At 37.9% G+C, this 72089-nt stretch overlaps 1 non-coding gene across 1 annotated transcript; it reads left to right on the forward strand.

The window, feature by feature from the left end:
* The first annotated feature begins 30325 nt into the window (after positions 1 to 30325).
* Positions 30326 to 30429, forward strand: LOC129468680 (U6 spliceosomal RNA). Its single transcript, XR_008652761.1, has one exon. It is a non-coding gene; the product is annotated as a U6 spliceosomal RNA (small nuclear RNA).
* Positions 30430 to 72089: the final 41660 nt, after the last annotated feature.

The following is a 72089-nucleotide window of genomic DNA, read 5'->3' on the forward strand; positions in this document are numbered from 1 at the left end:
GTGATAGTTGTTGGCAATCTTTGCCATACATTGACCTGTAGAAGCACCACACTGACCTTTGCCTTCATCTTCATATGGTGTTCTCTCTGTATCTGTGCCTCTGTCCCCAAATTTTTCCCTTTTATGAGGATGCCAGTCATATTGGATTAAGGTCTACCCTGATGACCTAATTTTAAAGTGATTGCCTGTATAAAGATTCTCTTTCCAAATAATATCACATTCTAAGGTACTGGGAGTTAGGGCTTCAACGTATCTTTTGGGGTGACACAAGACATAGCAGGCACCTTATCAATATTAAGGCATTAGTAGAATTAAATCAGATTTTATCAAAGATGTAGGCAGCTCCCCATAAACAATGATGGCGAAATGGCAAATGTGAGTTTGAAAATGGTGCATTTACTATTTAAAGAGAAAAATGTAAAAATAGCTTCCTGAGATCAATAATACATTATTTTTTTCACCATTTTCTCATAAATCCACCTTACTGCAGACTATGCTTTTGAAAATTTGTTGATTTCCATTTAGCTACTGTTGCAAACAGACTTTAAAGAAGAAATAGTAATTGAAGCATCTATATCAATAGTAATCCCATCCTATGAAAATGGCCTTCATCTCCTAATTGTCTATCCTATCAGGAACTAATTCATCAAAGCTTGGTATAGTAGACTGTGTCTTAGACTAGGAGTGAGAAGTCCTTGATTTTAGTCCAATGCTGTCATTAATTGTGTCTTCTTTATGCAAATCACTTGATAATTCTGGGCCACGGTGTTTTACTGAAGCCACGGAGGGTTGGTTTACTGGATTATGTATATAAGTATTCTTGGAGTCTCTGTGCTACTTCTGATGCTACACCATTCGTGAAATAAATTAAATCAAAGATTGAATAGAATCCTAAATACCAAGAGATGAATGTAGACATCAGTGTTAGTGAAGGAAGAAATGTGAGTGAAATAAAGTACAAAATAACTCGATTTATGAAAAGTTATTTGATCAGCATGTTAATTAACCCCAGTTATTTTGGGAAATTTCAAGAAACTTCTAGATTTTTCAAGAAGTGAATAGATTGTTACTCCATTTAAGACAATGTTTTTTAAGCCACTGTTTTTGGAACTGTGAGTCACTCTGTTTATTAAGTCAACTTAGTGTATCATAACCAGAGCTAAGAAAAAAACAGTGTATTAGAATGGAACATAATAGAACATAAAATAATAGAAAAGCAATGTGAAAATTTTTTTATGTTAATATATGCATCTTTGAGTACTGGGTTGTGAGGTACAGTGCATTTCCAACAGTCATCTCAGTTAGAAGCTTAAAAGCTTCTACCTATCTTAAATACCATCCATGCAACACTGTCTTTTCAAAGGTTTGAAACCACAGATTGACCATGGGATCTAAAAAAGACAATAATGAAATAAGGAAAACATATTCAATTCTCATTTTGTTTCCACTCACTTCTTTAAATAACTTGATAAGCCTGCTGGAAATAGAAAACAAATGCTTTAGGGGAGAAAAATTTAACATGAGTTGGATAAGAAATATGTTAGAGAATATAGTCATTTTAAGTAAGCCCAGTTCTCCAAATCTGGATGAATTTTACACTAGGTTACTGAATGTGTTTACTATGAGATCCCAATCAACTTAAAAAAATACTTTTGTGAGCAGAAAACTTTAAACCTTGAATAAAGCAGAGACAATAGTATAATGCGTGCTTAAATGACTGTTACCTGGCTTCAGTGATTCATAACTCGTGATCCATCTTGCTTCATTTCAACTCCTCTTCCCAACCTCTTCTCTTTCTCCCAATTATTAAAAGAAAACTTCCGAGATCATCACTAAGCCTATAAACATTAGCGATAATTAATATTGTTAGTAAGTATCCTGTAGTGTTCAGATTTTTGGCAAACTTTTAAAAACTGATGGACCACAATGAGATACTGCTTTGTACATAATAGAATGTCTAAAATAAAAAAAAGATATAATGATATATGCTGACAGAGATGTAGCAAACTTGAAACCCTGATCCACTGTTAAGGACAACGTAAAATTGTGCAGTCATTTTCAAAACCAGTTTTCCGTTCCTCAAAGTGCTAAATACAGAGTTGTCATATGATTTCATAATCCTACTTCTGGTTATCTACTGAAGAGGAATGGATACATACATCTACATGAAAACTTGTACTTGAAGGTTCACAGCAGCGCTATTCATAATAGTCAAAATGTAGAAACAACCACAATGTCTACAAACTGATAAATGGCTATAAATAAAATGGGTCAATCCACACAATGAATTGTTACTCATCAAAGAAAAGGAACGAAGTGCTGATGCGCACTACGAAATAGACAAACATTGAGACCATTATCCTGGGTGCAAGAAGCAAGTCTCAAAAGCCTACATATTGTAGGATCCTATTTACATAATGTCCAGAATACGCAAATTTATTGGGACAGAAAGTAGATTACTGATTGCCAAAGGATGAGGTGAAAAAGTGGGGAAAATTAGGGAGTGACTTTTAATGAGTATAGGGTTTCTTTCTGGGATAATGAAAATGTACTAAAACTGATTATAGTGATGGTTGCATAACTCTGTAGATATGATAGAAACCATTGAATTACACACTTTAAGGAGTGAATTTTATGGAATGTAAAACTATTGAATTGTTCACTTTAAATAGGTAAATGTTACGGTGTGTGAATTTTATCACCAAAAACTGTTATTTAAAAAATGAAGGGAAATGAAAACATATTAATAGGATAACAGTATAAAATGCTCTAATTTCCAAAAGGTGAAGGAGGTGGCAAAGATACCAAAGTTAATCATTGTATGTTTAGTCTGATTTTAGTGAGTAGACGTTTTTGAAAGGGGAAAGAAATGAGGTAAGGAAACTATTTATTTATTTATTTTTTATTTATTTTTTTGAGACGGAGTCTCGCTCTGTCGCCCAGGCTGGAGTGCAGTGGCACAATCTCGGCTCACTGCAAGCTCCGCCTCCCGGGTTCACGCCATTCTCCTGCCTCAGCCTCTCCGAGTAGCGGGACTACAGGCACCCGCCACCACACCCGGCTAATTTTTTTTTTTTTTTGTATTTTTTAGTAGAGACGGGGTTTCACCGTGGTCTCGATCTCCTGACCTTGTGATCCGCCCGCCTCGGCCTCCCAAAGTGCTGGGATTACAAGCGTGAGCCACTGTGCCCGGCCAGAAACTATTTATTAAAGCCACTTTCTTTGTCTCTGGCAAAGGCTGCACATTTGGGTAAACCAAATTTCAATTTGTTGTGTTCAGTAGGTACACATCTGCTGAATTTCTCACCTATTACCATCCTCTGGGAAAAATCTAGAGAGAGTTCTGGTCAAATGATCTCTAGGCTTCATATCAAGAGACTATGTACTCCCAATATGGACCTCTGAACTCAATCAAATCACCCTAACTGTAGGGGACTCAGAGTTACTCTACTTGTGTTACTTACTTAGGAGAATTGTCCTGAGTAAATAACACAGAGTAACTGAGTCCTGTTGAGATTTATGCTACTCTGAGGTAGAGTAACTGTGAAGTACAACTCAGATAATTGATATAACAATGTCTTGAAAATTGGGATGTTGCATTATTGCCATATTTGTCTATATTGTTGTATAGCAACAGGACCTATTCACAGACAAGCAAATTTGAGTTTTGACCTGTAGATAATAGCTACTGTGGCTATTGGTGGTCCATCGTAAACTATGGCAGTCTCCATCTCTCACTCTGCAATCCTTGTACCACTTCTGGCAACTATGCTGTGGTGTCCTCTTAGGAAACACAATAAATCCTATTACTGTGGCTTATTTATATTCACACGTGTATTAAGAGATAGACTTTTTAAAGGGGGGCATATTTGTATTTTTAAATGGTAGGCAATCCTTCTTATGGTATAAAACTTCTATTTTCCTCCTAGACCCCCTCTCATATACTTAACTCTACATCATGTACTTAACTTCAGAGCTTAACGGGGATTTTTTTAAGGAGTTAGGGAGATGGCCAACCATAGCTTCTCCCATAAGAAGGATTACAGAAAAATCTACATACATTTCAATCTTATCACCTCTAATTTGTTTTAGGCTTCATTTTTTCCCTGTTCCCTCTACACCCCTCTTTCTGTCGAGTCAGTAACCGAATCAAGTGTCGAGAAGTAAAATCTAAAAATGGTGCAATTCTTCTTTTACTAGGACAGGTCTTTTCAGATTGAGCTGTTGGGACATCAAGGTATAATCTTGATGTCATATCACCCTGGAGCTGGAAGTGAATTTTGATAGTATCTATTGCCACTTGCTTTTACAGATGGAGATTTTAAGGCAAAGTGGAAAAGCTGCACAAGGATGACCTCCTCCAGTGCCTTTCCTGGCCCCAGTGGTTGAGCATTCACTTTCCATTGAAACTCTCTGTGTTCTCACCTCACACCCCAGGAATGCGCTCACACCATAGCTTAGCATTCCACCAGGCTGCTTATTTTCTCTCCTCCTAAGCTCTAAATTTTTTGAAGGCACAGACCCTTTATTAACTTTGTTAACAAAGGCTAGAGAATCGCACCTACCACAGGCAAGAGTTCTTTTTAGATCAATCCTCATTTAACAACAATCACTAATAGGCAAATGGTGTCCTATACCTTGGCTAGGAGATTTAAATCTGAGCATAAGCAGTAAAAGTAGGTATAAAACAACACAAGGCCTCGCTATTCTGCTTCTGTATTTCAAGACCATTATCACTCTGTATAACATTAGGTCATTAGGCTGCAAAATCTTTGATCAGGAAGAAACTGATGTTTGTGTCATGCAAAAATACAAGTAAATCAAAACAACACATATGCAAACAAATAAACTTTTCTGCACAACTTGCTGCACAACCCTTTACCTTTAATGACTTTGTGTGTTTCAGAGTAAGCTCTTTGTTCCCAAAAGTAATTTTAAAGACCAAATCTCGATCATTTTTTTTTTTTTTTACATCTTGGGTTGACAACATTCCAGATGAACTGTCACTTTTGCTTCACAATTAAAAAATGAAATAGAGCTCTTTTTAGCTATTCTTCTCCAGCCTGTCATTAGGTATGAACACAAGTCAGTGCCGATATATGGATTTATATTTCCTAGAAAGAGTGGGTGTTGATGGGCAAGAAGATATAAACCAACTTAAACTGCTTCTGCATGTGAAATGGCTGGCTGCTTCTGGGCAGACTTTATTTCACCTGTAAATATTTAATAGAAATTGGTGTCTGTGGGTTTTGCTAGAGTGAGTGGTTCTTACTCCTACTGACTCTGAGGGCCCAGGTGGCTCTGGGGAAAAAAAAAAAGAAATTGTTTTGTTTAATTTTTCCAAATCCAGTTTGTGGTCACATACTGTCAATGAATGGTGTTGGGCAGGTTGGTGTACTCTTCTGTGCCTCAGTTGCATTACTTGTAAAGCTGATAAGACTCTTTTTCTTATGTCCTGTCAGGCTCTTGCAGAGGATGCAATGAGAGAAAGGATGCAGCTGAATTGCATGTGGGTTTATCCACAAGGAATTCTGGTGTTGCATTAGCAGTTGATGGGGAAGAGGCAGAATCAGACCTGAGCCGGAGGAACTGTCCTGGTTCTATTACTGGCTGTTGAGTGGGGACCAACAGTTACTATTATTGTTTCCAAGGAGGCACAGAAGTTGAGTGTCTTTTGAGCTTGGGTCACTTTCCAGGGAGTCCAGTCAAGATCACGGTGTACAGTATCAATGCCCTTCGGGATGTAATCATGCTCTCATGCTCATGGCTTGCACATGTCTGGACTTCTGTGGAGTGTTTTCAGTTAGTCTGTCTCTTTCGATCAACATCCTAGCCAGCACCTGAGAGTTGTGTATGTGTGTGTGGGTGTATAAGTGTGAGTCTGTATGTGCTTATGTGTGAGTGAAAGACAGGGAGAAGAAGGGGTCAGAGAGGAGTGGGGAGAGAGGCAGAGACAAGGAAAAACTGGGAGCTAGTGAGAGACAAGCATGCAGAACATCCTAGCTCTCAGAAGGAGAACCTATTACAGCAAAGGCCTGGCAATATATCCCAGGCCATAGAGAAAAGGAAATGAAATTTAAAACAGGAACCCAACACCAAGAGAGACCTGGATGTGGTCAGGAGCCAAGGAAGAACCATGAAGGATTAGAGTAAAAGGGAACATGAAGCTCATTGGGCACAGATGTATCCAAGGGCTCATCCAGACACACCTTTTACCAGCTGGGAACAAGAAGGCTAATTCCAGACAAGGTCTTCTGGTGGGTTTGAGCTGCCTAAAGAAATAATCCAGCTAAGTCTGATTTTGCTAAGACACTTACCAGGATGAAGCCTTCAGGCTAAAAGCCTACTGCTTTCTGGGACTAGGGGACACAATCAGGGACTCCAGAGGTCTGACCTGAACTGGCTGCCTTAGCAGAGGTATGAGGGAGCACTCCCAGGAGGGTAATTTCAAGGCTTACACACTGTTGAGTCTCTTTTTTAAACGCATTAGGCCTAACTGGTGTCTTGAAATTGTGCTCTTCTTGTCTCACAGAGTTTTGTCAATTAGACTGAGAAGCAGGTAATTTTTAAAACTTTTTAGATGAATGTAAAATATAACATTTATTCCATTGAGTTTGATCTTTGAGCTGCTTGCGACTATTAGATGGGAGACATAAAATCTCATGTTTTTAAGAGTTCTAATGATGAGCATATGCTGTCAAGGTAAAGCTTTCAAAAGAAAATCTATTTATACCTGATATGTTAATCCTGGGAATAAAAGTCAAATGCAAAGTATGTGCCTACATCAATCATATCAGAACTTCTCACCCCAAACATATGTTAGCATATACCTTTCCCTTAAGTTGTCTCTAATACAAGAATGGGGGAAGGTGGAATCTAATCACATCCATGCAAGAGCAAAAATCTGCCAACCCCATTCCACTAAGCTTGGTCCCCAAATGGTCTGGTTTCTGTTTACTCTTTTTTCTGAGCCTTCCTTGTACTTGCTGGTGCCTGATCACCAGATGCCCTGAACCTTTGATATTGGCAGTGGTCTGATATAGCAGGACCTGCAGTGGAATCTGCCTTGAGTTTCTTGTTGAGAGGAAATGCAAGATTTAGGAAAACCAGGTAACAGAGGTGATAGGTGGAGTCCTATAAGAGAGCTGTATCCCAGGTCTAGAAATACAAGGAAGTCTAGGCCCAGTCATGCACAGAGGACAGTGTCTGACCATAATTAGCCAAGCTAGGAGAGGGAGGCAGGGGACAGATAAAAGTTCCTGCCAAGGGAAAGAATGGAACTTAGGGCACAAGGAAGAGGCAGAGGCTGGTTATTAAACTGGCAGAGAAGATAGCAAGGCCCTTTGGTTGTACGGTTACCAAGTCTTTAAATTGACCCTCATGAAGAATAGAACTTTTTCCTGGCCCCAGAGTTTCAGACAGTGAGATTTCACAGAGGAACAGGCAGCCTAAGGGAGGATAGTTGAGACTTTGCAGGGGCTGGGCACCAAGTAGGCATCATGTCTCCTCCTCTTCCTCTTAAGTCCAGTACAATGGCCAGTCCAGCCGTTCGGTCCCTCAGTTCTGATTTCTGTATGTCATTTCCCTTGTTTTGTCTATAAATCTACCACATGGCTCTGCTGGAGTCTCTGTGAATGTGCTGTGATTCTGGGGGCTGCCTGGATTTGCGAATCATTCACTGATCAATTAAACTCCTTTAAATTTAATTTGAATGAAGTTTTTCTTTTATTGCCTCCATCTGAGTCTCTGACTGATAGCTGTCCTCAGAATGCATGAAATGGTTGAAAATAGTCTCTTTCAAAGAAATGCTCTTAGTGACTGGGAATGTAAAACCCCAGCTCTCTTACTCTTGATGGGGATCATTCTAAATCATGTGTTTTCCAGCAACGCAGAACTTCCATGTTGAATTAAGCTGGTGGTAGTCAACTTAATAATACTCCTCTTATTAGCTGTGTTTGTGAATCTCAATCCCAAAACTAGACACACTGAACCCTAGACTCTGTCCTGGGAGAAACCCAACCAAGAGTGGGAAATTAATTATTTTTGTGCTATTTTGCTAAAATGTTTCACACACTGGGACTGATTTCCTAAAATGTTTTTAATTCTTTATTTTTTTAAAGCATGTTTCAGAAAATTATGCTATCATGACTGAAAATTTTAAAATATTTTTAAAGGTGAATTACAAAGCCATTATTTGCCTTATAAAACTTAATAAATCACGTCATGCACGATGAGGAGTTTTCAAATAAATGAATAAAAGGAATTTCAGTCTCAATGATTATAAACTCTGACTTGACTACATCATCTAACCTATCGTGCAACATACACCTAAATCCAGTTTTACCAGCTTGTGGTAGATGATGTAACAAAGGATTTGAGAAACATTCAGGTTGAGAAACCCAGGGTGTGTGAAGAGTTCGTGATGAAAAACTCTTTCTATAAACAAGCTCAGCCTTGTTTTACACATCAGCCTCAAACAAAAATGCAAACAATACACACCTACAATTTAATCATCTCAGAAGTCAGTAGGTAATAGAGCAGACAGTACTTGAAGTGTCATATTGCTGACTTATAAAAAAGTCTGAACCAAACAAGTTTGTACTAAAAGAACTACTGGATCCGTTAGGAGGGTATCCACTTTGCAAACTGCTGAATGACACAATTCTTTAAGCCTGATCAACATCAGAGGCTTCCTGGATGAATTAGATGAACTTGAAAAGAAAAGAACTGTAAGAGTCAAAACAGAAGACTTAAAAGGGTTTTAGTTTCTTCAAAGAAATTACTGGCTACTGCAGCTCAACATATTTCAAACTTTTTAAACAATTCATTTGTTTTGAATCGAACAATTTGAAATATTTTAAAACAATTTCAAACTTTCTTTCCAACTCTTAAATGCAATATTTACCTCAAACTGAAAATATTACTGACCTAACTTTGTTCCAGTTTAATAATTTTAGAAAATATTTTTGTTTAATCTGAAATCACATTTGAAATCTGTTTTTACATTCCTCAAAGGAAAAAAAAGGGTTTATGAATAAATAATTGCTTCCTATATGTATTTTAAATCATGTGTTCATTGGGGGCAAAATATTTTGGATCTCTGAGACCTCAAAAAGAGAGCTTATTGTCTCCTGGACTTCCGTGGGAGCTGCAGAAACCAGTGATTTCTTTGAATGAACTAAAACCTTTTTAAGTCTTCCATTTTGACTCTTAATTCTTTCTTTTCAAGTTCATCTAATTCATCCAGAAAGCCTCTGATGTTGATCAGGCTCAAAATATGTGCCAGTGTCAAACACAGGGTCAGATCTGAAACAGCAACGTGATGTCTTCAGTGATTCAACAATATTGATTGAGTGTCCACCTTCTGCCGGGCACTGCTTCAAATGCCAAGAGCACAGTGAGGAAGAAAACTACGATACTGCGCTCCTCACGTTTGCCTTCTAGTGGGCTCAGTGTGATGCATCCCACCATGAATAACTATGATGAATAATGAATAATAAGTAGCTGAAAAGCCTGACTTCATCTAGAGAAAGGCTTCCCTGCAGAAACATTCAGACATCAGGCTGTGCTCCTCTCACCCCATCCCTGGCCCCCACTCCCAACCCCCACTAAATACTTGAGCATGTATCTCCTAAGAATAAGGCCATCTCACACTTGACCACTAAGCCATTATGAGATCCCTCCCCAAATTAGCAATAACTCTACAATATCAGTTGATACAGAGTTCACATACAAATTTCCCAAATTATCTCAAAATATTCTTCAAGCCGTGTTTTGTTTTGTTTTGTTTTTTTCCAATCCAGTCTCCAGTCTCTTTATCCTTTTCATTCTAGAACAGTTCTACTTTTCATGTCTGTTTTTCTGACATTGGTTTCTTGAGTCCAGGCAGTTTTTCTTCTGGATTTGTCCCACAATCTGAATGCATCTGTTTGCTTCCCATTGATTCCACTAAGCTTAAACATTTTTGGCAACAATATTTTATAAATTAAGTCATACACTTGTTCATCACCAGGAGGCTCCTAAGTCAGAGAGTCTCACTGTTATTGCTATTTAATTACTTGGTCAAGATGGGCTTTATCAAATCTCTCCATTGCAAAAGCACGTCTTTCCTTTTTGAATACGAAGTAATCTGCTGGAGAGACTTTGAAACTATATAACCTTCCTGTTCCCTGCAATAGCCTCTACTCCAATGCTCTGACTCGTACGCAGTATCGCCTCTTTGTGAGATGCCTACATTCTTATCATAGATTCAATCTGATAACACCTGAATATGAGCTGGCCATTTATAGCATCAGGGACAAACAGGGCCCGATGAGGAGATTATCCTCAATAGCTCCTGCTACGACTTTTGGAGAGGGGTACCCAATGCATGCTGCACATTTACTTCCTGGCTCCCATCAGAACTGCTTCTTCTTTCCTCACATCCCCCACATAGTTTTGAGTAAAAGAAAACCAAAAGTTTCAGGTCTTTTTCAGGGCTCACAAACCTATTTCAGTGATAATGTGAGCACCAGCCCTTCAAAACTGCCAGCTAAACAAAGAAAAAGGAAGACTTAAACATTTGCTGTACGCAGTGCCTAGGCTACAAAAACTCTTGCTCTGGTACAACTGAATTCCATTGTCTTCTCTTTGGGCAAAAATAAGCTATGCATTTGCTAATCTCAGAAAAGAAAACCCAATTGGGGTATTTTTTTTAGGGACCAGCTTTGTGTGTCCTATGTCTTGATACATAAAGGCAAACAAAGGTTAATTGTGGTGTGACAGGGCAGATTTCTGGAATGGGTATGTGGGTGTGTGGATGGGTATGTGCTGTTCTCTTCCCAGCTCTGTTGCTGTGATGTCCCATTGGTTACTTAAAATCAGCAATAATAGAAGTTTGTACAACATGAAACTAGTGCTACTACTAGCAAATGCTACAAACTGGGACTTTTTCTTTTTCTGGAAAGCTATTGTTAAATATTTCCTAGCACATGGATGGATTCAGACTAATTCCTGCCTTGAGTACTAACTCCTGCCTTGAATACAGACCTGAGAGCAGAGAGGTCACACCAGAGCATGTGCTCTCAAAGGCAGAACACATTATCCACAGATAACAGAAATGATATCTGTGAATGACAGAAAACAAGTGGTCGTTCAAGTGAGCTGTATCATCTGGGAGGGTCCTCAGGGGGTGACAATGGCACCCCAGTGTCTGGGTGTGGGACACTCATGGGCAGCCCTGAGCAACACTCACAGGTGCATCAGACAGCCTCAGAGGGCCAGGTGCAAGGGGCGGCTTCAGCTCTGTATCTTAGGGCCGAGACCCATCTAATTTCCTGTGGTTCTGTTTTGGATTTGGAAGGTAAATTGCAAAGAGAAAGAAGTTCCCAACTTTACAGCAACAGAAACTCTAGTCTGGATATCAGAAGGGAATCTCAGACAGGGCATAAGTTAGAGATTCTGTTACCAGAACAACACTGCAATTCCTGGAGAATATTCTCTTTAAACAGTTCAGGTTATGTTTTATTATGGACTTTTATGTTATCTATTCCAGCAACATTTTCTAAATGGCCCTGGGTGACTGAGGAGGCTTCTTTCTTCTGCAAAAACACAGTCTTGGTTTTGATATCATGCACCAGAAATCCCTAAATCCCATTTGAAGTCAGGGGTAAATTCAGACCCCAGGGAGACGCTGGACATCTGTGGAGGAACCAAGAGCTTGTTCCTCATTTAAACAAAGCAGGCTTAGGGGTCTGGTAATAAGGCTGGTCTTACTGTAGCGCATTAATACAGTAGTTCCCAAACTTGAGTAGGCATCAGAATCCCCTGGGGGCGGGGAAGGGGTTTTTTTTTTGTTTGTTTTTTTTTTGTTTGTTTTTTTTTTAAACACATTGCTTGGTGCCACCCTCAGAGTTTCTAATTCAGTACATCTGGGGTGTGGCTGATTGTCTTTTTTTAAAAATAAGTTCCCATATGATGCTGATCCTGCTAAGGACCACACTTTGCGAACCACCTTATTAGTGCAACCACATGAAGGGTGGGGCAGCTGCTAGGTGTTTTCATAAGCCAATTTAGCCCAATGTATCAACAGAAAATACAATTCTGTATTGTCATTGTTTTTCCCTCCATTGAACTATGCACCATGCAGAAATAAACTTTTCAGAATGCATAGAAACAGGTGCCCACTCTCCTTGGTAATAATAATAAAAACAGTCCCAAAAGAAATCCTGCATTTGGTGCAATAAACAAGCCTCCAAGAATAATCAGGTGCTGACAATTCCACAAACTTCCCATAAATTCTGACATGCCAGCAAAGAACAGTTCTGCTTTCCTGAAATTCTGAAGTTAGCATTTTATGGCCTCCCCATAAAAAGATCATCCTGCTTTGGAGTCATTTGTGTTGTAATTGCTTTAAAATTTCAAAGAGCTCTGGATTTCTACACCTCGTTAAATTGGATCACAGGAGAGCTGGAGATTTTTTAAGCCAGGAAAGTGACCTTTATTTGTTCCTTACCCTTCTGTGTAACTTCCTCTGGTCCTGTTTTTGCCACTGGACACTGCTGGACTCTTGTCCACAGACCTTGGAAGCTTTAACGGATAGTTTATGTTTACAACGTATTCTGTTCTTCCTTTCCATGAGATCAAAAGAGCCACAAGGCACCTGTGGCCTTGGGTTTAAAGTTTATCTAGGGATTGCTCGGGCCTGACTAATTTACCCCATTATCCTTCTACATGCCCTTGGGAACAAGCTCTTCAGCCGCTCAGCCTCAGAAATATCAAGACATGGTGACAGGAGAAGGGTGAAAAGAAAGATGATTTCCCCCCTCCCAACTGAGTTCTATTATCAATTCAGTTTTTTCAACAAGCTAATAATTTTTGAATGACTACCATGTGACAGGCGTTGAATTAAATGGTGTAGGTACATTGTTTCAGCTAACTACACATTAGCACTATTAAGTAGACCTTGCTTAAAAACTCAGAGATCGTGAGTGTCTCCAAAGCCTAGATTTCTGTTACATCATGATGCCTTGTAAGTAGCATTTTTAAGGAACTGTAGGGATAAATTTGTAATATGTATGACAAACACGCCAACCATGCTCTTAGGAAGCTCAGAATCTATTTTATTACAGCAGAAAAATACCATGTTTTGTCAATTTTGAGACAATATTGATCTACATTTTAATATATCTAAAATTAAAATCTTACAATTAATGCTGTTTTTAAAAATGCAAGCAGTCAGGTGGCTATGGTGACCTGTACCATCACGGACATGGTCACCCACAGCCATTCCTTTTGTCATTTCTTCTAGCTCTAAATAAGTCTAAAGCCTCTTTCAGTAAGTTTAAAATACTACTTTTAAATGATAAGAAAGCATTATTTCATAGTTTAATTGGCAGGGATTTTCTTTCTCAGGGTTACAAAAAATAATAGTGCAATTTGCTATGAAGAGTGTCTGTTTCCATGAAATGTGGTAACTGTGTTTTTTTTTTTTTTTTGTCTAGGTAATGGTTTATTAGATTTTTTTTAATATATATATATTTTTATTATACTTTAAGTTCTAGGGTACATGTGCACAATGTGCAGGTTTGTTACATATGTATACACGTGCCATGTTGGTGTGCTGCACCCATTAACTCATCATTTAGCATTAGGTGTATCTCCTAATGCTATCCTTACCCCCTCCCCCTACCCCACAACAGGCCCTGGCGTGTGTTGTTCCCCTTCCTGTGTCCATGTGTTCTCATTGTTCAATTCCCACCTATGAGTGAGAACATGCGGTGTTTGGTTTTTTTGTCCTTGCGATAGTTTGCTGAGAATGATGGTAACTGTTAAGAAACCACTTTTGTGTATGAGATAATAAGGGTAATAGACAAGGGAGCCATTTTGGAGTGGGGGCGAATCAGGCAAATTTTATGCAGAAAGAAACTTTTGCTGAGACCTGAAGGGAGTGGAAGTTTGCAAGGAGAGACATTAACATGGGCCTTCTTGGCAGAGAGAAGGTGAGAACAGCATTCTCTGTTTTTGAAGCTGAATCTCTCCTATTACTTTATAGACCCATCCCTCTATCCCTCTAGAAGGCTAAAAAAAGATGGTATATGTGTATTTTACATTTAATCATGCTTATTATTTGCATGTGTATTTATATTTATATTTATGCATGTATGTATGCATGTATATACATGCACACCCATGTATGTATGCATATATAAACACATGCACGTATGTATATACATGTAATATATACATACATGTGTAAATATAAATGTAAACATACATACAAATAATATAAACATATGTATGAAACACATAATGCAAATACTACATTCAAATAATAATCATAATTAAATATAAACCTATGTGTGTGGAAACACCTTCTGCTATCTCTTTCTTACTCTCTATCCGTCCCTGGGTCCTTCCTTTTCTCTACTCTCTGCCCCCATGCGCCATATGAACATTTCATATGACCCTTACAGAGACAGCAAATGCAATTTGGATTCGCTAAATCAAGCAGCTCAATTTTTTAAAATCTGAGAACTAATCTGAGATTTTTCAGTGTGTCTGACCTCCATGTGGGGGCTGTGGTAGTGTTTTCTGCCTGCCGTGGAACTCTTTTGTCTTCCTGACTGAAACGGTGATTTGCTAGCTTGGTGGGAAGTGCTTTATGCACCATCACTATGTCACCCTCCCCCAAAGCCACCAGGTTCTCTTTGTGTATTTTGGAAGAAAATATTGAAAAGGTTAATACATTTTTTCAACAGCGACGCATTAATTAGAAAATCGTTGCTAACTTTATCCAGATATTGTTGTGCATCTAGACCACAGAGAAGGCTGATCTGATTCACTGTTTCAACAAATACTGAGATTTTCCTTGCTGCGATTATTTAGCATCTCTTATATACCTGATTCTGTAAAAATAAGCCGGCTTTCATGAATAGAGTAGTTGAAACATTGATAGGTTTCACGGAATGGGTAAGTCGATTTCTGCTTATTTGTTTAATATTTCTAAACTTCAGATTATTCACCTATAAAACAGAAATAATCCTTCTAATTGCTGAATTGTCAGGAAAAGGGAATGGGATAATAAAACAAAGTCAACAGATACTGTGACTAGCACAACTAGGTGCTCAATTGATGATTTAATGATATTTAAAATTCAAAAATATTACCCTAGATAGTGCAATGAAATTGGCCTTGTTTGTGTTTGTGCCGTATGTGTTGATGGGGAAAGGGGTGATATGTACAGAACAGAGGACATTTATTCTAAACCCCTTATAGAAATTTGTTAATCACTCGGGGTTCTCGTACAAGTTCAAAAATGATGTATTCAATACTTTTTCTTCTATGCAGAGATCTGGAGACGAAGACTGATGAGTAATGGGAAGGGAACACTTGTGCTTTTGTTCTCTCTATATACTCTCTTTAGAGCTCAGTCTTCTCATCTATTAGTGGACAGGACATAAGAAGATGATTTCTAAGCTGTTCAATGTAACATTTCACAAAGTTCAGATTTGCTCCCTATCCAACAGAAATGCATGTTATAATATAGAAGATAAAAATAATTAAACTACTAACTATAACACATTCTTCTAGAAGGAAGTGGCATGAGGGAGACAGACACTATAGTCTTGGAGGACAGAAGGAGGAAAGACCACTTTTATCTGGGGGATCTGAGAGGTCATCTTAGAGAAGCTGGCATTTGACATGTGTGTGAAGGATGGTCCAGATTTGTAACCTGGAGATGAGAGTGAAAAGAACTCCAAGCTGAGAGCTGTGCCTGGGTGGGCAATGACATGGAAGTATGGGAAGGAGATGGCAAGATTTCTGCAGGGATGAACGCATTGCTGTATTTCGTATGTGGTGAGACTAGAAGCAAAGATTGTGTCCAGATTATGTATAGATAATAGTGGTGAAATTTGAGCTGAGGATGAATGAAAAAAGAAGATACAAGTAGAATTTGATGTGCTGAGTTTCCTGTGATTCTGGGGACAGTGGGGCAGGGAAAGGAGGGCAGAGGACAAGAATCACTAAAAACTGACTGGCACTTTGAAGACCAGGAAGGATATGGGGCCTGAAAGAAGACATTTCATCGGGATTACCCCACCAACCCTTGATATTTTGAGTGAAAAAGTAACTTCAGTTATGTCGTATATTCCCATTTCCTGTGTTGTCAAAACCTGTGGGAGAAGCTGTGAAAGTGAGACTGAGTTTCCTTTTCCCCACATTCTGTGTATAAACATGGTTCTGATGAGCTTCACAGAGTCTGGCCCAGCATGCAGCACTCAAGGCTGACATCATCTGGGCTCCCAGCCACCCATCGCTGGAAGACAGCACCTGACCTGTATGCACATGCTTGGGGCACTGGCTAATCTCCAGATGAACGTCTTTCTCAAAACCCCACCTGCCACAGCAGGACCTGAAAGATTCCCATGGGAGAGTGATAACTGGGAGGTGCAAAAGACCAATGAAGCCTTCAGCCCCCAGCGGCAAGTCCTCTAGACGCCGCTACAGGAAGATCCCAGGGTTTTGCAAGTCTCCTGGAGTGGCTAGACAGGTTTGCCTTCATTCGCTCCCTGGAGACAGGGCTGTCTGAGGCATGACTGAGCTGTTCTTTGTCAGTTGTGCATGTGTAGGCAGAGGCGCTGGATTTCACTGTGCACACACAGAGGGCACCTGTTTGGTGATCTGTGCTGAGACCTTAGAAGAAGGTGCAGAGCTCTCCCTAGTGCCTGGGGGTAGTGAAAGCAGAGAAGCAGCAGTGAATATTGGATAAATATCTTTAGATTTCTTCAGGGAAAAGTAAGTTGAGCCCTTATGGCCTAATCACCTCTTAAAGGTTCCACCTTTTAATATTATAACAATGGCAATACAAGTTTGTTTGTTTTTTTTCTTTGAGATGGAGTTTTGCTCTTGTTGCCCAGGCTGGAGTGCAGTGGTGTGATGTTGGCTCACCGCAACCTCTGCCTCCCAGGCTCAAGTGATTCTCCTGCCTCAGCCTCCCGAGTAGCTGGGACTACAGGTGCCCGCCACCATGCCTTGCAATTTTTGTATTTTTAGTAGAGATGGGGTTTCACCCTGTTGACCAGGCTGGTCTGGAACTTCTGACCTCAGGTGATCCACCTGCTTTGGCCTCCCATAGTGCTGAGATTGCAGGTGTGAGCCACTGCACCCAGCTGGCAATACAATTTTAACATGAGTTTTGGGGGATTTTTGAACCATGACAATTACCAACTCCAGGAAGCCCCACAACACCCCTTCCTGTCTGCTAGACATACTTCTATGATATTCCCTGCCTTTCTTTTATTAAAAAAAGTTACAATAACCACTTAATCGTGCTGATACAATATAGCTCAATTTCTGGTTTTGAGCTATATATAAATGCTATAGGTAGACTTTTTGGCATTGTGTCCCATTGTGCCACCATGAGATAACTTTCTTTTCAAGTTAACCACAGATTTTAGGAATTTGGGAAATAGTGATCTAGTGGGTCAGGTTACATCTCTTAGAGGAGATGGGTCCAGGAGATGCTTTATGTGTCGTGGAAGATAAAAGGAGACTTAAAATCCACATGGAAATCCCATACAATTGTGCTGGGCCCAGGGGAGAATTTCCATGCCTCTCTGTCTTAGCACTTCTTGCTCCTTTTTCACAGGCCTGAGTCACATCGTTAATGCCTAGATCAGCAGCAGATTCATGGAAGGTGGAGTTCTTCCATCCTCAGCACTTTTCTCATAGGAGAATCTGAAAGATACTCTCAAGTTTTCAGAGGCACATGTTGTTGCCTTCTCTCTCTCATACAAGATGAGATCACAAGATTTGTTGTTAACAACTTCTGTATCTGATAATAACATTAACTGTTTCTTTCATGCTTTCATTCTTTCTTGATGACCTCATTTCATTCTAGCTTCAGATCAGATATTATTATTACCAATTTATAAGCTGAGAAACAAAAGTTTGGAGTAGTTAAGTGGCTTGCTCAAGGTAACCGTGATTATTTTGAGATGCAGGAATGGGGTCTCCAAGGACGGGCTTGAAATAAATTTTTTGGCCTGTCAATGGGTAACTTACCTAAGACGAGCTACTAACACGTCTCATCTTCAGTTCTTTATTTGGAAAATGGGGATGGAAAGACACAATACAAAGGAACCTGAATTTGAAGATTAAATGACAAAAAGTATAAAAGCATGTAACGTTGTGAATAGTACCCTGAAGAGGTTAATTAATGCTAGTAATAATTAACAGTAAGCTAAATAAAAGCTCAGTCCTGTTTTTTGTTGTTGTTGTTGTTGTTGTTTTGTTTTTGAAATGGAGTATCGCTCTGTCGCCCAGGCTGGAGTGCAGTGGCATGATCTCAGCTCACTGCAAACTCCACCTCCCTGGTTCAAGCGATTCTCCTGCCTCAGCCTCGTGAGTAGTTGCGACTACAGGTGTGCACCACCACGCCCAGCAAATTTTTGTACTATTTTAGTAGATACGGAGTTTCCTTATATGTTGGCCAGGCTGGTCTCTAACTCCTGACCTCAGGTGATCCGCCTACCTCAGCCTCACAAAGTACTGGGATTACAGGCATGAGCCACTGCTTTCAGCCAGTCCTGGGTTTTTGACTATAAGTCCTATGCCACTTTCAGTACAGAAAGTAGAGCAGTCAGGCACATTTCCTTCAGAAAATATTACCACTCTGTTGTAAGGCAGACTGTTGACTAAAGTTCCTTAATAGAATATAACAGTTGCAGTCTTCCATTATTAAAGGTCAATACTTTCTCAAATAGACAATGTAAGTACAATCCTTGAAAAACAAGTACTTTCTTTATATAAGAGTTTCAATGGCAAAAAATGCAAGTGATTCCCCACTCATTAGCCATGAGTCATCTAGCTTCAGAAGCTAGATCCACACAATTACATATTTTCAAATTTCAGCTTCAGGTGTATGCAGTCATATTTAAATTCACTGAGCTTGATTTATTTCCTAAGAATGAAATAAGACAGTATTATTTAAACAGGGCTGGCATAAAGATAAAATGGTATCCAAGAGGTAACATTATCTGTCATAGAACCAGACACACATCAAATTTGGAATGAATGTTAGTATCCTCCAAAAATGTTGGCCAACTGACTGAGAATAATATATTAAAGTAAATGTATATTGACAAGCCTTTAACTCAGCTTGTAATTCTTACAAACACATAAAAACGTATCTAGTAAAGTCAGTGAGCTCTTGGTGCATAGTGGAAGGAATCAGAACATCCTCCAAATCTTGCCTTAGTCTCTTGTGAGCTGTGTCATGTGGGTCAATTCCCAACCTTTAAAACCTCAGTTATTTTTAATTAAAAAATATGGAATTAATGGTATCTATCTCAGAAAGGATTTGAGGATTTGAGGTTTTACAGTTAAGTCATATGATGCCTAATGTGGACCTCAACAAATGGTAGCTGCAGTTGTTATTTTGGCTATCCATGTGTTTTTTTCCCTGAACAAACTTTTAAGAAACACAGTTAAAAAGTTTACCACATCACATTTCCACATATGGAACTTCCTATGTGTAACTTTGCTATGGTACTTAAAATATTGACTCTTAGACTGTACAACCAAATGTGAAATTTGACAGGGATTCCTGTGTCACATAAGCATATTAGTCTGGGGTAAAATTTTGGACATTGATTTCAAAAAGATAACTCTTTCTCCTAATTAATATAATTTTTATGCAATGTGCGTAGGAAGACAATGGAAATTGCAAGTATACGTGTAGTTTGGGGTGAGGTGGCTTTAGAAGGCTAGGGTATATGTTTTATATCACACATTCATTGGAATTATTTTTTGCAAAAACCTTTGCAACTTCATCAGAGTTAGTATTCATTACCCCACTTTTTGTCCGTTCAACCAGAGAAGAAAATTCAGATATCACCAAACAAGGTGAAATTTGAGCTTTGATGCCTTGGTTCATGCTTTTGTCTAAGCAGAATATTCTAGGTAAATTCTTTCCCCCCTTGAAAATTCATACTAGTTCTTCAAGTTCAGCTCAAATGCCACTTCTCAGATGAAGACATTCTACTGTCCTTCCCTTGAGGGAAGAATACTTTCTAGTATTCTTCAATTCAGTATATTGAAATTAACTTCATTCTGTTGGCAATGTTTATATGCAGGTCTTCACTCCATGGTAAGAAATTTTTGAGGAGAGGGACAATATCCCATTTATCTTCTTCCCTTCTTATTGATGAACATAAAGGCATTTACTGACTTTTATTGAATCAATCAGTCAATCAATCAATGAAGAGATAAATAAAATCTTTTGGAGGGAAATTAATGTCAGTGACTCATCACATCTTAAATTAGAAAGGCAAGGCAAGGTTATAAATTATCAGTTACAATAGTCAAGCAGAGATAGTGAAAGGGTCAAGAAGTGATATATGGGGGAGATTTAACGGGATGGATGGCATAGGTGCTTAATCCAAGGAAACGGGAAGTCATAGATGCAGTAATGGAAAGATTATTATTTTAGTAGAACCTAAAAGGAACCTACCAGATTCTGCTCATCTCTTTCTTATATCCTGAATGCATTAATAAATTATTAATCTTAATTTATTATTTCCATAAAAACATGAATGGGCTATATAAATAACTAATGAGAACAGTTTATAGATGAAGAGAACACATATGACTAGCTGTTTTGGGAATCCTGAAAATCTCCACATGTTACTCATATTTAAATAATTTGAGAAAAATTTCCATCAAAAGATGTATGATTCTATAACAGGAGGTATTTTAAGTTCAAAATTTTAGTTAATCTTCCTAAAGACTTTAGGATCTTACATATTTAATCTATGCAACATATCCTGGTCAAATAATAATTTAACATTACAGTGAATTTGGTGGTGCCCTAAAAATTAAAATGCAGAGCTTCTGATTAATCACATTATTGCTTATTGAGTGTTCTTGGGATCAAATGCCCTTGCTATCAAAAATCACTGGTGAGCTTCCTTTTCAAGTGTCTTTTTTTTCTCTTTCTTTCCATTTTTGGTAACTCTTTTTCTCCTTTACTTCTAAGTGATGTAGTATGATTAATAATAAAATGTTGCCTTACCACAGGGGGAAGTAATAATAAATGTAAAATTCATATATTTGTTTCCATCCAAACAAAGGTATTATACAAATATAGAGAATGATTATGATCACTGGATTATGGAACTTGGCACACTAACCTGCCGAATTTGCAGTCAGGAAGCTATAAAGTGAACAAGAAGAACATTTCATTTTTTCGAGCGAAGATAGAAATGGTACCTATTGAATAAGCTAATTTTCTGACTGTCTAGTGATTGCAGTTAAATCTACTGTTTAGTAGATTTAACAAATCTTACAAATCTTCAGAAGTTCTCTAGAGGTAGGTATAAAATGAATTTGGGTCTTAAGTTTTGCATTGCTCTTTCTGGGGGCTTTGTTTTCCTCACCCCAAATTCTCTCAATATATATTTCATTCTTTTACATTCAGTACTTTTTTGTGTGTGTGTGTCTTTTTGAGATGGAGTCTCACTCTGTCAACCAGGCTAGAGTGCAGTGGTACAATCATGGCTCACTGCCACCTCCACCTCGCAGGTTCAAGAAATTCTTGTGTCTCAGTCTCCTGAGTGGCTGGGACTATATGTGCTTGCCATCACACCTGGCTAATTTTTGTATTTTTAGTAGAGATGGGCTTTCACCATGTTTGCCAGGATGGTCTCAAACTCCTGACCTCAGGTGATCTGCCCACCTCAGCCTCCCAAAGTGCTGGGATTACAGGCATGAGCCACCACGCCCAGCCTCGTTCAGTACATTTTTGAGTGTTCTTTCTGGGTTGCAGCCAATTCACTCAGGCAAACAGAACCAAGAAGATCCCTGTCCATCCAGTGACTTGCGAATGATAAACTCTGCCTCAATTTCTCTTTCTCTGAGTTCTTTTCTGGTGTATTTACCATCATCATCTAGCCTTAAACTGGTAGGGACTTTTGCTTTGGGGTTTTTATCCCATTTTGACACTCATTTCTTTGGGATAATGCTCTACTTAACATATTATGCATCAACAATAAATTCAAATGAGATATTTCTGCAGTTTTCTGTACAAAATATGGATTTAGGACCAGTTTCATCAACTGCTCACATCTTTTCATTCATTAATAAACTAAATGTTTATTGATCAGCTACCACATGAAAGATACTTCCTTGAGATACTGAGAATACACTAGTGGATAAGAAAGTCACTGTCTTAGTCACAGACGCCAGATGTAGAGATAACTATTACTATAGAAATGCAAAGAGAAAAATAAATTGAAGGAACAAAAGAAACAGTATTTATTGAAAATAGTATTTTTTCAGTACACGTGAGAATAAGACACTAGGTTCAAAAATAGTAAACAACAGGCTGGGCGCGGTGGCTCATGCCTATAATCTCAGCATTTTGGGAGGCCAAGGCAGGTAGATCACCTGAGGTCAGGAGTTTGAGACCAACCTGGTCAACATGGTGAAACCCCGTCTCTACTAAAAATACAAAAATTAGCTGGGCATGGTGGTGGGTACCTGTAGCCCACCTACTCGGAGGCCGAGGCATGAGAATTGCTTGAACCTGGGAGGCAGAGGTTGCAGTGAGCCGAGATTGCACCACTGCACTCCAGCCTGGGTGACAGAGTGAGACTCCATCTCAAGAAAACAACAACAACAACAACAACAAAAATAGTAAACAACAAAAAAATGGTATTGGATAAATTATATTTCCAAAAACAAATATGGCCTTGTTTCTGTGTAAAACTCAAACCTATCCACATCCAAAATTCAGCCTTCTCTCTTCTTCTCCATGTTGCTCTGTACTTCTCCTTGTTCCTTTACATACTTTTCCTATTGACTTCTCCATATTCCCTTATGTGCTTTTTAGTGTACTTCTCCATATTCCCTTATCTCCCCTTCTACAGTTTTCTTTCTGCTTCAACTTACCCCCCGGGTTATCTTCTTGGATAGGGCACACTTCTCCTTCAACTTTACTCTCCTCTTAATTGTCTTTTCTCTTTCTCTCTTCTCCAGATTTATATAGTTCTCACCTCAAACATAGTTCATAAGAGGATCTAAATATAGTATATACCGTTAGGCTCATAATTATCTGATCATTTTTAGTACCTGTAGGGTAGAATGCAGACAATTTAACGTTATATTAGGTCTTGACAATTTGTGTACTTCTGCAAATTTAGGCTCAATATTCATTCATACCTCCTGCCCCAAACAGAATCTCCCCTAAATTACCCATCAATCTCTTTACCATTTCCTGATTGGATCATACCTATTGCATAATTTTCATAGCCCTCCTTTCTTTATACATGATATCTTGTTCTCTAGAATGCCTTTACCCATTTTCTCCAGAGATTTCTCCTTTAGGACTCATCTCAAAGATTATCTGCAGGCCGGGCGCAGTGGCTCACGCTTGTAATCCCAGCACTTTGGGAGGCCGAGGCGGGCGGATCACGAGGTCAGGAGATCGAGACCACTGTGAAACCCCGTCTCTACTAAAAATACAAAAAAAAAATTAGCCGGGCGTGGTGGCGGGCGCCTGTAGTCCCAGCTACTCGGAGAGGCTGAGGCAGGAGAATGGCGTGAACCCAGGAGGCGCAGCTTGCAGTGAGCCGAGATCGCGCCACTGCACTCCAGCCTGGGCGACAGAGCGAGACTCTGTCTCAAAAAAAAAAAAAAAAAAAAAAGATTATCTGCATATAAAACTTTCTCTAATAATTCTTGTTATAATTACTAGCTCTTTTCTATTATCCACACCGTTTGTGCTTCTCTGCTGCCTAATGAATTTTAATGGCTTCTGCTAACTTGCTTGCATTTCCCTTGATATAACAGTGCTCTCATATTTTGATATCTAAGTTCATGATTCTGCTTCTGTCTGGAAGAATCTATCTCCACTCTTTATTCCTCTAAAGGACATCAAATACTCCTAGATTCCAGCATCAGTTTCTTTTTAACACTTTTGCTGCTCCTTTCACTAACTGAGGTCAAATTAGTTCTCTCTGCATTCTTTGTGAATTATGTGCTCATGTTATAGATTTATGAATTTCTACTTTGTATCTCTTACATATTGGAGAACCTACATTTATCTATCTGTATCCTACTATAAGGCCATAAGGATCTTGAGGGAAGGACTATGTAATATGCATGGATACATTTACTTATCATACATATACATATTATACATATACATACTTATACATATACATTACTTATTTACTTATTATACATATGTGTATATTTGAACACTTAGTGTGTGCCAGGCACTGTGCTAAGTGCTAAATTACAATGAGGGCAAAACAAACACATTCCTCCATTTCATCATGCTTTATAGGCTACTAGAAAATGAAGTGGGAACATAATTCTGGTGAGTGGTACAAATAGATTAAGGGTATGCAAAGAGATATATCAGGGTGGCTTAGCCTAGTTGGGGTGCAGTGGACCTGACTGAGAAAATAAGTCTGCAGTATAGCAATTGTTTTCTGAGCATGAAAGTCTGAATTTGTGATTTCTTAGGTGGATAAGTTTCAAAGGATGGCAATGTATAGGGTATAACTGTAGTCAAGTAAAGAAAGTTTCCCTAATCTAGCACACTTCCTGAAACATGGAATATGAGCAGTAAATAGGAATGGACACTATTTATATTATGAAATTTTTTCACACTTGTTATCCCCTCATCAATAGATTTTACCTAATTCTAAGGTTAACATTTATTTGGCATGAAGTAGTCTGCTTCAACATATATAGAACTTCATTCATTGCTTTCTATGGATGCTTTTTTATTAAAGAAACATATTTGTTATATCTTGTGCTATAGCTTGAATAAATTATTTTTCTCCTTGAGTATCTCAGGCTGACAAAAATCTTGGAGCAAGAGGCAGAAAGGGTGTGGATAGTGGGGTGAAACGTGTTCATTCCCTGATTTAATATAGTCTCGTATTTTTTTCTCCCTGTGTCTAGAATACATTTTTTATAAACATGGGAGATTAAACAACCTTACCTTATGCTAGGTTTCCAGGAGACTCCTGTAGGGGAGACAAAGCCTAGAGGCTAAGAAATGCCTATGTACTTGCATGGTGAGGCTAGAGCCTTAGCTATGAGAAGAATATTACAATGTTTCTTTCCTTTTCAGTCTCAAGACCTGTTGACAAGCTTTAGTTACAATGACTATACAATGAAATTTAGATCCTGGTTGGGAGGAGAGATACTACCAGTGAGTGTTTCAAGGACCAGGTTTGTTTGTTTCCAGATTGGGGGTCTCAAAGAGGAGGATGGATGGGAGTCTTGCCAGCCCTTACTGACCGTGTACATTTAAACCCCATTACAGGCTTACATGGCACATGAAGGACAGGGGCAGGTTCTGCTCCTGTCCAACTTCTATTCCCTGGTTCTTGATAGGTGGACAATGATGTGTACTCAATGGATAAATAAATGCATATGCAACATAGCAACACTAGCTCTCATTGAGGGGAAATATGACATATATAATGACTTTGTGATAACAAGAAATCCGAAAAGTATAATATAGATTTTTGGCCCTTAACATTGACTCAAGCTATAATCTACTATGTCATCTTAAATAAGCTACCTGGGGCTGGGTGCAGTGGATTACACCGGTAATCTCAGCATTTTGGAAGGTTGAGGCGGGCAGATCACGAGGTCAAGAGATAGAGACCATCCTGGCTAACACAGTGAAACCCTGTCTCTACTAAAAAATACAAAACATTAGCTGGGCGTGGTGGCAAGCACCCATAGTCCCAGCTACTCTGGAGGCTGAGGCAGGAGAATCGCTTGAACCTGGGAGGCAGAGGTTGCAGTGAGCAGAGATTGCACCACTGCACTCCAGCCTGGGCGACAGAGTGAGACTCTGTCTCAAAATAAATAAATAATAAATAAATAAATAAATAAATAAATAATAAGCTACTTGGTCTCCTTAAATCTGGAGTGTATATATAGAAATGATTCAGCCTGTTATAACTCAAGAGACTTATCATAGTTAGTACAGCTCCACTTCTGAGCTTAGCTCAATTCTGAGTACGTTTAGACAAATTATTTCACTTTTCTAATCATTGATTTTTATATTAAAAAATGAAGAGGTTTAACTAGATGACCTCTTAAGTTCTTTTTAGCTCTGAATTTTTTTAAACATAAAATTAAGAGCTCCTAGATCTGATAAACAACTTCAGCAAAGTTGCTGAATACAAAATCAATGCACACAAATCAGTAGAATTTCTATACACCGACACTGTCCAAGCTGAGAGGCACATCAAGAATGCAATTCTATTCACAATAGCCACAAAAAATAAAATTTCTGTGAGTACACCTAATCAGGGAAGTGAAATATCTCCACAATGATAATGACAAAACACTGCTGAAAGAATTCAGAGCTGACATAAACAAATGGAAAAACATTCCATGCTCAAGGATGGAAAGAGTTAATATTGTTAAAATGGCCATACTACCCAAAGCAATTTGTTTATAGATTCAATACTCTTCCTATCAAACTACCAATGATTATTCACAGAATTAGAAAAAAAACTATTATAAAATTCATATGGAACCAAAAGAACCCAGATAGACAAAGTACTCCTAAGGAAAAAGAACAAAGCCAGAGCCATCACATTACCCAACTTCAAATTATGTTATAAGGCTACTTTAACCAAAACAGCATAGTATTGGTACAAAACCAGACACGTAGACCAATGGAATAAGTTAAAGAATCAAGAAATAAAGCCACACACTTGCAACCATTTGATCTTCAGCAGAGTCAACAAAAACAAGCAATGGGGAAATGACACCCTATTCAATAATGGTGCTGGGATAACTGGCTAACCATATGCAGAAGATTGAAACTGGGCCCCTTCATTTAATTAAAAATCAATTCAAGATGAATTAAAAACTTAAATGCAAAACTTCAATCTATAAAAACTATCGAAGAAAACCTAGGAAATACCATTCTAGACATAGGCCTTGACAAATATTTTATGACAAAGACTCCAAAAGCAATTGCAACAACAACAAAAATTGACAAGTGGGACCTAATTAAACGAAAGCGCTTTTGGACAACAAAATAAACTATCACTAGAGTAAACAACCTACAGAATAGGAGAAAATATTTTCAAACTATGCATCCAACAGTGGTGTAATACACAGAATCTGTAAGGAACTTAAACAAATTAACAAAAACGAACAACCCTATTTTAAAATGGGCAAAAGATGTGAACAGACATTTCTTAAAGAAGAAACACAGGCAGACAGGGATAGAAAAAAAAGCTCAACATCATACATCATTAGAGAAATGCAAATTAAAACCACAATGAGATACCATCCAACACCAGTCAGATTGGGTACTATTAAAAAAAAAAAAAAAAGATGTTGGCAAGGTTGCAAGGAAAGGGGAATGCTTATACACTGCTGGTGGAAGTATAAATTAGTACAGCACTGTGTGAAGCAGTTTGAAGGTTTCTCGAAGAAAATATAACTACCATTTGACCCAGCAATCCCATTATTGAGTATATACCAAAAGTAAAATAAATCATTCTGCCATAAGGACACATGTATGCACATGTTCATTGCAGCACAATTCACAATGGCAAAGATATGAAATCAGTCTAAATACCCATCAATCATAGACTGGGTAAAGAAAATGTTGTACATATACACCAGAGAATACTATGCAGTCATAAAAAAGAATAAGATCATGTTTCTTGCAGCGAGATGGATGGAGCTGGAAGGTGTTATCCTAAGTAAATTAATGCAGGAACAGAAAACCAAATACCACATATTCCACTTACAAGTGGGAATTAAACATTGAGTACACATGGATACGTGGAAGGGAACAATAGACACCAGGACCTACTTGAGGGTAAAGGGTGAGGATCAGAAAACTACCTGTGTCTTACTGTGCTTATTACCTGAGTGACTACATAATCGGACACCAAAATCTGTGACACACAATTTACCCACGTAACAAACGTGCACATGTACCGCCTGAACCTAATCTAAAAGTTAGAAATATATATATATCTGCTATATGTACCAGAAGGTTTTTAAGTTACATGCAATTGATTAAATTCTAATTTATTAATAGAACGTATATTCTTTTACATTTAAATATAAACCATGATGTATAGTGTGATTTTGTTGATAACTTTTAAATCTATCTTAAGCATTTGTAGATGTTCAGTTTCAGGTATAAAGGACGGGCCTATCTGAGTCCTGTTCAAGACTTCTTTCATAGTCTTCTATTTATTAAGCTCTGAGTATGTTCTATGCATCATGCTTTCTGTATACCTAGTTGTTCCATGTCAAATTGATGTGTTTTTTTTTTAAATTAGGTGTCAAAAAATTGGACAAATTACAGAGCATCTGCAGTCTCTTTTCGTTTGTAGAAGTTTGAGGTTCACCTTCTATATGGTCTTTAGTCATCTGACTTTGTTTTATTTGATCTATATTACATACCCTAGGAAAGAGAATAGAGCCAACTTGCTAAATATTTTTATTTAGTACTCTCAGCAAGCCATTTGTAAGTATTCACTGTGTACCTACAATGTCCAGGTCACTATTGTAGGCTTTTGTATGCTGGATCTGAGATCCAGTTGTAAATTTTTTAGGAATTTTGTGATCTGGTTGTTTAACACAACCATTATTTAAACGTAAGTTATATAAACTTACAGTTAAATAAATTATATTAAAAATAAAATGGGGCCGGACGTAGTGGCTCACGCCTGTAATCCCAACACTTTGGGAGGCTGAAGCAAGTGGATCACGAGGGCAGGAGTTTGAGACCAGCCTGGCCAACATGGTGAAACCCTGTCTCTTCTAAAAATACAAAAATTAGTCGGGCGTGGTGGCAGGTGCCTGTAGTTCCAGCCACTCGGAAAGTTGAGGCAGGAGAATCGCTTGAAACCGGAGGGCGGAGGTCGCAGTGAGCCAAGATTGCACCACTGCACTCCAGACTGGGCAACAAGAGCGAAACTCTGCCTCAAAATATAAATAAATAAAATGAACAGATACTTAAAACTCATCACTTTTTAAACATTATATTACATGCATCATTTTACATGTTCTTTAGTAATTTACGTTATTGTGTCCATATGATAAAATGCCATACATGTGTACTGCTGGGCATCTTTTGTCAACTCTGTATTTATTGGCATCATACTGGTACCTTGAAATTGGCCAAGGAGAGGATATTAGCTCCACAGAAATCAGCAAATGCTACAAATCATTCCCCTTCCTCCCCTCCAGCTTATTTATAAACATTTATCAGCACATCACTGCTTCTAGGTGCTACTTAAAGTCAGAGTCAAGAAGTAGCTGTGGCGTTAAGGAAATCCGGTCTTCTATATAAACAGGGTCAAGGGGGATGATCAGGGCTTTGAATGCTCGTGCAGATTTATAATTAAAAGGTAATGGGCAAGATAATTAAAAGGTAACCAAGGGAAACATTATGTGCTTCGGGCTTAGTATTGTAATTATATTCAATACATACTTTACCAGCTAGAGTATAGTATAAAGCAGATTTTGCATATTCTGAGTGCAATGAAAATACATTGGCCAAAGCTTATAGTTGTTTAAATGAGCTTTGTTTAAAAGCAAATAGCTGCTATCTCTTATTAAAATATGTGTACACACACACACACGTGCGCACACAAATAGTTTTATAGAACATCTGAGGTTTAGTTGTAAAATCTGTCTCCCAACATTTATTTAGATAAGTTTGATACAAGTGTTTGGGCCAATTTACCTTTAATGCTCTTCAGTAAAGGCTTAGTAGCTATTAAATAACACTCTGGGATCGTAAATACTCCCTCATTTATGGGAATTGAAACCAGCATTTAATGAGGATCAACAATGTCCAGACAACCTGTTTGACAGTTAATATAGATGATTTCTTGCCTCCAGCACTTTATAAAGGGGAACGAATAGAAAAGAGAATTAATATATAGTTGACCCTTGAACAATGTGGAGAGTGAGGAGTGCTGACCCATGCACAGAAAGGTGGAGGGTGGGTGGAGGGAGGCGATTAGGAAAAATAACCAATAGGTATGAGGCTTCATATCTGGGTGATGACATAATCTGTACAACAAACTCTCATGACAGAAGTTTACCTATGTAAGAAACCTACACTTGTACCCCTGAACTTAAACAAAGGAAATCCAAGAATAACTTTTGACTTTTCCCGAATTTAACAAAAAAAATAGCCTACTGTTGACTGGAAGCCTTATCAATATACAGTCAACTAACACATATTTTTATGTCATATGTGTTACATACTATATTCTTATAATTATATAAGTTAGAGAAAAAATGTTAAGAAAATTATGTCATCACTTCAGGAACACACACACTAAAATGAGAATGATACAGAGATTAGCATGGTTCTTGCACAAGGATGAAAGACATATTCTTGAAACATTCCATAGTTTTGTATGCCTGTATCAGAATATCACATGGATCACTAAATAAGCACATCTATTATATGTGAATATAACATTAACAAAAAATTAAAAAGGAAGAGAAAATATATTTAGTGTTCATTAAGTGGAAGTGGATCATCATAAAGGTCTTCATCCTCATTATTTTCACATTGAGTAGCCTGAGGAGAAGGAAAAGGAGGGGTTGGTCTTGTTGTCTCAGGAGTGGCAGAGGCAGAAGAGAAGGAGGAGGTGGAAGGAGAGGCAGGCACCCTTGGTGTAAGTTTTATTTTAAAAAATCCACATATAAGTGGAGCTGTGCAGTTTAAACCTGCATTGTTCAAGGGTCAACTGAATACTGAAAACATACAAGACAGTGTTCATAGCCTGCCTTCAATCTAATGATATTATTTATTCTAATTTGATAGAAAGGCTCCAAAGTTTTGAGACTTTTACATGATAATATTTCAAATAATTTGTAGGGACAAGATTTTCAAAACACATCTGCATTTAACAGACTTTCATTTAACAGACTTTTCTTGGATGTTTGTTAGGCCAGCCCACTAAGTTCATAAGATACATAACCATCATGTTCTTCAGAGTTCAGTGTGAGCAGCCTGGAGTAGTCTAGGGGATAAATGACATCTTCAAGGGGCTGGGGGCAAGAGCAGCAAGGCAAATTAACCACAATAGAAACTATTGTGAATATTTTTTTGATCACTTGAAGTGATTTATTCTTTTAATCCTTTAAAGAAACCATGAGTAGACTCAGCCATCATAAATGAGATTGTTCTAGGTGCTGGAGTGACTAGACCATGAATTTCCATACCATTACAAGAAGTTTGAGTTTTTTTCTTCAGCATAGAGTATTCCAAACAAAGAGATAATATGATCAGATTCACAGTTTAGAAAGATCACTATGTTTTGTGTAAGTATAAGTTTGACAGGTAACTTTCTTATTTAAAGTGTGTTGTTCCTTCTCATATTTTTATGTGTTTATAAGAACTGAATGGATTTTATACGTGAAAAATCTAAATAGAGTGCCTGAGATACAGTAAGTCCTCAATAGAGAGTGGTTACTATTTTTTGCTTACTATTTCATGGGTTGTCCTCAGGCTAGCCTTCAACCTCATCTCTCGCTGCCCTTGTCTTGAACTTCAACATACTTGGAGTATTTTTCCACATATGTATCTCTTTCCTGAAGTGCTTCCATTTGCATAATTTGCCTAGTGAACTCCTAGTATATTTTCACAACAGCAGAGGCTGAAGAACAAGCAGAGGCTGGAAGAAGTTTGCTTCACTCACATTTTGAAAGTAGCAAGTGGAGGGGTTCAGGAAGGGATCCTCCAAAGAACTCACTTAAGAATCAACCAGAGAAATAGTAGGCTATAAATGACTATCACACCTGGAGTTCATGAGGTTTTATTATGGCAGGAAAAACTTGGATTTCCTTTACCTCTTTGTTTCTCACTTTTTAGCCCCAGAAGTGTCTGTTGTAGCCCCTAGCAATTTGAGGGGCAAGTAAGGGAGAAAAGAAAAAGATGAAATTCCTTTCTTTTTTTGTTCAGTTTAAGCTAAGGAAAGAGGCCTAAAACTGCTGAGTAGTTAAGTATAATTAATACCTGGAAGAGAATGACTTTTTAATAGAATTGAAATTGTGTTGACAGTTAAAAATGACCATGGAATCTATGTATTATCTGTGAGTAATCAGAAAATTTGCGGAGCTTCCTGAGATTTTTATACAGGGCAATTGAAGAATTTCCTTGCTGAATATATTGTTATAAGAAAAAAGAGAAATAAAATACTGTTGTATTTGTATTGTATTTTATCAATCCCACTTTTTCAAGGTCCTAAAAATACAAAGATTTTTGATTATGACACTCAGTGGGGTTTCTTTGCAACTGGGGAAAAATTGAAGAAAAGATGACAAATTCTTAGAGGTATAATGAGATGGTAAAATTTGAGACCTAAATTTTTTTCAAGTGATTATGTTTAAATAAAAAGGAAATACATAATTCATGTACAACTCACCAAGACTATATTAAAGATTAATCATAGAGGTCACAAACCAAAAATTCAGTGATTAGAACACTGAGAATAATGGAGAATTTGAAGCTATTTATCTTCTAGTGCATCTTATTACATAAACTTAGGACATCCACATTTTTAGCCTTTTTTTACCATGCCTCTGAGGTATGTTTTAGATCCTTTACAGGGTAGCCCCAGTAGAGGCTGCCACATTGCAATGTCATCTCTTGGGAAGCCAATCGCCTTTCTAATCCCACCCCTAAGCCAACCCCTACCCCATTATGAGAAAACTCAAACAGAACCTTCATTTCAACTACCCCGCAACTCAGTGCTCTTAGCCTTGCCTAAGACTTTTGGCTCTTGCTATGGCCTTTATTAGATGTATTTTCTCTCGCTGGTGAGACTTTATTCTTCAAGACTAAGTTTTTGATTCTCATATTACCTTGTTCTTACTTATGATATAGTCACTTATCACTTTGCATTATAACAGGGTCTATTTGCTTTTTTTCATAGACTGCTGTTTGCTTTGAGTAATAAAACATGGAGAAATGTTAAACATTTACAAGTTCCTTACACTCCCTAAGTGTCAGGAACTATTCTAGTTGCTTTACAAAACATGTAACCTTCAAAATGACCCTATAGCATGTATTATCATCTTTATTTTATAGATGAGTTAACCAGCTCTGTAAGTTAATTAACTTATCTGAGGGGATACAGCTGGTAAGGGTAGAAACTAAATCTTTTCTGAGTTAAAGCCTCTGCTCTTTTTATCATGTGACAACACAGGAAATTTTGAGTAAGAGTTTCTTTACTTTTGTGCCTGGACTTTGTACTTTCTGGATGTGGTCTCTGGATTGCTGTTTTCCTCTGTCGTGGAGTGTGTGTGTGTGTGTGTGCGAGTTTCACCATTTTCCTCTTTTGCTAATGATACTTCCTAGGTACTTTTCTAAAGATTTTACCATCCGTATGAGTGTGGAAGGGGATCACAGGTGAAATTCACCTTGAGGATTGCAGGGGGATAGTATCAGAGAGGAAGTAAAGGCTGCCATGTTATTCTGAGTGGACAGAGATCTGCCGCTATATTGACCAACCAACACAAAGATTGGACCTGTGATGGCATTGAGCAGACTCAAGGGGAGGACCTGTACATTTCAGCCTAAATCTGAATGGAAACAGGCACTGGACAGGTGGGGCTGTGTCTGGAGCTACCACAGAGGGCAAACCACCTGTCAGTTATCACGATGTTCATGTGAGAAGCAAAGCTCTGTGAACACGGGCATTGTTCTGTTGGTTGGTGAAAAAAGCAGCCTCCAATTCTTTCCACTAATCATAGTTAGCCATCCTTCCATGACCTGCGTGTAAGGAGAGAGTGGTAACTCTTCAGCCTGTAAACTTGAGAAGTCTCTCTCTCTCTGCAAACTATTTATTTCTTTTGCATAATGAGCCTTCGGCAACTGAATTTGGATTGGCTTCTTGGCTGAAGAATAGAGGTCTTCTTAAATGACTTATTTTGTACTCTGTTTTGCTGTCGGGAAAAATAAGTACTATCTTTTATCTCCACACTACCATATGTTTTAAAGGGACTTTCTACCTATAGCTACATGAAAATGTCATCACTGTCCATATTTCTGGTTAAGAAAACTAAGGCCCAGAGAAGTAACATGAACCCCAAAGTCTCAGACTACTATAGCAACAAAGCCAAGATGTAATCCTAGGTCTCTTGACATTTGAGTTAATGTTTATTTCATCACATATCTGTCAATGTTTTTAAAAAGCAAAAGAATAAAAAGCAAAGAAATAGTAAAAAGAATCATTCTGGTTGATTTTTTGACAAGTTGTATACCCTGTGGAGTTATTAAGTGGAAGTTCAGCATCTGGGTTATTTTTGATCACCTGATGGCTCCAGGGACAAAGGCTTGAGCAGCTCAGAATGAAATTGGCTAGGGGAACAGTATCTCTTCTGACACAAATCACAGCTTTGAACATTTCCAGCATTTACCTACATCAGGCATGCGCATGAAAGACTCCAAGAAGTCATGTATGAAAGCTGGTATTTTTAAAGCCCCTTTCGAATATTTGTAAAACTTGATGACATTAAAGGACAGTGCTCTTCAAATTAAAAAAATAATGCTGAAAAGGAGTTGGAAGTGCGTTTTACTCAAGGTAATAAGAATCCATTAAAAATCTTTTTTTTTTTTTCTTTTGAGGCAGAGTCCCACTTCATAGCCCAGGCTAGATTGCAGTGGCACGATCTTGGCTCACTGCTACCTCCACCTCCCGGGTCCAAGAAATTCTTCTCTCCCAGATTCCTTAGTAGCTGCGACTACAGGCCTGTGTCACCATGCCCAGATAATTTTTTTTGTATTTTTAGTAGAGACGGGGTTTCACCATATTGGTCAGGCTGGTCTCAAACTCCTGACCTCAGGTGATCCACCCGCTTAAAAATGTTTTTAAGAATTTTCTCAGCCTGCCTATTATGCTAGTGTTCATTCATTCAGTTTCCAGTGAAGCTCTGGAAGTTGTCACTTTACAAATCCACACACTGGAATCTTTAGCCTTCTGTTCTTCAGTTGATATTCAAACCAGCAGTGGGAGTTTCTCCAGGAGGTAGATGTGTTATTTGTGAATATAAGTGTTCTTAAGATCCCCAGTCTTCAGAGGCCACCTTTCTGAATTTGTAGCTATGCACTCTAAGTTTTTCCTTTATGTGATGGGAAGGGGCCCTATCTTTGACTGAATTATCTTTCCTTACCATTTCTGAAATCACCAGTGTTTCCATATCACCAAAGTCAGATTTCTGGCATGGTTACCATATGCTATGAGTGCTCTCTCTTCTACAATTAAATAATCAGATAACTAACAAAAATATAAAATACAGGCTTTGTATTGCTGAGTTTCATGACTTACTTGCTTAGATGTTTCCTTCCCGAGTTGGCTTGAATCTTCCCTATTGCTAGTGATCTCCATAACATTGTATGCTTTCCTTTGCACTCTGATAGAGCAGGACATTGCCATCTTGGACAAGCACTGCAATTCCAAAGTCCTACTTGATCAAAAACTGCCTAAATCCAAAGGGCATCAGCCTAATGGCTAAGGTCAGCATGACCGTAAACCACAAATGACATCTCCAACCAGATACATTCCCACCATAAAATAAACCCCTCCTTGACCTGAGACATGCCAGCCCTGAGATAACCACCACCACCACTGGCCAGAGAGATGTCAGCTCCAGGATAACCTCCCCTCCGACCAGAGATATTCCAATCCTGCCATAAACTTCTCCCCCAAATAGAAACATTCCAAGCATGTGATAAGCTCTCTCACCAATAAATACTCTTAGTCTGTAAGAGAGAATGGTCCTGACCAAAATCGGCCAGAAGGCCCTCTCAGGTTTATTCTCCAAAATAAATCTGTCTTTCACTGTTGAGCTGCTTTTCATGTTTCTTTCCTCTTTCTTTAACTGTTACACACTCTAGTAGAGATTACTTCCATTTTTATTTTTTTACATTAATTTTAATCTGATTGTTAATTTTTATGCTATTTATACCTGTCGTAGGCAAATATAGGAAATCTTATTATTGTCAGTTTGAAAAACCTTGAGATTTGGAAATACATCATCAGTTTGCTGAGACATACCTATCAATTGCAGTTCTCCCAGGCTTGATTGGATTTTTCTTGCTCATGCTACAGTTTTGGGCTGCATCCCAAGAGCCTCTGATTTCATCAGACTTTTTTTCCCAATCTTGAATTAATTTTACATTCTGACTTTTTCCCCATAATGCTTCTCTAAATATCTTGGCAGTCACTAGTTTTAATCAAGATTTTTTCTGTTAATCTCTGTTCTATGGCTCTGTATCAGTCAGGATCCAATAAAGATAAAGAAACTACACAGCAATTGAAAGAGATAATTTGAAGATAAAGGATTATTCCATCCTGGCTAACATGGGGAAACCCTGTCTCTACTAAAAATACAAGAATTAGCCAGACATGGTGGCACATGCCTGTAGTCCCAGCTACTCAGGAAGCTGAGGCAGGAGAATCACTTGAACCTGGGAGGTGGAGGTTGTAGTGAGCTGAGATCATGCCACTGCACCCCAGCCTGGGTGCAAAGACAGACTCCATCAAAAAAAAAAAAAAAAGATAAAGGATTATTATTGATGACTATAAGGAGAATAACTTCACAGAATTAAAGAGAACTTTAAGATATTTTACACTTGATGGGAAAAACATGGAAAGAACAAACTTGGAGTGAGCAGTTCCTCTCCAAAACTAGGATTCAGATGTAATTGGACAAAGCATAGTTACAGCTCCTTGCATAGTTCAGAAATTCCCTGAATTACTCTGGGCCAAAGCCCGTCAATAGTCAATATTAAGGCAGGAAACATCCCTCCTTGGTGGGATACACCAAGGCTTGGGATCTAACTGCTGGGGTGCTTGCAAGGCTCACTGAAAACCTTCACATGGGGAGCCATTTAAACTTAATGAAAAAAGTTGCTACTGGACAGTTTGTTTCCTGTAATGCATCATGCTTCGTTATAGCCCTGGTTCTTAATAATACTCTGTATAGGAGTCAAAGAGGGCTGGTCCTATTCATATTTCTTCTTGTTTCATTTTGAACCATTTTGTGAATTGTGAATAATTTGAAAAAAGAGGAAAATATGCTGTGAAGAGTGTCTGTTTCATTCATTCAAAGTAGCTGGAAACAATTTAAGCAAAGATTTGACCTTCTGAGAGCAATAAAACACATATATTCAATCATTTCAGTTTGTCCCATGAGAATCTGTCACAGTCAGCTAACCAAGAACATTTACTTTTTGTAGACCTGTATAAAGAATTGTTCTTGATGCTGTTGAGGACAAAGGAGAAGTAAAAACATCATTAAATCAACAAATTCATCAAAACCTATCAGTCTCCAGAGCCTGTACTCTTCCCTAAGGTGTGAGTTTGGAATGATTCTTTAGTCACCTTGCATTAGGGCAGGTAGATGAAGTCTCTCTTTCCCTTTCTGCTCCACCTCAGGATATTCCAAATCTTTATTTACCCTTTACTTCCTCTTATGGCAGAGGAGGTACTGCCACCACAGAATTTTATCAAATGTTGGAGCTTGATAAATGTTGGATTCAAAATCATCACTGGCAAGCAGCTAACTGTTTTGTGATGGAAAAATCAATCTGCATCTCTGAATTGTGACATGGGAGAATTATATGTAATTCTCTGGTGACTGTTAGAGTTCTATATTATAAAAAGTATTCTTTATTTCATAAGCTAATGCCTACCAGAAACCTCATGATAATCTTCAAATACAGCATAAAGAAGAGGGTTGGGATAAATGGATCTGTTTAATGCATGTGATTGAAAAGTTTCTGTTTCTCCATTAAGTGATACAATATTAGCTGTAATCTGACACTGAACTCATTATATTTCACATCTTGCAACTACCAAAAAATGCCAAAATAAAAGGTATAGATAAAAGTCAAATCAATAAAGTAAAATGCAGTTATAAAAATACTCAAATCTAAATGATGGTGGAAAAAAGAATAGAGGAAGAAAATTACAAATGACTAATAATAAACTGAAATACTTAAGTTCAACCATATCAAATAGATTAATATTCCACAGAGAAAACACTTACATAAAGAAAACTCAAGGCCTAGAAGTTTTAATGGGTGGATTTTATAAAACATCTTAGGAAGAAAGAATCGGCATTCTTTGTCTACAGAAAACATTTCAGGAAATGGAGGGGTGGGATGCAGTGCCATCCATGTGTTGTCCCAGCTACTTGGGAAGCTGAGGCAGGGGAATCACTTGAGCCCAGGAGATTGAGATTTAGTACTCTATGATGGTGCAGCTGCACTCCCACCCCTCCACCATCTGAAAAGAAAAGAAAAGAAAGAAGAAAGGAAAGGAAAAAGAAGAAAAGAAAAAAAAGAAAAGAAAGAAAAAAGGAAAATGAAAAAGAAGAAAAGAGAAAGAAAAACACTCTGACTCATTTTAAGAGGCCAACCTCACTCTGATAATAAAACCTGACACAGACATTATAAAACAAAAGGAAGTAAAGGAAAACAAAAGGCAAACACTTCTCATGAACACATATTTAAAAATCCAAGAAAATACTAAATCAAAGTAATCAATATATAAAGCAGATAAATCAAGATCAGAAAGGGTTTATTACAAAAATACAGGCCTGATTTAAATTTGGAGAGATAATGAGTTTAGTTCGTAATATTAGCAGAGTAGAAGGAAAACCAGTATGAGTATCTCAATAGATACAGAAAAAACTATTTAAAAAAGCTCAACATTCATTCCTGATAAAACTTCTTAGCAAAATAGGAATAAAGGGGAAATTCCTCAGTCTAATAAAGAGCATCTATGAAAAAGCTTATGGCTAACATCATACTTAATAAAGATTCTGTTTAGACTTAAAGGTAATATTCCTTCCTATTACTTTTCCTTGATCTGATGCCTTTTCACTAAATGCTCTCTTTTCCTAAAGTATTATCTCCCGAGAGTGGCTTATCCATGTTGTCTCTATATTTTTATTATTTTCTCTCTTCTCAATTCCTTGTAATCTAATCTCTTCAACCATCAACTAATGCCAAAGGTCTCAAGTGTTTCAAAGCAATTTCCTTTCTCTTTTTCCTTTCTCAAACTGTTCACAGCACTCACTCTCTCATTCTTGGGGCTCCCTAAGTATTAGCTGTTCCTTCTCAGTTTCCTTCTAGGTCTGGGATGACCCACGCAGCTCCTGACGTATTATTCTTATAAATTCTTGTCATAATTCCATGTATTTGCCATGATATTTTTTCTAAACTACAGGGAGGGGAAGTTCAATAAGATCAAATTGTATCAGCTAGTTTAAATTGTGGTGGTTTGACATCAGAAACCAGGAGATGACAGAATTTCTGTTGCTTTCAATCTGTCCAATTCTTTTCATCTTCCTAGCGAAGCTCCTGTCATCGAGATCAATTGCCTTTCAACTTGCATTTGGACACATAACTCTGGTTTCTTTCAGTCCAGCATGCACAGTTCAGAGAGCTCTGCTCAAATCACAAATCTTATTAGTTTTCTTCCCCCTCCTCCCATGTTTCTGCTTACACTTAAATGCCTTCCATGACACTTCAAATAAAGAACAAACTCCTCAGTATGAAAAACTTAGTGTGCCCACTAGGGCCCTAAGTATGATTCCAGCTTCAGTTGTAACCGTACAGCCCTCTTATCTCTCTGCTCCAGCAGTCTAAGCCGTCCGTCTCCTCCCCTTCTTGTCACTCGGGCTTTGCAGTTAATGTCTTTCTATCTGAGAGCTCCTCTTTCCCCCTTTTACGTAAGCTCTAATCATGCTTCTGATTCAGCACAAATCTTATTCTCTCTAGAAACACTTCCACGACCTTTGTGCCTAGGTCAAATCTTCTATCAATCAAGTATTCTCACAGGACCTTGACCTCTCCTGTATAGCACTTACCGGCATTGCAGTTTTACCTTGCATTTATGGTGTAATTATCTAATTATTCTGTCTCTGCCAACAGACCATTTTACTTCAATAGTTCAACAGCCATAGGTATGTTTACTTTTCATCATATGCTTGACAATATAGTATTTATATATAATATATTAATATATAATATGTGTATCAGTACACATCAATATATATGTGTGTATCAGTATATATTAAGATACATGAGTATACATAATATGCATATTATATGATTATAATATGCATATATGTATATATAGTATACAATATGTATAATATACACATTACTTTTATATGTATATACAACATACAATATATTATGTATATTGTATATAATTATAATAGGTATAATATATATGTAACATATATAATATGTATATAATATAATATATATATATGAGTTTGCAGATACACATACAGACACCTGGCTAGGCAGATAGTCCTTGTATATATAAGGGCTATCTATTTACCTGTTCATTTGTCAATATTTCAGCCCTTCTTTAGGCCTTCTTCTTGATGACTCTGACTTCAAGGTTTGTGGGCTCAACTGGCTTTCACCAGTTCCCATATTGCTTAGTTACCTTGGCTGTCTGTTACTGTTGATTAATGACAACATCAACCTGTGCTTGTTGCCTGCTGCAATCTGGATCCTCCCACCTAAGGCACTTTGAGCTTTTATCAATTCATTTCTTACCTTCAAAGCAACATTTTGTTTGCTTTTTAAGTGTTTGTTCTACATATTTAGAATTCTAAGGGGGTTTGCAGGTGGGACACACCCAGAGCTACCCTTTTAGCTCTTCTCTTCAACACATTTCCTGTGCCCTGCCTTCTTCGGAGCCTGGCCTCCCTGACTGTCCAGTATCTTGGGATGAGTTCCCTGTTGCCTCACTCGCAGTTGCAGCATGAATGAACTCATACTCTGCAAGGCACTGTCTCAGCTCAGATGAGGGAATCTAAACCCATATTGCCAAAATCTCATCAGTTCAGCACATGCATCTCGCATCTCTAATTAAGGTGAAGCTCTCAGGACTGGCACGAGCATTCTAGAGTTTTGGGGGCTTAGTGAGTGGAAAGCAAGTCGTAGAGAGTTGATGTCAATGACCGATGACAAAACACTTAAGAGCAGTTAACGAACTCGAACTGCAAAGGCTTTCTTAGGTAATATTTTATTTTGTTAGTAGATATTTTAATTAGAATACATTTAAAATGTTAACATTTAATTATTTAATTATAATACCGATTGAATATGATAATGAAATGCTCTGGGAATTTTCTTTTTTTTTTTTGATACCTCCATCAGTAGGCTACCCATAATGATTAAAATAAAAAACAAAAATTAAAATACGAAAGAAAACAGGCTGGACAATATGTGATGGCCATGTCTGAATCACAGAAGCCCAACAGTGTATTCCAGCTGTGCTTCTATTTAGAGTTCTCTTATAGAAATAGAAACAGTTAAAGGATTCTGTAAGACTCTGCCAATTACATAGAATATTATCTTGAGAAAGTGCTTAACTTTTGTGCTTCAGTTTTCTCATCTACTACTCTTTTTTTTTAAATGAGACTACAACAGAACTACCATACAGGGGTGCTCTGAGAAATAAAGGAGTTCCCATATGTAAAGTGTTTAGAACGATTCCTGCTATTTTCCTGGTCTTTTTCCTTCCTGTCTGGCATTCCCCACCAGGGCATCAGACTCATCAAATATGTTCATTTTGGATCACCTCTGACCCTGGCAGGGGGCCTTCATATATGCAACGAATTGTCCTTGAAGAAAATGTGCACAAATGATCAATTAGAGGATTTGCAATGGATCTTCCCCGCTGTGGACATGAGGCTGTATTCTATCTTTAGTCGGAGCATATGCTGTGCATCTCACAGGCTTTCATTAGTGCTTTCCAAACCCCAGATGCCCAAGAAATATTCAGGCAATGGGTTCCTTTTCTTTCTTGGGTTATCAAAAAAATATGCTATAGTGAGAGAGCACTGGACAGGGAGCAGGTAGATATGGCTCATCCACTTTGTCTTCAATCTTTACTCTTTCAGAGCTTCATTCCTTCTGCAAAACTAGGAATCCAATCATAGGTTTGCAGAAAGGTTTCGAATACAAAATATGATCATTATATAAATGCACTTTGAAAGTAGTGAAGTTTTGTATAACTTTTAAAGCTATTGATGATGATTGTTAACACCATTAACTGTTATTACAGTAAGTAGCAGAGGGTGCTCAGTATAGAATGGGTAAAATGTATTGTGCTACTTACTGTAATAATAACAACTTCTCATCACACTCTGCCTCCTTTCTTGAAGAAGATCCAACTTGCAGGATCTTCTTCAAGATCGGGGGCAGAGTGTAAAGGGAAGTTGTTAGTTTTCTATTCAAATTATCCTACACCAGCCCTAGAGCATGGCCAAGAGAAAGCACATGGACTGATGTGTCATGATCCTTCCAGGAAAGACAGACACTGAAATAAGTATTCACTGTTCAGTCTCTGGAAGTGATTCTGACCAACTATTCCCGGATAAAAAATAAACTGGATATTGGGGCCTGAAGGACCCACAGAATTTGAGGATGCAAAACATTTTTCAGATCTTAAGGGCTAAACAAACCTATTACATGGGTTTCAGATGAGATAAATTTTGAGGCCCTTTCAACTCATGTATTCTTGGATGTCACGAGTTTTAACCTGTGAAATAATAACAAAAACCACACTGACCATAACCACAAACACCACCACTGTAACAACTACCTTCATATAGTACTTAATTATGTACCAGACACTATTTTAATTGCTTTACATATATTATCTCCTTAACTGATATAGCAATACTATGAGGGAGTTACTATTAGTATCTCATTTTATAAATAAGACAATTAATCCACAGAAAAGCTAAAAACCTTGCTGGAGGACCAGAGTCATCAGCAGCAGAACCAGGGTTTGAAGGTAGGTGGTCTGCCTCAGAGTCACCATCTTAATTGTCACTTTCCTGTTTGAAGTCAGAAAACAGAATCTTTCTCATATGCTTTGGAGCTGTGTCCCCACCCAAATCTCATGGAGAATTGGAATCTCCAGTGTTGGAGGTGGGGCTTGGTGGGAGGTGACTGGATCATGGAGTTGGATCCTTCATGAATGGCTTAGCACCATCCCCTTGGTGCTATCTCATGATGGAGCTCTCATTGAGATCTGGTTGTTTAAAAGTATGTAAACACTTTTAAACCTTGGTCCTGCTCCTGCCACATAAAATGCCTGCTCCCTGTTTGCCTTCTGCCATGAATGAAAGCTCCCTGAGACCTCCCCCAAAGCAGATACGGTTATGCTTCCTGTACAGCTGGTGGAACGTGAGCCAATTAAGCCTCTTTTTCTTTTTTATAGATTATTCTTTCTCAGGTATTTCTTTATAGCAATGGTGAAAATGGACTAATACACTTTCCATCAAAACTAACTCCATCCTCTCCCTTAACTACTTCCCCCACAAAGCAGACATAGGTTAAATCATCTTCAGAAAAAGGGCATTTATCTGAGAACATATTGCTTTTTATACTTGATGCTATCACAATATCCCATAACGTGTATTCTTCTAAATAAGCAAGTTCATTCATTCCTTCAACAGTTAGTGAGCATTGACTGTCTTGATTACAGAGTTGGGAAGAGAGGAGTAAGACATGCAGATGTTCCTCATGTACTCACAATGTATAGTGATAGAAAGAAAAATATATAATCATAGTAAGAAATTAGAAGTGCTACAGAAAAGGTAGGTTTACAGTGTTACAAAGACACAAAGTCCAGTGTACCCTCTTCTGTACCCACAAAGTTCACAATACTTCATTAGTAAGATCAATTATAAACTAACTCAAAAAGACCTAGACAACTCAAAAGCATTTTTCCCTTTGAGAAGTTTCTTTACTATAAATAGCTGCATCTCTGAGGTGACAAACTAGCTTTGGAATGTGGCACTTTGATGTCCAAATAGTGATATTTTGTAGAAAAATTTCAAAAAATATTTTCTAAAAGAGGCATTTTCCCAATGAGACCAGCCAAAGATAATAAAAAGAAAAGATATTGCATGCTGCATTTGTAACTTAACATGAGGTTGACGTACTCTAGACCCCATGACTGCTGTGAGGAAATGAGGTCATAAACCTCTGAGGGGTCTTATTGGAATGAAATAAGTATCTTTCTATTTTACTTTATTTTCATTTTTTAGTACTTCTCCACCAACCTTTAAAATTAATGCTTTAATTAATTGATGTATTTATTTATACATTCATTCAGAACATAGTTATAAATGTCATTCTGTAATATTCTGTAATGTATATGACCATTTAGTTAGTACAGGTAGAAAGAGAGACTGGGCAGAATCCTGACAGCTTCCCAGGGAATTGAACAGACTCATATCTGATTCTGAAGTTTTTTTTTTAGACAAGGAAAATGCAAAAAGGGTGAAAAATGTCACAATTATCAGACAAAATGTAAAAGTCTGAGTAGGATTCTTGGGGTGCAAGTGGGAGGAAAAAGACTCTGGGGCTTTGGCAAGACATGGGAGGCGGCCTCTCAGAGACCTTTACTTTCTTCACAGGTCTCTCTGGAAATGAGAATCCTGTCTTTATCCTAGAAGTGTATGAATATTCTAGCTTAGTCTAATAAAGCACTAAGGGACTTATCCAACTGTCTGGCCTCAATCACAGAAAGCTCTGGCCAGATATTTGATCTTCTGGACATTATTTTGGTTATAATGCAGTTGGACATACAGCACCTTCAGTTGCAAGAAAATATGGAGGAAGGACATCTTTTTATTGACAGTGAAATTACACATGAGACCTGGGTAGGCCACAAGTTGGCTCTTGGAGTTCATTACCTCCTTCAAATATCCACATTTCAGTTGAGGACCCAAGAGCCCATTCTTCAATTCCTTGCTCTTGGCCATGAAGCTTTCAAATTCCAGGCTTAAAACTCATTCTGGGATTTGCACAGATTAAGTACTAAATATAATAGTATGCGTATAAAAATAAGAGTATAAGTTTACTTAAGATTCCCAATTTCCTTTAGAAGAATAAATAAATGGCAGTATTATTTCAATATCACCTCTCAACAGTAATGTGTTTTTTGATTAACCACTTCTAAAGTTAATATATTATGTGACATGGTAATTAGTGACTTTGCTTGGTGCTTAATACATAACTTTTTATTTTAAAAAATTGCAAGTGATTCTTTTATTCCTTTTATGGAATTAAACAATGTAAAGTTTTTTATTCCTTCAAATACTTTCTTCTTTCTAATTGAGGAATTTCTGCTACTCGACTCCTCCTCATCCCTTTTCTCAAGCTGCTATTTTCACAATTGGAGTGGGGAGAGAGATTAGTGTTCTGAAATCCTGCACCCACAACTTGTTCATACACAATTTAGCAAGCAGAAGGAAAAATCGAATGATCTAAGGTTTACAATCTGGGAGCCTGAACACTCTAAGCTGAGGCCTCTAAATTGTACAGGTCCTCCTTTATTACTTATAATACCTTGGCAGGAATGGGGAACACAATGATACATTTTAAGGCATAGGGCCTTCTCCAGTGAAAGTTCTGGAGATCCATAAAAGAAGTGCTTGTCTTATCTAGCATTAGAGTGAACTGAAAGTCTACCTTGATATTCCATGTCATCAGCAGTGTAGCCCAGTGACTACTGAAAACCATGTGTACAGGAAAGTGTCACGGAATTTGACCTCTTCATTCCATCCTCATTCTCATTTTCTTCATTCAAGATTTTTCATTTATTTTCTAGGTTGTAAAACATCCAATTTCTCCTACTGTCTTCATTATCACTCTCCCCCACTTACCTTCCATATTGCTATCAAATATTTTGAACGTTAATTTTGTGTTCTGAACTTTACTAAAGTTATTTATCAGGTCTGGGAGCCTTTCGGCAGTCTTTAGGGTTGTCTAGGTATAAAATCGTATCATCAGCGAATAATTTGATTTTCCCTTTTCCTATTTGGAAGCCTTCTAATTCCTTCTCTTGCCTACTCGCTCTGCCTATCACATCCAGTACCATGTTGAGTGGTGAGAGTGGGCACCTTTGTCTTGTTCTAGTTCTTAGGGGGAATGCTTCCAACTTTTGCCCATTCAGTATGATGTTGGCTGTGGGTTTGTCATAGATGTCTCTTTTTCTTGAGGTATGTTCCTTTGGTTCTTAGTTTGTTAAGAGTTTTTAACACGAAGAGATGCTGAATTTTATCTGAAGATTTTTCTGCCTCTATTGAAATGATCATATGGTTTTTGTTCATAATTCTGTTTACATGGTGAATCACATTTACTGATTTGCATACGTTGAACCAAATTTGCCTCCCAGGAATAAAGTCTACTTGATCATGGTGAATTAACTTTATGATATGCTGCTGGATTCAGTTGGCTAGTATCTTGTTGAGGACATTTGTATCTATGTTCATCAGGAATATTGGCCCGTGGTTTTCTTTTTTTGTTGTATTTTTGCCAGATTTTGGTATTGGGATAATATTGTTTTCATAAAAGGAGTAGGGAGGAATCCCTCCTCCTCGATTTTTTGGGAATAATTTCAGTAGGATTACTACCATCTCTTCTTTGTATATCTGGTAGAATTCGGCTGTGAATCCATTTGGTCTAGGGATTTTTTTTTTAATTGGTTGGTTTATTTTTATTACTGATTCAATTTTGGAACTCGTTATTCATCTGTTCAGGGTTTCAATTTCTTCCTGAGTCAATCTTGGGACATTGTTTCCAGGAGTTTATCCATTTCTTCTAAATTTTCTAGTTCGTGTGCATGGAGGTGCTCATTATAGTCTCTGAGGATGTTTTGTAATTTTGTGGGATCAATTGCAATGTTTGTCATTTCTAATTGTGTTTACTCGTATTGCTATCAAGTATTTTGAAATTACCGTCTTCATGATTCTCTCCCCTTCTTACAGCCCTTGGATGGTTGTTTATTATCTTCACAATAATGTTCCAACACCTTAACATAATATGCTACAATATTTATGTTTTATGTCCTAATGAGTTTATCTTACCATGTCCCTTTTAGCATTTTGAATTCTAGCCATATGGAGGTAGATTGCAAACATTCCAGGATCTTCTGGTCTTTGTGTTTTACATATGTCATATCCTAGTTACTAAAAAATCTTTAGTCCCCTTTTCCTTTACCTAAAACTTAAGGACCTTACGAAAATTTCATTTTGCATGTCTTTTTAGTTTGCTTAGCTTTCCACTTGGTTCTCATACCTGTCTGTGGAAGCCTACATCCTAGCATCTATCACACCATGTGATACTACTTTGTCAATATTTATATCTTCTCTACTAACATATAAACTCTTTGAGAGTAGGAACTGTGCTTTATTTATGTTGTTCTCTAGTATTTCACACAGTAACTAGCACACTGAAAGCAGTCAATAAAGGTTTGTTGAATGATTGAATGAATTACTGAATGAACCAATTAATAAAACAGCTGTTTTCCAATGTGAAAAAAAAAAAACTGGGTTAGATAATAGCACTTTAATGCAATACTTCCCATCTTGGAAGCCTTGAATGCCAAGATGATGAGTTTAGGTTAATTTAGTATTCGGCAGGAAAGCATGACATGTATTGAGAAGAAGCATGTTTTAAAGGATCTGCCTTTCTAGAGGATTAATCTGTCAGGTTTGGCAAGTTGGAACAAAGGGGCAGACAACCAATTATGAGTGTATGAGAAACAGAATTGACCTTCTATGGAAAACGTTTGTAGTATCACTTAAGTTCAAACACATGACAGAGGCTACTTTTTTCATTCCATTTAGTTAATTAATTTATGTGTTTATTGATTGAGACATGGTCTCACTGTGACCCAGACTAGAGTGAAGCTTTCACTCATTTTAAGCTCTCTGTTATGAGCTCAAAGGAGGACTTCTCCAGCTTCATCTCTGTACTTCTTTGAATACCCACAGAATGATTAAGTAATTTGTTCAAGGGCATACAGCAACTATCAGTAACAGAGGCAAAACATGAATCAGAGTTTGCTGTCTCTCAGGCAAGACTGGTCAATCCTCTGTTTTTTAAAAAAAGTTGTAATTTTTCCATTTAACTTAAACTGCTGAATTCTCATATTCCCGAAATGTTCTTTTGTGTGTGTGTGTGTGTGTGTGTGTGTGTGTGTAAGCTGGTTCAGGTTGAGTTTCTGTGTTTTTTTTTTTTTTCTTATTGTACTTTAAGTTTTAGGGTACATGTGCACAACGTGCAGGCTTATTACATATGTATACATGTGCCATGTTGGTGTGCTGCACCCACTAACTCGTCATTTAGCATTAGGTATATCTCCTAATGCTATCCCTCCCCCTCTCCCCCCATCCCACAACAGTCCCCGGAGTGTGATGTTCCCCTTCCTGTGTCCATGTGTTCTCATTGTTCAATTCCCACCTATGAGTGAGAACATGCAGTGTTTGGTTTTTTGTCCTTGTGATAGTTTACTGAGAATGATGATTTCCAGTTTCATCCATGTCCCTACAAAGGACATGAACTCATCATTTTTATGGCTGCATAGTATTCCATGGTGTATATGTGCCACATTTTCTTAATCTAGTCTATCGTTATTGGACATTTGGGTTGGTTCCAAGTCTTTGCTATTGTGAATAGTGCCGCAATAAACATACGTGTGCATGTGTCTTTATAGCAGCATGATTTATAATCCTTTGGGTATATACTCAGGGATGGGATGGCTGGGTCAAATGGTATTTCTAGTTCTAGATCCCTGAGGAATTGCCACACCGACTTCCACAAAGGTTGAACTAGTTTACAGTCCCACCAACAGTGTAAAAGTGTTCCTATTTCTCCACATCCTCTCCAGCACCTGTTGTTTCCTGACTTTTTGATGATCACCATTCTAACTGGTGTGAGATGGTATCTCATTGTGGTTTCGATTTGCATTTCTCTGATGGCAAGTGATGATGAGCATTTTTTCATGTGTTTTTTGGCTGCATAAATATCTTCTTTTGAGAAGTGTCTGTTCATGTCCCTCGCCCACTTTTTGATGGGGTTGTTTGTTTTTTTCTTGTAAATTTGTTTGAGTTCATTGTAGATTCTGGATATTAGCCCTTTGTCAGATGAGTAGGTTGTGAAAATTTTCTCCCATTTTGTAGGTTGCCTATTCATTCTGATGGTAGTTTCTTTTGCTGTACAGAAGCTCTTTAGTTTAATTAGATCCCATTTGTCAATTCTGGCTTGTGTTGCCAAGGTTGCTTTTGGTGTTTTAGACATGGAGTCCTTGCTCATACCTATGTCCTGAATGGTAATGCCTAGGTTTTCTTCTAGGGTTTTTATGTTTTTAGCTCTAACATATAAGTCTGTAATCCATCTTGAATTAATTTTTGTCTAAGGTGTAAGGAAGGGTCCAGTTTCAGCTTTCTACATATGGCTAGCCAGTTTTCCCAGCACCATTTATTAAATAGGGAATCCTTTCCCCATTGCTTGTTTTTGTCAGGTTTGTCAAAGATCAGATAGTTGTAGATACGTGGTGTTATTTCTGAGGGCTCTGTTCTGTTCCATTGATCCATATCTCTGTTTTGGTACCAGTACCATGCTGTTTTGATGGGGATGGCATTGAATCTATAAATTACCTTGGGCAGTATGGCCATTTTCACAATATTGATTCTTCCAACCCATGAGCATGGAATGTTCTTCCATTTATTTGTATCCTCTTTTATTTCATTGAGCAGTGGTTTGTAGTCCTCCTTGAAGAGGTCCTTCACATCCCTTGTAAGTTGGATTCCTAGGTATTTTATTCTCTTTGAAGCAATTGTGAATGGGAGTTCACTCATGATTTGGCTCTCTGTTTGTCTGTTATTGGTGCATAAGAATGCTTGTGATTTTTGTACACTGATTTTGTATCCTGAGACTTTGCTGAAGTTGCTTATCAGCTTAAGAAGATTTTGGGCTGAGACTATGGGGTTTTCTAGATATACAATCATGTCATCTGCAGACAGGGACAATTTGACTTCTTTTTTCCTAATTGAATACCCTTTATTTCCTTCTCCTGCCTGATTGCTCTGGCCAGAACTTCCAACACTATGTTGAATAGGAGTGGTGAGAGAGGGCATCCCTGTCTTGTGCCAGTTTTCAAAGTGAATGCTTCCAGTTTTTGTCCATTCAGTATGATATTGGCTGTGGGTTTGTCATAGATAGCTCTTATTATTTTGAGATATGTCCCATCAATACCCAATTTATTGAGAGTTTTTAGCATGAAGCGTTGTTGAATTTTGTCAAAGGCCTTTTCTGCATCTATGGAGATAATCATGTGGTTTTTGTCTTTGGTTCTGTTTATATGCTGGATTATTTTATTGATCTTCGTATGTCGAACCAGCCTTGCATCCCAGGGATGAAGCCCACATGATCACAGTGGATAAGCTTTTTGATGTGTTGCTGGAGTCGGTTTGCCAGTATTTTATTGAGGATTATTGCATCAATGTTCATCGAGGATATTGGTCTAAAATTCTCTTTTTTTTGTTGTGTCTCTGCTAGGCTTTGGTATCAGGATGATGCTGGCTTCATAAAATGAGTTAGGAAGGATTCCTTCTTTTTCTATCAATTGGAATAGTTTCAGAAGGAATGGTACCAGCTCCTCCTTGTACCTCTAGTAGAATTAGGCTATGAATCCATCTGGTCCTGGACTTTTCTTGGTTGATAAGCTATTCATTATTGCCTCAATTTCAGAGCCTGTTATTGGTCTATTCAGAGATTCAACTTCTTCCTGGTTTAGTCTTGGGAGAGTGTATGTGTCGAGGAATTTATGCATTTCTTCTAGATTTTCTAGTTTATTTGCGTAGAGGTGTTTATAGTATTCTCTGATGGTAGTTTGTATTTCTGTGGGATCAGTGGTGATATCCCCTTTGTCATTTTTTATTGTGTCTATTTGATTCTTCTCTCTTTTCTTCTTGATTAGTCTTGCTAGCAGTCTATCAATTTTGTTGATCTTTTCAAGAAACCAGCTCCTGGATTCATTGATTTTTTGAAGGGTTTTTTGTGTCTCTATTTCCTTCAGTTCTGCCCTGATTTTAGTTATTTCTTGCCTTCTGCTAGCTTTTGAATGTGTTTGCTCTTGCTTTTCTAGTTCTTTTAATTGTGATGTTAGGGTGTCAGTTTTAGATCTTTCCTGCTTTCTCTTGTGGGCATTTAGTGCTATAAATTTCCCTCTACACAGTGCTTTGAATGTGTCCCAGAGTTTCTGGTATGTTGTGTCTTTGTTCTCATTGGTTTCAAAGGACATCTTTATATCTGCCTTCATTTCGTTATGACCCAGTAGTCATTCAGGAGCAGGTTGTTCAGTTTCCATGTAGTTGAGCAGTTTTGAGTGAGTTTCTTAATCCTGAGTTCTAGTTTGATTGCACTGTGGTCTGAGAGACAGTTTGTTATCATTTCTGTTCTTTTGCATTTGCTGAGGAGAGCTTTACTTCCAACTATGTTGTCAATTTTGGAATAGGTGTGGTGTGGTGCTGAAAAAAATGTATATTCTGTTGATTTGGGGTGGAGAGTTCTGTAGATGTCTATTAGGTCTGCTTGGTGCAGAGCTGAGTTCAATTCCTGGGTATCCTTGTTAACTTTCTGTCTTGTTGATCTGTCTAATGTTGACAGTGGGGTGTTAAAGTCTCCCATTATTATTGTGTGGGAGTCTAAGTCTCTTTGTAGGTCACTCAGGACTTGCTTTATGAATCTGGGTGCTCGTGTATTGGGTGCATATATATTTAGGATAGTTAGTTTTTCTTGTTGAATTGATTCCTTTACCATTATGTAATGGCCTTCTTTGTCTCTTTTGATCTTTGTTGGTTTAAAGTCTGTTTTATCAGAGACTAGGATTGCAACCCCTGCCTTTTTTTGTTTTCAATTTGCTTGGTAGATCTTCCTCCATCCTTTTATTTTGAGCCTATGTGTGTCTCTGCACGTGAGATGGGTTTCCTGAATACAGCACACTGCTGGGTCTTGACTCCTTATCCAATTTGCCAGTCTGTGTCTTTTAATTGGAGCATTTAGTCCATTTACATTTAAAGTTAATATTGTTATGTGTGAATTTGATCTTGTCATTATGATGTTAGCTGGTTATTTTGCTCATTAGTTGATGCAGTTTCTTCCTAGCCTCCATGGTCTTTACAATTTGGCAGGATTTTGCAGTGGCTGGTACCAGTTGTTCCTTTCCATGTTTAGTGCTTCCTTCAGGAGCTCTTTTAAGGCAGGCCTGGTGGTGAGAAAATCTCTCAGCATTTGCTTGTCTGTAAAGTATTTTATTTCTCCTTCGTTTATGAAGCTTAGTTTCACTGGATATGAAATTCTGGGTTGAAAATTCTTTTCTTTAAGAATGTTGAATATTGGCCCTCACTCTCTTCTGGCTTGTAGAGTTTCTGCCGAGAGATCTGCTGTTAGCCTGATGGGCTTCCCTTTGTGGGTAACTCGACCTTTCTCTCTGGCTGCTCTTAACATTTTTTCCTTCATTTCAACTTTGGTGAATCTGACAATTATGTATCTTGGAGTTGCTCTTCTCGAGGAGTATCTTTGTGGTGTTCTCTGTATTTCCTGAATCTGAATGTTGGCCTGCCTTGCTAGATTGGGGAAGTTCTCCTGGATAATATCCTGCAGAGTGTTTTCCAACTTGGTTCCATTCTCCCCGTCACTTTCAGATACACCAATCAGACGTAGATTTTGTCTTTTCCCATAGTCCCATATTTCTTGGAGGCTTTGTTCATTTCTTTTTATTCTTTTTTCTCTAGACTTCCCTTCTCGCTTCATTCCATTCATTTCATCTTCCATCACTTATACCCTTTCTTCCAGTTGATCACATCGGCTCCTGAGGCTTCTGCGTTCTTCACGTAGTTCTCGAGCCTTGGCTTTCACCTCCATCAGCTCCTTTAAGCACTTCTCTGTATTGGTTATTCTAGTTATACATTTGTCTAATTCTTTTTCAAAGTTTTTAACTTCTTTGCCTTTGGCTTGAATTTCCTCCTGTAGCTCAGAGTAGTTTGATCGTCTGAAGCTTTCTTCTCTCAACTTGTCAAAGTCATTCTCCGTCCAGCTTTGTTTCGTTGCTGGTGAAGAACTGTGTTCCTTTGGAGGAGGAGAGTTGCTCTGCTTTTTAGAGTTTCCAGTTTTTCTGCTCTGTTTTTCTCCCCATCTTGTGGTTTTATCTACTTTTGGTATTTGATGATGGTGATGTACAGATGGGCTTTTGGTGTGGATGTCCTTTCTGTTTGTTAGTTTTCCTTCTAACAGACAGGACCCTCAGCTCCAGGTCTGTTGGAGTTTGCTAGAGGTCCACTCCAGACCCTGTTTGCCTGGGTGTCAGCAGCAGTGGCTGCAGAACAGCAGATTTTCGTGAACTGCGAATGCTGCTCTGCCTGATCGTTCCTCTGGAAGTTTTGTCTCAGAGGAGTACCCGGCCATGTGAGGTGTCAGTTTGCCCCTACTGGGGGGTGCCTCCCAGTTAGGCTGCTTGGGGTTCAGGGACCCACTTGAGGGGCAGTCTGCCTGTTCTCAGATCTCCAGCTGTGTGCTGGGAGAACCACTACTCTCTTCAAAGCTGTCAGACAAGGGCATTTAAGTCTGTAGAGGTTACTGCTCTCTTTTTGTTTGTCTGTGCCTTGCCCCCAGAGGTGGAGCCTACAGAGGCAGGCAGGCCTCCTTGAACTGTGGTGGGCTCCAGCCAGTTCGAGCTTCCTGGCTGCTTTGTTTACCTAATCAAGCCTGGGCAATGGCAGGCGCCACTTCCCCAGCCTCACTGCTGCCTGGTAGTTTAGTCTCAGACTGCTGTGCTAGCAATCAGCGAGATTCAGTGGGTGTAGGACCCTCCGAGCCAGATGCGTGATATAATCTCCTGATGGGCTGTTTGTTAAGCCTGTTGGAAAAGTGCAGTATTAGGGTGGGAGTGACCCAATTTTCCAGGTGCCATCTGTCACCCCTTTCTTTGACTAGGAAAGGGAACTCCCTGACCACTTGTGCTTCCCGAGTGAGGCAATGCCTTGCCCTGCTTTGGCTCATGCACAGTGCGCTGCACACACTGTCCTGCGCCCACTGTCTGGCACTCCCTTGTGAGATGAACCCGGTACCTCAGATGGAAATGCAGAAATCACCCATCTTCTGTGTCATTCACGCTGGGAGCTGTAGACCAGAGCTGTTCCTATTCAGCCATCTTGGCTCCACCCCGAAATTTTCATATTTCTTACCTGCAAGTTCTAACACTAGTCGTGAGACTCAGTAGATCCACATGTGGTCAAGAAGTTATGGAACTCCATGTCATTTCTTTCTTCTCCAAGCTCTTCAGAGCAGTAAGAAGCAGCTCACTTAATATATACTTTATAACATTCTATTTTAACAACTATGTGCTCTTTCTATACCTTGCCTTCAATAGATTCTTTGTTCTAAGTGAATACAGGGGAAATTATAAGTAACTATATTCCATGATATTATAAGTAGTTATATGCCCCATTCTCTACAGGTGTTGTGGTCATTTCTGCCTTCATTTCAAACTAAGTTTGAGAATCTAGTCCCACAGTCATTGTGGAGGGGCTCTATTTTCTTGGAATCATTTGAAGTTACAAAAATTATCAGTTGAAGTATTTCAGGAATAAAAGCATAATAGGTAATTTTATTGGATAGAGATTTAATATATGGAACTAGGAATTCATACAGTCATTTGGAGGGCTGGGGATGTGAAGGTTAGGAATCTGCCTTTAAGAAATTTAGAAGTACAGGGATCAGAGGTAGTTGGTGACACCATCTGCTCCCAGTACTAAAGTGGATGTTCTTCAGGAGGTCCCTGGAAGCCAAGAGAAGCCACCCTCTATATTCTTAATTTCCTACAAGCAATAGGTATGATCTCTGTTGCTTGTCAACAGAGAGGACTCCAGTAAGTCAAAGAATCCAACGTGACTATTACAAGCAGCCTGCAGCTTCTGTAGGGAAGAGCTTTTCATTCTCACTTGTTTCTAAATAGCATTCTAGTGACTCATTAGCTCAATCTAAAGTACAAGGGATTTTGAGAATTAACATTTCTGGCTTCTCTCCCATGATACCAAAAAGAACATAGAAAGAGGTGATGGTGGGGCTTCACTGAGTACAACCTTGCACACTTGCATTCTTTACAGCTTTTCCAATTTCTTACAAGATAATTTTGCTTATTAATGAGGGGAAAACAATAGTAATAATGGACACTGTATTTAGTGCACACTGTGTTTAAACAATGCAAACATGAAATGGAAATGCTGTGCTACTGGAAGGATACCTTGAATACATCATGTGTTCTGCCTCCTCTCTTCCAAAGCCATGGGCTACTTAAACATTTTCACTGGGGTCTCATGCAGATCTTTAACACAGATAGTGACTTTGAAAATCATAGTAGAATATATTTGGAAACATAGTTCATAAAATGATGGATTGTTCATGTTATATTAATGTAAATGGAATGCTTGGTACTTATCTGCCTTTATGACTTTATTTTCTAGCTAAAAACAAGCACTTTATACATATTTATTAAACTGAGGTGAGCTTATAAGAATTTAGGCTCTATAAATGTTTTTTAAGTATTTAACTGGAAATGCATAGACAATTGAGATTTTTGACTCTTTTCCATTTATATCAAATAGCTTTTGCTGCTAAATTAGTGGCTTTAAAAGTAAGCATTCATTGGCCGGGCATGGTGGCTCACACCTGTAATCCCAGCACTTTGGGAGGTCGAGGCAGGTGGATCACGAAGTCAGAAGACTGAGATCATCCCAACCAACATGGTGTAACCTCTTCTCTTCTAAAAATACAAAAATTAGTTGGGCGTGGTGGCGCATGCCTGTAGTCCCAGCTACTCAGGAGGCTGAGGCAGGAGAACTGCTTGAACCCGGGAGGCAGTGGTTGCAGTGAGCCAAGATCGCACCATCGCACTCCAGCATGGGTGACAGAGCGAGATTCCATCCCAGAAATAAAATAAAAAAATAAAAATAAATTAAGCATTTATTTAGCTTGTGATTCAGCCCTTGGCCAGATTGTCCCTTGGGTCTAGGCCATCTTGACAGATATCTACTAGTGTTGTTCATATATCTGTGGTCAACCGGCATGTCAGGTTGTGGCTGTATGATATATGATGGCCTCATGTACTTATCTATCAGGCAGCCATTAAGTTGTCGATCAGGATGACAGGGATGACTGGTTGACATTTCTCTCATCGTCGGACAGAGTAGCCTGATCTTTTTCTCCTGTTCCTAAGGTCTCAAGATCATTAAGAGGGGGCATATAATAATACATATATTCTTTTCAATTCTCTGTTTTTATTATATTTCCTTCTGATGACAGCTGCAGCCTGTCTGGAGCAGCCGCTGCAAAGATGTCTGCTGCAGTGGGCGAGGCACCACCACGGAGCTGGCAGGGGGCCAAGAACAAGTAATCCCAGCAGGAGCCTTACCCCCTACTGAGTTGGTAGGGCTGGAGCCAGCCTGGGCACAGCTGCACTCACCCAGCTATGGCTCCAGACCCGGGCATCCCTGTGCTCTTGGGGACCCAGGAAGTCTCCTGCCCCCACAGGTTCAGAAGTGCTGGCTCCTGCTCCCTGGTCTCTCTCTGCTCACAGCGCCAGCTCATTAGGAAGCAAAGTTGTGGCTGAGCGCAAGTGCTGCTGTCACCCAGCTGGGTGTGCATGTGCTTGGGGCAGCACTGACACACCAGCCCCCTGATGCCTTGGTCCTGGCACTGACAAGCATTGGAGGGAGGCAGGGCAGGCCTGCAGGCGCCCATCAGCAGGGGTGCTGTGGACAGCATACTGACGGCCGCTGCAGGAAGCAGACAGGCTCCTTGATGGGAAGGAGTGGGACCCTGGTGAAACTCCTCCTTCAAGCCAGCAACCTCCTGAAGCCTGGGGGCCAGGTCGCCAGCTCCAGTGAAGTCCACACCCAGAGTGAGAACTCCATTGATGACATTTTGGCCAATTGAATCCTGCTTTTTCCAGGCCCACTGTTGGCCACCCACGGACCAATCAGTATGCACTTCCTCCATTCTGAGCACATAAAACCCCAGCCTCAGCCAGAGTCACTCACTCAAGAAGACGACTTGCCTGCAGATAGGAGCTACCCACTCATTTTATTTTACTGAAATAAAAATACAAGATCTGAAATTTCAAAAATTAAAAATTAAAAAGTTGTATTAACAGCAGATTAAATAGTTCAAAAGAAAAGTTCAGCAAACTTGAAGATGGGGCAATAATAATTATTGGCAATGAAATGCTGGGAAAAAAAAGACCACACAACAACAGAAGTGAACATAATTTGTGGAAGTAAGATATAAGAATATGTGAAGCCATTCAGAATGTGTAATCGAGTTTCAGAAAGGAAGAAGGAGCAGAGAAATATTTAAACAATGGCTGAAATATTTGGTGAAAACTGTGAAACTATAGATCCAAAAAGTTTGATGAAGTCCAAGACGAAAAATAAGGAAAAAACCACACCAAAGCACATTACAATCAAATTGGTGAAAACCAATAATAAAGACAAAAATCTTACAAACTGCTTTGTTTCTGTACAGAGAAATAAAAATAAGAATGACTGAAAACTATTAAACAAGAAGACAGTGGAATGATATTTTTAAAGTGCTGAAATAATAAAATTAAACTATAATTCTATAGCTTGTCAACATCTCTTTTAAAAATGAAGGTGAATCAGACAAAAGGCAAGAGACCATTGACAACAAATCTAAACCACAAAAAATACATCAAATGAAGTTCTTTAAATAAAAGGGAATGTGTTATCAGTTGGAAACCTGGGTCTATACAAAAGAATTAGAGTGTGGGATACAATAAATGTGCTGGTAAGTATATAATACGTTTCTCATATTAAAATTATTTTAAAAGATCACTGAGTTTTAGAAGCAATTATAATAACAGTGTATTATGCAGCTTATAATGTATTGAAAAGTCAATAGCCTAAAAATCAGAGGAGGATTCAAAAGTCCATTATAGGGAAAGTAGTATAATGGCATTTGAAGGCAAATGTTAAAGTTAAAGGTGGATTTCTTTAAAATCATAGAAACCAGAAAAAAAGAAAGTTATAAGTAATAAGCTAACGGTAGAGATCAAATATAATCTTAAAGATATTAAATTAATCCTTTTGTCCAGAAAATAAAAGAAACAACAGATGGGATGAAGAGAAAGCAAATATCCTGATGTTAGTTATAAATGAAATCATATCAATAATTGCACTAAATAAAATCATCTAAACAGTCTAGTTAAAAGACATACATTACCAAACTAAATAAAAAAGCAAGACCCAACCAGCTGTCTACATAAAAGGTAGTTTGAATATAAAATTACTACATATAATCTAAAGGTAAACAAATAGAACAAGATGATGCAAGCACTAACCAATAGGATAGCTGAAATGCCTATGCTAGTATAACATAAAATAGACTTTGGAAAAAGAATTATTACCAGCCACAGAGTGGGAAACTTCTTAATGATAAAAGGAGATATAGACTAGATGGATACACAATTCTAGGTTCTGAATATGCTATAAAAGAGTTTTTAATTGCATGTAGCTAAAATTAGCATACCTAAAAGAAGAAATAGAAAAATACCATTCTCCATAAATTTAAAAAGATTAAAATAATATAGAATATGTTCTCTAATTATGTAAGAATTGAATCAGAAAGCAACAACAATAAGGCATATGGAAAAGCCAAAAATCTTTGGAAATTATACAATTTATTACTAAATAAACCATGGACCAAAGAAAACAGGGAAATTAGAAGATATTTTGACTGAATTATGATGAAAGCATAACATAGCATAACATAATTTAGCTGCTAAATTAGTGCTTAGTGGGAAATTGTACCTTCAAAAACTTACATTAGAAAAAAATAAAATTTTAAATGAAATGATTTAAACTTCCATTTTAACAAATTAGAAACAGAAAAGCAAATTAAATCAAAATAAGTTTAAAAATAAAATTATAAACACACACACACACACACACATTTGACCTTTGAACAATTCAGATATTAGAGGAGCCAGGCCCCCTCCTTCAAGTGAAAATTTGTGTGTAACTTTTGACTCCCCAAAAATTTAACTACTGATAATCTACTCTTTACCAGAAACCTTACCAATAACATCAACAGCTGATTACACATATTTGTACATTATATGCATTATATATTGTATTCTTATAATAAAGTAAACCAGAGAAAAGAAAGTATTATAAAGAAAATCATAAGGAAGACAACATATTAATTAAATGGTAGTGTGGACCATCATGAAGTTCTTCATTCTCATCTACGCACTGAGTAGGCTGAGGAGGAGGAGTAAGAGGAAGGGCTGGTCTTGCTGTCTCGGGAGTGACAGAGGCTGAACAATATTGGCATACAAGTGAACTCATGCAGTTCAAACTCATGTTGTTCAAGATTAACTCTGTGTGCATTGTGTGTGTGTGTGTGTATGTTTGTGTGTGTGTATGTTTGTGTGTGTGTATATGTGTTAACAGGAATCAATGAACTAGAAAATGTAAGAATAGAAACTAAAACAGCACACAAAAGCAAGAGAAACAATAAAACTTCAATGAATTGAAACAAAATGAAAAGGCAGAAGATAAAATGTAGCACCATTAGGAATGAAAAAACCTCCCTAAGATTTTACACATTGATATCACAATAAGAGGATTTTATGAAAATATTTATCTCAATACATCTGACAACTTAGAGTAGGCAAATTCAGTGAAGAGCATGATTTAACAAAATTGAATTAAGAAAAATTGACCAGGTGGAGTAGCTCACTCCTGTAATCCCAGCACTTTGGGAGGCGGAGGCAGATGGGTTGCTTGAGCCCAGGAATTCGAGACCAGGTTGGGCAACATGGCAAAACCCCATCTCTACAAAATATACAAAAATTACCCTGGCACGGTGGTGTGCGCCTGTAGTCCCCACTACTCCGGAGGCTGAGGTGGGAAGATTGCTTGAGCCCAGGAATTTGAGGTTACAGTGAGCCAAGATTACACCAATGTACTCCAGCCTGGGCCACAGAGTGAGATCCTGTCTCAAAATAAAAGAAAGAAAAATTAAAATCTTAACAACTCTGCATATATTTTTAAAATTGAAATAGTAATTAACCATATCCCCTGACATAAACAGACAAAAGAACAAAACCAACCAATAAATACTAAGCCTAGATTGTTTCACGGATTAATTCAATCAAATATTTTTTGAATACTGAACCTACTAAACCTTCAGAAAATAGAGCAAGAGGAATAATTCCCAACTTTTCACGAAGCTACAACCTGATATTAAAACCCAACAAAGACATCACAAGAAAACTACAGAAACACATACTGTGAACATAGAGGCAACGATCCTCAAAATATAAGCAGACGGAATCCAGCATTATGTAAAAAGATTAATTCACCATGACCACATGGTATATACTTCAGGAATGTAAGGCCAAGTCAACATTGAAAAAACAATCAATGCAATATCATTTATAACAGACTAATAAAAGACTGTAGGATCCCAAAAGATGAAAAAAAAAAAAAAAATTGACAAAATTCAACTCCCATTCATAAAAAAGCAAACAAACCTCTGAGAAAACAGGAATGAAATGATGAAAGGGAGCTGCCTTAACCTGGTAAAAGGCAACTACAAAAACAAAACAAAAACACACAAATAGGCTGGGCATGGTGGCTCACGCATTTAATCCCAGCACTTTGGGATGCCGAGGCGGGAGGATCACCTGAGGTCAGGAGTTCAAGACTAGCCTGGCCAACATGGCGAAACCCCGTCTCTACTAAAAATACAAAAATTAGCTGGGCATGATGGCGGGCACCTGTAGTCCCAGCTACTCAGGAGGCTGAGGCAGGAGAATTGCTTGAACCAGGGAAGAAGAGGTTGCTGTGAGCCAAGATCACGCCACTGCACTCCAGCCTGGGCGACGGAGCAAGACTCTGTCTCAAAAAAACAAAACAAAAACACAATAAACAAAAAACTATAGTTAATATTGTATTCATTGTGAAAGTCCAAATGCTTTCTCACTAAGATCAGAAAAAAAGAAAAGATACTCATTTTTATCTTTTCTATCAAATACTATATTTGAGATCCTAATCAGCATAATAAGAGAAATGAATCAACATCAAACCAGTTGTAAAGAAAGAAGCAAAACTGACATTATTTGCAGACAAAGCCCTGTCTCTACTAAAAATACAAAAATTAGCCGGGCGTGGTGGCATGTCTGTACTCAGAGCTACTCAGGAGGCTGAGGCAGGAGAATTGCTTGAACCTGGGAGGTGGAGGTTGCAGTGAGTGCAGTGAGCCAAGACCTGCACCACTCCAGCCTGGGCAACAAGAGTGAAACTCCATCAAAAACAAAAAGAAAAAAAAAACTAAGAAATCTACAAAAAAATTCTAATAGAACTCAAAACTGCATTTAGTAGACTTTTAGGATACCAGGTCACAAAATATCAATTGCATGTATATTTTTAATAATTTTTAAAAATGGAAATTCAAATTAAAATATTAATAAAACATACAATTAAAAATTAAATACATATAGATAAAACACTACTTGTGCTACTTGTGCAAAACCTTTATAATAAAACTTTAAAACATTGCTGAGAGAAATTAAGATATAAGTAAATTAAGAGAAATATCATGTACCAAAGTTAGAAAACTCAATATTTCTAAAATGGCATACTTCCTCAGTTTGACCTATCAATTCATATAAACTCAGAAAATACTTCACCAGTCTATTTTTGAGACATTGACAAGATATTATAAAATAAATGTACAAATGCAAAGGACTTGTAATAGCAAATCATTTGTTTCTAAGAGACAGTCCCACATTATGTTGCCCTGTCTGGGGTGCACTGGCTATTCAGAGGTGCAATCATAGTGCACTGCCACCTCAAACTCCTGGGCTCAAGGGATCCCCTTGCCTCAGACCCTTGAGCAGCTGGGACTACATGTGTATGCCACCATGCCTGGTTAGTCAAAGTGATTTTAAATAAGAAAAACAAAATAAGAGTCGCACTTCTTAACTTTAAGACTTACTATAAAACTACACCAAGCAAAAAAGTGTTTATTGAAACAAATATTGACAAGGTCACAGAAAAAGATTCCCAGAATAGATGTATATATGTATGTGCAATTGATTTTCCAAAAAGATGCCAAAGTTACTCAATTGGAAATCATAAGCCTGTCTATCAAATGTTACTGGAACAACTGGATATCCACCCAAAAATGAAATCCAATCCTTAAATAATGCCATACATATCAATTCAACATGGATAATATACTCATACCTAAATCTCAAACTATAAAACTTCTAGAAGAATATATGGGAAATTACATTTATGATCTTGGAGGTTGTCATATATGCTCAGGACATAAAATGTACAAATCGTAAAATAAATAGACAGATGAATAGGACTGTATTAGAATTAAGAACATTTTCTGTTTGTATAACACCAAAAAAATATAAAAAGAAAGACCACAATCTGGAAAAAGTAGTTACAATAGTTTGTATAGTTTGATATTTGCTACATAAGTGTATGTGCATATGTGCATATAATAAAAGATTTTAATTTTAAAAATTACATCTCAATTATGGGACAATCAATCCAATTTAAAACTGTGAAAAAATATTTGAAAAGACACTTTACAAAAGATACAGCAAATAAGCATATTAAAAAAAAATTCCTTGTCATTAGTCATCACAGAAATACAACTTATAATCACAATGAGATACCACTACACATATAAACACACACACAGAAAATCTATTAAAATATTTATGCAAGAGAAATGAAAACATATGTCTAAACAAAGAATGATACACAAAAGTCTATACCAGGATTAATATCCCAAAACTATAAGCAACCAACTGTGCTGAATAATGGAGGTAGTGAATGATAACAACAACATGGATGAATTTCTGAAACATGCTGAGTGAAGGAGCCATTGACCAGAGTGTATATTTTGTGAACCCATTTATATGAAACTCTAGAAAAGGCAAATGTGGTTTCTAGAGACTGTGAAGTCACACAAAGAGTATGTACAGAGTGATGGAAATTACCTTCTTAATATCCTCTTAATTATCTTAATCTTAAATTTGTAATAGTTACACAAATGTATAAACAACATTGAAAAGTTTACCTAAATTGCTTCTTTTGTGTGTATATTTTATTATTTTATTTTTTATTATACTTTAAGTTATGGGGTACATGTGCAGAACGTGCAGTTTTGTTACATACATATACACGCACCATGGTGGTTTACTGCACCCATCAACCCGTCATCTACGTTAGGTATTTCTCCTAATGCTACCCCTTCCCTAGCCCCACAATCCCTGACAGGCCCCGGTGTGTGATGTTCCCCTTCCTGTGTCCATGTGTTCTCATTGTTCACCTCCCACTTATGAGTGAGAACATGTGGTTTTGGTTTTCTGTTCTTGTGTTAGTTTGCTGAGAATGATGGTTTCCAGCTTCATCCATGTCCCTGCAAAGGACATGAACTCATCCTTTTTTACAGCTGCATAGTATTCCATGGTGTATATGTGCCACATTTTCTTTATCCCATGAAACATTGATGGGCATTGGGGTTCATTCCAAGTCTTTGCTATTGTGAACAGTGCTGCAATAAACATACGTGTGCATGTGTCTTTATAGTAGAATCATTTATAATCATTTGGGTATATACCCAGTAATGGGATTGCTGGGTCAAATGGTATTTCTAGTTCTAGATCCTTGAGGAATCGCCACACTGTCTTCCACAATGGTTGAACTAATTTACACTCTCACCAACAGTATAAAAGTATTCCTATTTCTCCACATCCTCTCCAGCATCTGTTGTTTCCTGACATTTTAATGATCGCCATTCTAACTGGCACGAGATGGTATCTCATTGTGGTTTTGATTTGCATTTCTGTAATGACCAGTGATGAGGAGCCTTTTTTCATATGTGTGTTGGCTGCATAAATGTTTTCTTTTGAGAAGTGTCTGTTCATATCCTTTGCCCACTTTTTATGGGGTTATTTTTTTTCTTGTAAATTTGTTTAAGTTCTCTGTAAATTCTGGATATTAGCCCTTTGTCAGATGGATAGATTGCAAAAATGTTCTCCCATTCTGTAGGTTGCCTGTTCATTCTGATGACAGTTTCTTTTGCTGTGCAGAAGCTCGTTAGTTTAATTAGATCCTATTTGCCAATTTTGGCTTTTTTTGCCATTGCTTTTGGTGTTTTAGACATGAAGTCTTTGCCCATGCCTATGTCCTGAATGGTATTGCCTATGTTTTCCTCTAGGATTTTTGTCGTTTGAGGTCTTACGTTTACGTCTTTAATCCATGTTGACTTAATTTTTGTATAAGATGTAAGGAAGGGGTTCAGTTTTAGTTTTCTGCATATGGCTACCCAGTTTTCCTAACACCAGTTATGAAATAGGGAATCCTTTCCCCATTGCTTGTTTTTGTCAGGTTTGTCAAAGATCACACGGTTGTAGATGTGTGGTGTTATTTCTGAGGCCTCTGTTCTGTTTCATTTGTCTACATATCTGTTTTGGTAGCAGTACCATGCTGCTTTGGTTACTGTAGCCTTGTAGTATAGTTTGAAGTCAGGTAGTTTGATGTCTCCAGCTTTGTTCTTTTTGCTTAGGATTGTCTTGGCTATGTGGGCTCTTTTTTGATTCCAAATGAAATTTACAGTAGTGTTTTTTTTTTTTTCAATTATGTGAAGAAATTCAATGGTAGCTTAATGGGGATAGCATTGAATCTACAAATTACTTTGGGCAGCATGGCCATTTTCATGATATTGATTCTTCCTATCCATGAGCATGGGATGTTTTTCCATTTATTTGTGTCCTCTCCTATTTCTTTGAGCAACGGTTTGCAGTTCTTCTTGAAGAGTTCCTTCACATCCTTTGTAAGGTGTATTCCTAGGTATTTTATTCTTTTAGTAGCAATTGTGAATGAAGTTCACTGATGATTTGGCTCTCTGTTATGTTAAAATTCAGTACAGTTGAGTGAAAACATTTATTTAAATTCTAAATAGTCAGCCTAACCACAAAACCCAAGATTCTTTCTGATCACCCAGAAGAGATTTTTCATAACAAGAACAAATAACTTGCTTTAAGTTACTTCCATGTGGGTAAAAATTTTGCCCATTAGAGTTACATCTAATGATTATAAATTCTTGAGGATCACTGTTCATAATGCTTTTTTCTTGTGGTATTTGTTTTCCTTTGAGATGTATTAAAAACATATGTTATAACTAAGCATTTGAAAAAAATTAATTTAAAAAAATTATGTAGAGGCTGGGCGCGGTGGCTCATGCTTGTAATCCCAGCACTTTGGGAGGCTGAGGTGGGCGGATCATGAGGTCAGGAGATCGAGACCACGGTGAAACCCCGTCTCTACTAAAAATACAAAAAATTAGCCGGGCGTGGTGGCGGGTGCCTGTAGTCCCAGCTACTCGGAGAGGCTGAGGCAGGAGAATGGCATGAACCTGGGGGGTGGAGCTTGCAGTGAGCCGAGATTGTGCCACTGCACTCCAGCCTGGGCAACAGAGCAAGACTCCGTCTCAAAAAAAAAAAAAATTATGTAGAAAAAGTGACATCTTTTGTAGTAGAAAAATGCATTCCAAATCAACAAACAAAGGTATTGTTCTACAGCTTACATGCATTATCCATGTCCAAAATATATAATTATGTTTCTTTGCTATGGATACATTTTTTATCTGTTTTCTTGTTTGCCTCCTTGAAAGCATAGGTCAGCGGTAGTTTTGTTGAATGATTGTCTATTTGCTTTTGCTATTTGTTCTTTTATGATCTCCTTATCTCTAGTATCTCATATATTGTGGATTATCAATAAATATTGGTTGGATGAATTAGAGAATATATGAATTAACAATAAACAAATTATTAAATAAAAATATAAGTGATTGACCTGCCATTATGTTTTGATCTTTTCTCCTTGTGACCTCTGGCTTCAGCATAAGCATGCTTGGCATCTTTCCTTACTGAATTTTTTAAACTGTTTTAATTTTGTAGCACAGCCTTCCCTGGCAATATGTTGTAATATTGCGTAAGTGGTAATTCAGAGAGGTTCCATGCCACATATGGCTTTTGCAGAAAGTCCCCAAACAATATTAGCTCCGTCTAAGTACACTCATCTCTTTATCCTCTGTCAACAAAAAGAAACTCTTATTACTGAGAATTAGAGCTTTATCTCCCAATTCTGATCAACTCTAGAAGAGTTTTGTATTTTTAAGTATTTTGTTTTCTTTTTTGAAGGAAACCACTTCTCCCCTTCATTCTGCTCTGTCCCTTCATCATATAAGGTCTAAATGTGAGTAGTTTACACATAAGTTCTAGTTTACTGATGGTCTATAATATTTTGCCTTTATTGCATTCTAATAGTCTAATAGATATTCATATAAAAATTATCAAACTTTTTTATTATGGACTTACTTCTATAAACTTTTATAAACTTTTCTGACCACATTCTCTTAGAAATAGTTCAATTAAAACTCTGTGGGAAATATGTATGGTAAGTCAGCAATCACTGTGTGTGTGGAAGAGGTAAGACTAGCCCTGCACTAAGTAATATGAGGATACAGTGATACAGTAAAGTAAGAGAAAGATTCTGCCATTAAAGAACAGAAAACTCAGTGAAAAGACAAATCAGGAGGGTGCAGAAGACATTCCATGTCACCTAGTCCAACTGACCAAGGAATACTCTATTCCATCTACAGTCTGTTGTGGCAAATTATAAGAGTGGCCGCAAATTCTTCCTATGCCAGTATGCCTGCCCTTTTGCAATTGATGTTGCATCTTCTTTCTTCAGGAGGTGGAGTCTTCACTCCTTGAATCTAGGTTTCTCCACATGACTGGCTTTGACTAATGTAATAGAAGTGACACAGCATTTGTTCTCCGCCACTTCACCAGCCGGAAACCTCTGCGGCTGGGGAGCCTTTATTTGGGCCGGTGGGTTTGTTCTGCCCACTTGACCTGGCAGGCTGTGCTCAGCCCATACTACTGACATGCATTCCACACCTGTCAACAGCAAGCCTGGCACAGAGTGGTGAGGCATGTTTAAGCATGCAGCATGGGGTCTGGACACTGTGCACGGTCTATCATGCTGGCTGCTGCTGTGGGGTGGGCAGCTCTAGGCACTGGCACAGGTGCTGGCTCTGTGCAAGGCTGCAGTTGGAGCAGCTGTACCACAAGCGGCTTCCACTGCAGGCACCCACGTCTGGATGAGTGGAACATGGTGGTGCCCAAAAGCTCAGAGATACCTGCAACCACAGAGCCCCAAAGAGGTAGTTACAGCATGTCACAACCTTGGCTCAGGGAGCCCCTAGGTCTGGGCTCACAGAAGGGCTGTAGGTCTTCTCCGCTTCCAGTCACCTGCAATGTAGCAAGCAGTAGGGGATATGTGTCAGCCTGTTTTTGTCACAGCTCTTTCAGTCCTGCCATTCAGAGGGTCCCAAGTTCCTGTCTCACATCAAGGAAGAATGGGATATGCAGGCAACTTGAGGGTGAGCAAAGTGGAGAGGACGTTTGCTGAGCGACAGAACAGCTCTCAGAAGATCTGAAATGTGTAGCTCCTATCCGCAGGCAGGCCATTCCATTGAGTGAGTGAGTCTGGCTGAGTCTGTGGTTTTTATGTGTTCAGAATGGAGGAAGTACATGCTGATTGACAGATTTTGTGTATGTGAAATTATAAACATATAAGATATTTGAAGACATCGGCCATCTTTTCTAAGTTTTTATAGACTTGAAGCTTACTACAGGGCTTCAACTGTATCAACTAAGCAATAAATACTCAGTTAAGAAAACAATTATCAAATAGTATTTATATTTTGTGCTTTAAATGTAATATGGCTTAGAAAATCTGGAAACCAGTTATAATTTGCAGTAACAAAGAATCAATAATTTCCGAATGAGGATCCCTTTAATATATTAAATTTATATAAGCTTTAAGATAACCATTTTCTTATTTCTGAATTCACACTTTTGTTATGCATGTTTCAGATTGCTCCAAATAAAATTTTCAATAATGGAGGCTTTGTTGTACGAACAACTTACATTAGGATTCCTCTGTGGAGAGCTGATTTTATCTTATGAAAAGAGCACTGAAATGATGATACAAGGTTAAGACAACATGAAAAAAGCAAAACCAATTTTTAAAAACCTAAAGAATTGTCTTTGCTGTAAATATACTCTATATGTATACACATGCACAAAAACTGAGTGGGTATGTGTAATAATAACCACTTATTTTATGATGTGACAATAAAATCAATACATTTCCTTACTATTTCACTTCACATTAATACAGTTAATGAAATATTGCAAAATTTTTGAAGATAGAAATCTGCATTGGGTAGCAAAAGGACACAGTACAATAGCAAACATTGTACAGTCCCTAATATCTCGGAGTTTTAGGTCCCTGAATAGAAACAAACAAATTATAAGCCTAGAAAGGGATACAGTTTTCCACAGGGCTGTTGCTAGTATCAGATAAGATAATTTAAATGAGAATACTTAATAATTGATAAATAATTCAAAAAATTAAAAAGTGTTACATTTAGCCTGATTCTAATAAATATGATTAGATTGTGTTCAACATATGTACATATTTCACCAGTAGAAACTGTGTGTGTGTACTTTTTTTTAATATTTGATTGAGAGACAAGACATAGGAGTGTTTGAATGGTGTGACTAACCAACTTATGTGTAGTAAAACAGTGCCACACATTTTTTCCAGGCAATGTTTACAATATTTTAAAAGCTATATTTGAAAACAAAATGGTACATGATTATGGTAAAAAATAAAGTTACAAGTAGATACATATCTACCAACAAGCCTGATGACTTAAATCCAGCAACCCCCAAAGGAAAAGCCTAAATATAATAAACAATCCATTTCTGGTGTAAATTTAAAAATTGAACTTGTTTTAAAGGTGGGCTTATCTAATGGTTCTGATAGGGAAATGATGAGGGGAGGCAACAAACAGGATGCCAGAAAGTTCCGATTGATTGGTGGTGTGAATTGGTTTCAGTTTCCCTGGGCTTAGCAGGTGTTTGGTTACTCTTTCTCACACAGGAGAAAGAGTTGTTGATCTACTTAAACCTTTCCCCACCAGGGAACACACGTAGTGTTCTCTTAATGCTGGCAAACATATTTCCTTCTGTATGGCCACGTACTACTCCTTCTGTAGCTTCTAAACATTCAGCAGGACACATTCTGTGTGCTCAGGTCCTTCAGCCCACCAAGTGCCTAGTTTGGACTTAATCTTCTGCCCTTTGTACAGAGCACAGCTGACTCATGACAGACATTCTCACTTTTTTTTCTTTGACAAACTCAGAGCTCAGGACAATCCCACTTCAGTGACTTGCTTTGTTATAAGCCTAACTAGCAAGATGTATTCTCTCCATGTAGATTTATCTGTCTCTGCCTGTGGATCTAATACTCATCCCCTCTGCCTTGCAAACTTCAGGAAACAAGCATGCTATTATTATCCATGTTGTTTACTGAAAGCCACTTTCCCTAGGCTTGGGGTGCTGTAGGCCCTCACATCCTCTTCTTCTGTTCTATTCTCAGCTTCTCTAACTTCTTTAGAAGGTAAAAGCTGGTGGCCAATAAAGGATAAAACACTTATTTTTTCATCCTAATGTCTTTTGTAAGTCTCATATGATGACCTCACACAGGACTTCTGTACAGGGCACCTACTACTTTAAAAAAAATCAAATCCTGAAACCATCAGTTTTCTTATTTTACTCTACAACAAACACCAATATTGTAAATTTTTGCCCATTTTATAGTGTAATTAAAATATTTAATGACTTGCCCAAGGAAAAAACTAGGCAGGTACAGTTTGAGCCCAGGTCTGACTCAGAGGTCTTTGCCCCAGCCCTGAATCATGCTTCCTTCCCAGCTCCCTATGTCTTACTGTATTAGTTTCTTCCCATGGTGCTGATAAAGACATACCTGAGACTGAATAATTTATAAAGGAAAGAGGTTTAATTGACTCATAATTCTACATTGTCAGAGGAGGCCTGACAATCACGGTGGAAGGTGATGGAGGAGCAAAGTCACGTCTTACATGGTGTCAGGCAAGAGGGAGCTTATGCAGGGGGACTCCCATTTATAAAACCATCAGATCTTGTGAGAATTATTCACTACCACATGAACAGTATGGAGGAAATTGTCCCCATGATTCAATTATCTCCACCTGGCCCTGCCCTTGACACAAGGGCAAACCATATAAACTACCTCTCACTTATCCCCACATCTGTATTTGTGTTTTACTCTTATCCTATAAGTCAACTCTTTGAGATACATACTGTTGGTAGAAGAACTGGGCCTAAAACCCAGGACCCTTGATTTCTAGCTTAGGGATTGTTCTGCTACATGATACAGGCTCAATGATCTTCGATGCAGGATAAAATTCTTCTTCTATCCACATACTCTGCGTGACTCTTCTATGTGGTTTTCATCCAAAGTTTATCAAGAGAATGTGAAGATAATACAAAATGCTTAGTCAGAAGCTATCAAGGGCTCTCGTTATATATGCATTTTGAGGTTATACGCAGAGGCCTCTTTGGATGGCCTCATGGAAGCTCAGTAGGGCTGGAGATGCAGAACTTTGGCTCTGAAGGCTGATATTGGATCATATTTCCCCGAATTGTCAAAGTTGGGGAGCAGCTATACACATGCCTGTGCTTCGGAACACATGGCAATAAATCTAAGGAAATCGAACCTGTTGTATCTGCAGATATGGGGACTAAAGAAAAAAACCCAAAGATTCCTTTTCCATGTAAACCCTTAAATAAGACAAGCTGTGAGAACAAAGTCAGAGGAAATCCAAAAGGTCAAGAAAATTGCTTAAAGGAGCCAGGCTGGAAAAGGCTGGATCTCTTGGGCAGCAACCACCAGAGACTATAGGCAATATAGCTTGGTGTAAAGGTATTGGGTTAAAGCCAATGACAAGTTTCTCCTGTTTGTTTCATCTCTTGTATAAAAGTAGGTTTAAAAAATAAATTAAATTTCAGGAATAGAATTTTATTGAAGAGATGGTATCTTGGCTGTGGTCTTCAGTGGAATTTCACAGATCTTATCAAGGTGTGATTTTAAAAAATTATTATCACACTGAGAGTAATCCTAAGACTCTAATTACTTTGCATATATATCTCAGTTCAGCTAAATCAAATAGAGGAGATGTACCAGGATTTGCCAACATTGTCCATGCTTTCACAGGTGTTTCCACTTCAGGCTGGGCCACATATACCTAAATTAAGACACCAGATATGATAATTGTCAGATATGTATCCCCATATAGAGAACAAAACTGCAAAGAAGCATATTGGTGATGACAGGAACATTAATTCTCAAATTAAGCTGGCTGTATTCAAGACCTGAGCTTAATGTATCTCGGAATCAGTTGCAGAAGAAAAACAAAATAGTGGGGGTTCTGTCAAATGAAATTACTGGGTAGGAAATAATGGTATTTTCAGATCAAGATTTCTATCCTGAAAACGTTAGTATCTCAGTGTGTGTGTGTGTGTGTGTGTGTGTGCACGTGTGTATGTGTGATAGGGGTTGAGGATTTTAAGAAATCCAGTGGTGCAAGAAAAGTTTTGGACTGAGAATAAAGAGATCTAAATTATATATTTTAACTTGCTTCCAACTCAACCATTTGCCTTGAGGCACTCACTTTTCTTTTCTGACTATCTGATCTCTTTTCTTAAAAAAAAAAAAAAAAAAAAAAAAAAAGATATGGGGCAAGTTGATTCCCATGATCCGTTTCAATTCCAAAGTCCTGTGACTATACACAGTGGTGAAGAGTTGAGAGTAAGAATAAGTGCAATGCATATACTAAGGTGAGAGAACTGGTGGAGAGATTGCAGTGGGTTCTGGAATGCTTGCTTGCATTTTAAACAAATAAAAGGATGTTTTGGCCATTGCCACTCTCATTTGAGACCATCATTCAGAAAATCATGTGATCTGGAGAATAACCTTGACATTTCAAGTCTGGTCTAAAATTCTTAAGAAATCATATTTTCATGCCAAAGGGTAATATAGTTTTTCCTGCTAGAATGTTGTGAAAAATGTCCTAACTTAAAGACATCTAATCAGTGAATTTTAACTTCTTTGTATTCTTTATAAAGCCTATTTGCTCTTCAGTGTATTGCAAAATT

This window comes from Symphalangus syndactylus, chromosome 18 (genome assembly GCF_028878055.3).
Source record: "Symphalangus syndactylus isolate Jambi chromosome 18, NHGRI_mSymSyn1-v2.1_pri, whole genome shotgun sequence".
Taxonomy (NCBI): Eukaryota; Metazoa; Chordata; class Mammalia; order Primates; family Hylobatidae; genus Symphalangus; species Symphalangus syndactylus.